The sequence below is a fragment of the Miniopterus natalensis genome, chromosome 14, assembly GCF_054644295.1.
Source record: "Miniopterus natalensis isolate mMinNat1 chromosome 14, mMinNat1.hap1, whole genome shotgun sequence".
Classification (NCBI taxonomy): domain Eukaryota; kingdom Metazoa; phylum Chordata; class Mammalia; order Chiroptera; family Miniopteridae; genus Miniopterus; species Miniopterus natalensis.
The window spans coordinates 30,370,192-30,431,139 of NC_142094.1; the positions used below are offsets into that span (position 1 = coordinate 30,370,192).

At 37.7% G+C, this 60,948-nt stretch overlaps 2 protein-coding genes across 3 annotated transcripts in view; both read right to left on the reverse strand.

Moving 5' to 3' along the window:
* The window catches only part of TFAM (transcription factor A, mitochondrial), a 16,039-nt gene extending 4,627 nt beyond the window's left edge, over positions 1-11,412 (reverse strand). The window contains exons 1-6 of the mRNA XM_016220835.2: positions 11,243-11,412; positions 10,552-10,670; positions 9,278-9,348; positions 8,707-8,856; positions 5,521-5,616; positions 285-341 (exon numbers count right to left, since the gene is read on the reverse strand). Of these exons, the coding sequence (XP_016076321.1) occupies positions 285-341; positions 5,521-5,616; positions 8,707-8,856; positions 9,278-9,348; positions 10,552-10,670; positions 11,243-11,343 (594 nt within the window). The 5' untranslated portion in view covers positions 11,344-11,412. The remainder of the gene's footprint in view (positions 1-284; positions 342-5,520; positions 5,617-8,706; positions 8,857-9,277; positions 9,349-10,551; positions 10,671-11,242) is intronic.
* Positions 11,413-25,914: 14,502 nt separating this feature from the next.
* UBE2D1 (ubiquitin conjugating enzyme E2 D1) lies at positions 25,915-60,701 on the reverse strand. 2 transcript variants are annotated; one of them, XM_087824415.1, is made up of 8 exons: positions 60,653-60,701; positions 35,558-35,621; positions 35,433-35,464; positions 33,324-33,401; positions 31,904-32,009; positions 28,873-28,966; positions 28,031-28,077; positions 25,915-27,932 (listed from the first exon to the last, which is right to left on the reverse strand). In XM_087824415.1, the coding sequence occupies exons 1-8, from the start codon at positions 60,674-60,676 to the stop codon at positions 27,850-27,852; spliced, it is 528 nt and encodes a 175-aa protein (XP_087680541.1). In that variant the 5' UTR covers positions 60,677-60,701; the 3' UTR covers positions 25,915-27,849. The 2 variants fall into 2 exon arrangements, with proteins under 2 accessions (XP_087680541.1, XP_087680540.1); XM_087824414.1 differs by lacking the exon at positions 28,031-28,077.
* Between the last annotated feature and the right edge of the window lie 247 nt (positions 60,702-60,948).

The window sequence follows — 60,948 nt, forward strand, 5'->3', positions numbered from 1 at the left end:
ATTGTTACAATTTCAGGGCTTGGGATGTGGGGAAGGAGCAGAGGCACAGTGTGATTATCACTGGACACTAAATTCGGTGTGACATTGTTTTAAATACCAATTTTATTTGCAGTTAAAAACTACCAAAAGAAAAAAAGCCAAAATGATTATAAGAATATGAAATATTTAAAAATACTTTAACTGTATTATTAGTAACAGAAGGTTTTCACATGACTCAAGCCTTGCCCTAATATACTCTGTCACAGATATTCTAACTAGATATTTGAGACTAAAACCACACTTACTTCCTTTTCAGAACTGGAGAGATTTTTCCACTTTTCATTTATAGTCTTCATCCTTAACTGTAAAACAACATACGTTTAAGTGCCAGATACAGGGATTTCAGTGATTAAAGAAAAATCATTTTTTATTACTCATTTCAACAAATACTCATATTATTAAAATCACAGGTAATGCCTCATCAATTCTTAATATCTTTTCTTTCTAAATTAAACTGTTAAATTCACAAAATGACTGGAATAAAGATATTTATCTTTTTTATTGAGATATAACTTACTTATAACATTGTATTAGTTACAGGTGTACAACATGATTCAATATTTGTATATATTCTGAAATGATCATCACAATAGGTTTAGTTAACATCTGTCATCATAATTTTTTCTTATGAGAACTTTTAAGATTTACTCTTTGAGCAACTTTCAAATATGCAATACAGCATTACTAACTATAGTCACCATGCTGTACATTACATCTCCAAGACTTATTTAATTTGTAAGTGGAAGTCTGTATCTTCTGACCACCTTCACCCACTTCATCCATCCCCTCCATCCCTGGCAACTACCGACCTGTTTATCTATAATCTCAGTTATTTTTTAGATTCCACATAAGAGATCGTATCTGACTTTCTTTGGTCTGACTTATTTCACTTAGTATAATGCTTTCAAGATCCATGCATGTTGTCGTAAAGAGCAAGATTTCTTTTTCTTTCTTTCTTTTTTAAATCCTCACCGAGGACATTTTTTCCATTTCTTTTCAGAGTGGAAGGGGGGGTGGAGAGAGAGAGAAACATTGATAGGTTGCCTCCCGCACTTGCCCTGACTGGGGCCAGGAATCAAGCCTGCAACTGAGGTATGTGCCCTTGGCTGGAATCCAACACTGGACCCTTCAGTTCGCAGGCGGATGTTCTAACCACTGAGCAAAACCAGCTGGGCTAGATTTTTCTTTTTTATAGCTGAATTATATATATCACAGTTTCTTTATCCATTCATCCAATGTAGTCTTGGCTTTTGTAAATCATGCTGCAATGAACATAGGGGTTCAGATATCTTTTCAAGTTAGTGTTTTCTTTTTTCTTTGGATAAATACCCAGAAGTAAAATTGCTGGACATATGATAGTTCTAATTTAAAATTTTTCAGGAGCCTCCATACTGTTTTCCATAGTGGGCTGCAGCAATTTACATTCCCACCAACTGTGCACAAGGGTTTCCTTTTCTTCACATCCATGCCAACACTATAGTTACTTATCTTTGATAACAGTCATTCCAACAGGTGTGAGGTGAACTGCGGTTTTGATCTGCATTTCCCTAATAGTGATGTTGAGGACCTTTTTCATGTACCTATTAGCCATCTTTATGTCTTCTTTGGAAAAATGTGTATTCAGATCCTCTGTCCATTTTTTAATCAGATTTTTTTTTTTTACTACTGAGTTGAGTTCTTTATATATTTTGGATATTAACCTCTTATCAGGCATATAATATGCAAATATTTACTCCCTTGCGGTAGATTGCTTTTCATTTTGCTGACGGTTTCCTTTATTGTACAGATATTTATCTTTTTTGATTCAGAAATACTAATATTCAAGTATATTGTTACAGTCTATCTTCAAAGACTAAGTGTCTTTACTTCTTCCCTGCAGCTTAATGTTTTATTCAAAATGTGTGCCAAAGTGTTCAGGTGTAGTAATAGGAACAACACAACACCAGTCTCCAATTCTACTTAGCTGAACTTAATTACGTGACTCGGAAAAAGTCATATTACCTCCCGTAGGCTTGGTTCTTCATCTACAAAATTAAAGGGATACAGGGACCCCATGGCTGGAAGAGAGGCAGAGAGGAGAGTCAGCGCACCTCACGCCGCCTATGCTGATGGTCCCAGAGCCGAGAGTAAAGGGGAAAACGGGTGGGTGGGAAATGAGAGGCGGAACGAAGGGCGCGTGAAGGAGAGGGACACGGTTGGAGAAGCATGTTTAAAGCTAAGAAGAGATCATCAGTGATTTTAAGTACAGTGAGAACAACTTTATTGTTCTGAGAACTTTGACTGAATTTCGTTTTCCTATTGACAAAAACAGAGGTACCAGACAGTACCTAAGAATGCATAACAGTTATGTTTTCAACTTTTTAAACTTACCTTCATAAATACTTCTAATATATTCAGGGACAGTTACTAAATAACTGCTCTGACTCTTAGCTTTGCAAAGAATTACTTACTTTAATGCTTTCAATTCTTTCATAACTAATCTTTTCCTTATCCATAAAGTTTAATCCATAAAGTTTCATATTCACTGAGTTTAATAATAATTTATAAAACTGCATGCATAAGTAATCTGACCTTTCACCTAAATAATTCATTAAAAAAATTTAAAGAGAGGGGAAGATGCTTTGTTCCCTCCTAAAACCCCATTAAGTGACCCCTCCCACCACATGAGGACACAGTGAGAAGACACCAGCTATGAACCAGGAAGAAGGCCCTCATCAGTAGGCAACCATGATGGCACCTTGACCTTGGATTTCCAAGTCTCCAAAACTGTGAGCAAGAAATTTTTGTTTATTCTAAAATAAAAAACATTAAATGAATAAACAAAAAAAATTAAGGCATAAACCCACATGGACAAAGATAACAAGAGAGAGCACTACCAACACAAAATTTTGGAAGCTGAAGAGCACATGCAGGCATGGTTCCTGGCCTACCTAAACCATGAAGCTATTCCCAAACTGGCATTGGGGAAAGCCAAAAATGCAAAGTATTTTATACAATATAGAATTCTGAAGTAGCTCAGGAATTGACAGCACCTGGTAGGTATAAAACAGAGGTAAGGTAAGAAAGAATGACTGAAAATGTTTAAAAGGAGGTTAACTCCCCACCTTGGGCAGATTCTAGGACATTTATCCTCTCAAAACAGTAAAATATGAGTCATTCAGCTGATGCCAGGTATAGAAGGGGGCAATGATATCAAGCTGAAAACAGGGAGAGTACATGAAAATATATACTGTATCCCAGAAAGAGCAAAGAAGGCTAAGAGAAAACAATACAGAAAAGATGAGAAACTTAAAGTATCAATTCAGATGATGCATAAACAAATAATAAAAGTTCTAGAGTCAGAACAAAGAAAAGAACAGGGAAAGGGGAAAAAATTAACACACACACGAAAAACAGATCTCATCCAAAAGACCAATAATCAAAATGGCTTTATACTTCTCAAAAGCAATACAAGAAGTTACAAAAGAAAGGAATATTATTTTTTAAAATTTCAAAGAACATGAAGCAATTCTATGCCCAAACTATCAAATGTAAAAGCAGAGACATTTTCAAATATGCAAGAACTCAAAAAACTAATCTCCCATGTATTTATACTGGAGAAGATTCTCTAACAGAATCAGTAAACCAAGAGAAGGACAGAAGAAGAAGCACAAGCACCAAAAGGATGATGATGAAAGAGCCCAGGGTGTCAGCAGTGCATAGAAGTCAACCACCAAACTGCAACAAATAAGAGGCTCCAGAATGAAACTGACAGAATATCTAATGTATCTAAAGGTACTGAAAGCTGGTGAATAAAGAAAGACATAATCAAGTTCAAGAAAAGCAAGTTTTGCAAGAAATGCAAAGTAATCACAGCAAATGGCACAGCTCAGCTATGAACAGGATTTATGTAATCATTAACCTAACCAAATTATACTAATAATACATTAATTTGGTTAGAATACTAATCTAACCAAAATTGTGGTAACAATATTGGGACATAGGATGGAAACATGAAGAGTGGAGATCAAAAAGAGTTCAATATTCATCTTAAATAATGGAAAGTAATGCCTAAAATATAGATCGTGCTTAAAATTGAAAAAATCAAGATGTAATAATGTAAGAATGTTGTTCAGACATATGGAGGTGAATACCACAAGAATCAGCTAAAATAGCAGAATTTGCTTCTAGCGTAAGAAATATGACAGGGCAGTAAAAACTGGTATCTTTCATAACCAGCCTTATTTTGATTCTTTAAACTATGAAGATGTATAACTACTATTTTTTTAATGAATAAAATGACATAGTTGACTTAATTTTCATTGCCAGGGATAGGGTCCAGCCATTAAGCTTCCTAGGTGATTTCAAGGTATAGTCAGACATGAGAACCACTGATTCAGGAGGATTCTCTAGCATATAACCTTCTCACATTGATAAGAAAAGTAAATCCAAGGTAAATTAATGACCGAGTGAATTCCATCTAAAAAAGTAAACAGGCTTGCTGGGCTGGCATGGCTCAGTGGTTGAGCATCGATCTATGATCCAGGAGATCAAAGTTCGATTCCTGGTCAGGGCACATGCAGGGTTGTGGGCTCGATCCCCAGCAGGGGGTGTGCAGGGGGTGGCCAATCAATGACTCATCATTGATGTTTCTATCTCTCCCTCTCCCTTCCTCTCTCTGAAACCAATACAGATGTTAAAAAAAAAAAGTAAACAGGCTTGCATATTAGTAATGTAGGGCCATAGAAACTGAACTTAAAACCTCAAAGGGAATCAATTTGTGAAAGTATTTAGCCAGGAGGACATCACATATACAGATTATTTAATCATATGGTAAACAGGATTTGTGAAAGGAACTACAGATCCAAATAATCCAGTGTGGCAAAAACCATCTCAAATTGACAAAAGTTAGGGATCTGAACATACACTTTTCTTACCATGTCATACAATAAAAGGAAAAATAGTATTGCCAATTTGGACCTTCTAAGAAGAAAGTAAAGGAAAGACTAAGCCTCAACAGAAATAACAAGCTTTACTTTCTTCGACACATTCATATGACAACATTCATGTGCATAAAACATTCCCAGGGGCATAACCAAAATTTTATTAAAGGAGATAACATAAAGCAACAGGTTATACTCAAATCCCAAAATATGAAAGCTCTCCTCTTACTATTCTTTTTTAATGATTGTAAAACAGTTAAGAACTGCTGGATAAGAAAAGTCTCTAGAACTTTAACACACCCTATAAACTTGAAAATTTTGTTTTTTAAATTAAAAAGTTGACAATATACGTACTGGCAACTGTATACTCATATTGTATACGATAAAAAAATGATTTTTCTACAAAACACACAAGAGGGCCTTATTCTTACACAGTTCTTGTTTATAGTAATGTACTACTTTTCTTTACCATCTGACATATGGCATCCCTAAAATTTCCTGTCTAAATATTTTAAAAATTAAAATAAAAATTGAAAAAACAAATACAGTTCTATTTTACCTGTGATGTACCATCCTTAGCTTCTTGGAAGCATTCAGACATATAAATGTTATAAGCTGAGCGAGGTCTTTTCGGTTTTCCAAGCAGTGTTAACTCCTGAGTAATAAAAATTGAAGAGTTACAGTTTTAAACGTATGAGAGTTGACTTTACTTATGGAAACTGTATTCATTACTATGCATTATGTAGAATGTTCCTTAAAGTGAATGTTCTTATTCGTGTATAAAGTATGTGATTATTCCCTCCTGGGTTCAGAATTTGGATAGCACTAAGTTTTGAAAATTAGAATAGTTTTTATGAGTCATTTTCATTTCCTTTACATATTATTTTCATGGTCTCCATGAACTGAATCACTGAGCACATATGTACAAACCTTTCTTAAAAGATAAAATAATCTTAGTTTCATTCCTATAGAGCACTACCATCTCCTTGGCCAAACCACTACATGTCTCCACCATAAGTCATGAACACTGGAGTATTTGCTTAATAATCTCTCATTTCATTTCCTTCCCTGCATGTCTCTCAACCTTTAAACCTCAATGGATGTGTTCAATTCTTTTTACTCAATATCTAATGTAGGGGAAAAGATGAAAAAGAATACAAGTATCCCTTGCTATATGAATCAATTTTGTTTCTGAGTTCAAAGAATGAGATATATTGCATTATCCTAACCTAGTGTCTGAATATGGATAGTGAGCAGTACTTGTAATTTATAAAATTTTGTGGCTTTTAATGGCAATTTGGTTATAGTCAATAATAAACCCAACTTTTATTCGTAAGTTAAAGTGGGGCTCCTCTGATTTACAGCCAGAAATCACTTCCTTCTTTCTGAACTTCTCAGTCATGAAACTACTGTAGACTCCAGGCACTTCACAACTTTTAACTATTGCCCCTTTTATTTCTGGAATAATTACTAGGGATTTCTCTCCTAGGTGATTTGCTTGCAACTTCCTAGTTCCCACACTTCTCACCTAATCTCTATTTGGTACCCAGAATCTTTAACGGGAAGGGAAAAAAAATTCCAACAAGGAGTGGGAAGGGAAGTCTGAGGGGAAAAACCCTCAGGCTTCAGGTTCAGCATGTAAAGAGCTTAGAAGTCACCACTCCTTCCTACTGAGTATAAAACTGAACAGACTGAAAATCAACAACTCTTCTTGGATGCATGAGAGGACAACACAGGGTAAACTGATGTGAATACAGAGCTGAGGCTTACCACAGCAGAGGAGCAAAGACTGAGGAGCAAACCACTGCGTGAGCTGCTGCTGCGTAGGGAAACCTGAACTGTAATTAACAAATTGCTGAAGGTTCTGTGTGGACAACTCTGAGAGTTTAACAACTCCAGAGGACCCAGTCACAGAAGGGTCCTCATGATAATGTGAGATTTACAACTCCAGGAGCTTGACCAGATTCCCACAATAAATATCTAGAAAAATCCATGCCTCCATCCCCACATTTCCAGCAGGAGGAGGGGAAAAGGAAACCATTTTGAAATGCCCGAGCACTGTTACTATTAACAATGCCTGCCCTTAGGGGTAATTAGTTAATCATGGTTAATCTGCTTGGGTATTATCAAAGCTAACTGACCTGACAGAAGGAAAATACCCAAACTCAGCCCACTCTAGCTATCCTGTCCCATCTGAGGAGGAGAGGAGAGAGAAAACTGAAAAACATGTGTGCAGTTCAGTCGAGTCATAGGATCATTGAAAGACTAGCACCTAATCACAGCACTAGAGCACACTTCCCTTGCCCTGACACTTCACCACCATATTAAGGCCTATTTAACAGCAATTCCTTTTACCTAGTATATCATGTCCAGCTATCATGAAAAAATCCAAGGCAGACTAAGAGGTAAAAAAACATAGTTTGAAGAGACAAAGCAAGCGTTGCAGGGATGTTGGAATTATCAGATCAGGAATAAACAACTACGATTAAGGGCTCTAGACATCATGCAAGAATGGATGGGCAATGTAAGCAGAGAGGTGGGAATTCTAAAAAAAAAAAAAAAAAGGCTAGAAAGCAAAAACATTGTAACTGAAATAAAGGATGCTTTTGATGTGCTTATTAGGAGATTGGACACAGCTGATAAAAGAATCTAAGCTAGAGGACATATTAATAGAATCCTTGAAAACCCAAAAACAGAGAGAACAAATATTGGGGAGGGGGTAAAAAAAACCCCAAAATACTCAAGGACTATGGGACAACTACAATAGGTGTAACAAAAGCATAATGGGAATACCAGGAGAGAGAAAGGAAGACAAAAAATATTTGATAGGGAAACCCCTTCTATCCGCCCAATCCTCATTTCTGGTCTTCTCCACTCTTCGCACTGGCTGTGTTAAGGAGAAAGGGAGAGTAAACTTAGTACTCACCCCTCCAAATACCATCCTTAAGCAGAGACCGTATTTCTCACTCTTGGTATCTTTTCTAGCTCCTTTGATTAACTGGATCAGCAACCTTAGATTATTGACTTGAAAGTGACTGAGTCTTTAGGAGCACTTAAAACATCAGGGTCGGGGATACATGTTCTGGCATCTCACATCAAAGGCTATAGCCTGCTTTTTCAGAAAAATTGTTTCAATTCTGATAACCATTTTCTATACTGTATGTACTGGACCATCAAGCTGACCACCTAAAACTGGTTTTCTACAAAAATGTAGTCACTTTCAAACAATGGAATTTATGTGAATACTTAAGCTAAGGACTACAATTTTTGAAACATGTGAGGTTTTTAATGAGGAAAAATAGGATTTCACCTTACAAGTACTTATTTGATTAGACACAATAGGCACTTTTCCCTGATGTCCTAATAAATTCAGTCCATTCAGCAATATTCAGAATCAAATTCACCATTACCTACAGAACAATTAAAATCAGTAGGCTATTCTAGACAAGACTCAAAAGCAACGATTCTTATTCTCCTGATGTGACTGTTCCTACAGCTTTCATGCCAGTCCTGTGTATCTTAATTAGGATACATACCAAAGTAGCAACAAGGGTTTCCAAGACAGATTAATGACAAATGATCCTAGTGGAAAAGAAGGCTATCCCATCTTTCCTGATTAGAGTACACTTCATGACATTTTACCATATAGCCACATACATCATCAAAGAGGAAACTACCCATATTCATCTAGTTATGTAAATTTCAGTTCTTCGTCAAAGAAAGAGAATGTTTCAATGATACTCACTCTCTTTTTTATTATTGATTTCTTTTTTAAACGTTTTTGCATCATTTCTTTTTCCAAAGATACTTTCTGACTTGGAGTTAGTTGTTCTTGAATTCTGTTTATCTCTTCTTTGTATGCCTGCCAGTCTGCCTTGTAAGCATCTTCATATATCTATAAATAAAAAACCAATAAGAAGGCAATAAACTGTTGCTGGCCAATTAAACATAGCATATCTGCCAAGGAAAGACAACTGCATGACTTCAGATAAAGACAGACTGAATCAAGTGGAAAATGTGCTCTGGGATCACATATGGACCAAAACGATGTTTTTTCCACATGCATACTAACCAAGGTGAGTCTAGCAATTAGCCTTCAATTTCAAATTGCTGCTAGCCCTTTATCACCACCCCCATACATCCATATTCTCATCATTTATGCAGATCAGAAGGTATGAGGTTCCTTTGTAGATAATGGATGTTTTAAAAACAAAACAAAACAACACAACTCTGGGTCATCTGGTCCCTTAAGGGCATGACAATTGTTTCTAATTGCAGAATAACTGGCCAGCAATGTTGAAAACCTATATACTTACTTTTTTCTCTGACTCAGGAAGTTCCCTCCATATCTCGGCAATTTTTTTAATTAGTTCTGAATTTCTCGCATCTATGGATTGGAATGAGAATAAATGTTACAATTGTATGTCTCATGATTAATTTCTAAAGACTTCCAGGAAATCATAAGCCACTAGCTCTTCAAGTAAGTTTTATTAGACACCTCTATACCACACACAACTTAATATAATTATTTAGCTTTTCTTTACTCAACTAATTTAAATGATAAATTTAGTACTTTACCCAAATTGTTAGTATTTTATCTAATAATCAAGGAGTATATCACATATCACCAAAATGGTCCTCTGAAACTGACTACTAGTTTAAGCAGTTGGGCTTCATATTTCAATCAAACATTTTTTTCTAAGTCTTTTAGGAATTACATTCATAACATCTGAATAAAGAACAAAATAAAGTCTTGATTCATATACCACCATCTTGGATTTGAATTACAGAAATACCATTTGTAATCAAACTAAATTTTTCTAAAATCAATTCATTATTTCCTATTTCCCTCCTCGTCTTAAAATGACAGGGTGTAAATGCTTTAACAAACCACTTATTAGTTTTAACTCCTAGATTTTAGAAGAGGTGAGCACTTAAGCACGTCTCATGAACAAATTCTTTATAAGAATTTTTATTATAGCTTATTTGATTTTCAGAAGTGCCCTGTGATGCACTGCTTGTAAAGGGCTCTAGAAATCATAAACAAAGGTTAGCTATTATAAATTTGATTATTATCTTTACACTATCACCTCAAATGAAGGCCCTATAGCCTTTCTAGGGAGTCATCAAACATCCTACCTAGAAATATTTCAGTGAAAAAGCTCTTGAAATTAGCAGTAATTTGTATAGAGCTTTAATTTACAGAACACTTCCATATAAGTTATTTCACTGCAACTTCTACTGACAATTCCTTGAGACAGAAGGAGCTAAGCAAGAGGTAAAATGATTCATCAATGCTCCTCTAAGCCAATGGCAAGTAGGCCCAAAATTAAGCTTTTTCATATCTTCTTCCCTAGTTGCTTTCCATTCTACGTGCTGCTATTTTAAAAATATCTTCCATTAGTTCTCATTTAAAACATTCCTATCTGGCGAAAAACACCTTATACCTGCTATTTCACAGCCCCTCAAATAGCAGGTTACGTTCCTGCAGTCACTGCATGGCTTGACAGTGCCTATCAAGTCTGCAGGGTAAGTGCTCAGCGAGCTCTCCCTTACAGCAGAGAAGAGTACAAGCCCCCAAGCTCCTTACCTGGGTTCTGAGCTTTAAATATGGCTAGCTGTTCTTTAGAAAACCGAACGTATGAAGTCATAGGCTTCTTGGGATAACTACTCAAGGCGGATGAAAACCATCTGGGTATAAAAACAAACCTGTAAATAAATAAATGAGAAAATAACCAACGTCAAGTACTCAAGTACCAACAATCACATGTATATAAATGGGTCCCAAATAAGACGTCATCAAGATGCTCTATACCCGACACTTTTCGACAAGAAAGCCAGTGACATTTAAAATCGTGCCCTAACCGGAGGGAAGTGCCTGCAAAACTGAGGTCTAAGTCTAAGCCCCAGCCTCCCCCGAAGGGCAGAGCGCGCAGGCAACACCTAGGCTCCGGGGCCTAGGCCCCGCCTCCTCAAGGCCGAGGTGAAGGCGGGAGACCGTCCGCGCCGCGGAACAAAGAAAGCCGCGTCCACCAGGTGCTCCACCGCCGGGCCGGGGGAGGGGACCCGAGTGGGGGTTGGGAGGTGGCCCGAAGCGAGGCGCGGGGTACTCCTGGAGTCGAGCCTGCAAAGCCAGCACTCCCTTGGCAAGGTCGAGGCCGAATCCGAGGGCCCAGGCAGCCCTGGCCTCCTCCGTGGGACAGAAAGCGGGGGCGACCGTCTGCACCCCAGCCCCGGGGCGTCCGGGGCCCGCCGCCTGAGGCACGGGCGAGGCGTCCTACCTGAAGGGAAAGCGCAGTCGGCTCCCACAGTCCGTGCAGAGATCAGCTCCGGACTTTCCCAGGGCAGCCAGCACGCCCCACACGCCCCGGAGAATCGGCATCGCACCCGCCGGCACGGCAGCGGCCGGGCCCCAACCTCGCAGAGCGCCCTGGCACCAAAGAACAACGCCGACAACAACACCACCCTGAACCCGCTTTCAACCCGCCGGAGTTTGCGATCATCACCCCCCCACTCGCGAGGCACTCTGGGAAACCTATTAACTTCCGGTTGGTGAGCGAAGGGGCCGAGGGAGGCCGAATTGGCGCAGACGCTGTAGAGGCTTCCGCCGGTGGGCGGGACTGCAGGAAAGAAGGAGGAGCTCGGGGGCGGAGGAGGGAAACCGCTGTCGCCCGGCTCGCCTGCGGAGGGCCCTGTCCTGCAAGGGGCGCTGCTGAGCCGCCTCTGCTCCCGGCCCCGGCCCCCGCAGTCGGTTCTTCAGCGGGGCCAGGAGGTGTTGGCTGGGCGGCGGCGGCGGCCTTTCCCGGACTGGGCACCGGCTTGCACCTGCTGGTGTCGGCCGGGAGGCTAGTACGTAACAGACGGTTCTACCCAACTGGGCGGTGGTGCGGCCCGCGCCGCGCTGAGGTCAGACTGGCGGGGCTGGGCGCCCGGCAGAGCCTCTCGGGCCGAAGGGACTGCGGAGGAGCGGGGCGGACGACGGGGCGTGTTTCCAGACCCAACAGCGCGCACTGCCGGGCCTCACGCAGCGCCCGACTCGGTGTGTCTGTGGTGCCCACGCACCGCGTTCGGTTTTGTTTTGAAGATTTGTTTTCTTGACCCTTCGGCATTCGGGGTGGGGCTTCGATGGGAGAGGGAAACACCGATTGGTTGCCTCGCCTGCGCTCGGGGCGTGGCACCTGCCCCCTCGGCGCTCCGGGATCCGAACCGGCCGCCCGCCGGTGCACCCGAGGACGCTGCGGCGACTGCGCCACCCGGCCGGGCCCGAGCTGCGCTCCTAACGAGCTCCTCGAGGTGGGACAAGCTCGGCCGGTGGTCAGCGGACCACATTTAAAGCGACGCTGATCTAGACCCTCGTCGCAACTCCTGCAGCTAACGCTGACCGACTCTTCAAGGCTGACATGCAAACTCGGCTGTATTTGCGGGGAGGAGATTTGGCTAGTGAGTGGTCCGAAGACCCGAGTTCTAGCCCCTGCATTAAGATGAACGTCTAGGGCCAGGAGTGTCGCATCCCCCCTCTAAGATCCCATTTCCCCCACTGCAGATGAGGATTTGCACTGGATCCGTTTTCCCAGCCAAAGCCCTGAGAGCTTCTGACAAGCACCCTCTGAGATACTGATTGATGTGCTGTACGATTTTCTGTGTCGGCCACGGCATGAAAAAGATTGGGAAGACCTAAAGATATCATAAGGACCCTTCCTGCTTTTACATTAGTTACTTCAAAGACAGCCATCTCTTAAAAGAGCCTTTCCTCTGTTGGATAGCTGTAACTGTTAGGAAAATTCTTACCTGTGCAATATTGAGCTGAGAGTCTACTTCCTTTCTGTAGCTTTGAAACATTGGGCCTTTGATGCTAGAAAGGACTAAGCTCACTTCTTGTTTTAAGTGGTAAGGAGCTGTCACCACTTCCCTTTTCATACTCTCAGGGTTGAAAGGGACCTTCCAGATCATCTTTTCAAACCTCCCATCCTGTCAGTACCCCCCCCCCCAGTACGCACTATGTACAAGGCCCAAAATATAGATAAAAGACACAGCATCTCCCCACTCCCAGTAAAAGTGACAGAGGAAAAGAAACACAATTACAATATAGTGCCAAGACAGAAGGATAGAATTCCTTATCATTGCGTTTTGGAAATAACTTGTTTTCTCTAGTTTTGTAGAATGTTTTTATTCTTTCAGATGTTTGATAGTATGTTAATCTTTTGGATTATTAAATCTTTTTGTTTTAAAGTATTTTGATAAATCTTGCTATAAAGATCTGATAAATCTGATTTAATCACATGCCTGTTTTTATCAGATACCAATACTCTTTACAGTTCATTTACATTACAGTGATTTTATTCCAAATGCAGTATTTACAAAGAAAATATAATTCTACCTACTTTCTCAAACAGTCTTTGAACAAAAAGACATGGTTTCATTTATATTTACTTTATAAAACATGAAGACTTACCACAGCCTTTCCCAGGGTTCTGTCCCTTTATTTTGTTTTACAAATTCATCTACTCTGACGACTTCAACTATCGGTTATATGCTCATGATTCCCATATTTTATATTGAACCCAGACCTCTACTGTTGGTCATATATCTATATAACCGCTGTCTTCCGGACATGTATACCATCATGTCCCACAGATACTTCAATTTTCCCTGAACAGAATTCACTATCTTTCCCCATTCTTGAGCTCCTTCCCTGGTTAATAGGTACCAGTATCCCGTTTGACTCATCCAAGCCAATAACTTGAGAAATCATTTTATAATCTCCCCCACTGACCCTCCTCCCCATCAACCAATCGATGCTAAGTATTGCTGATTCCTCATTAACCCCTCTAGTAAATATTTCTTCCTCTCCAACCTTTTGTTCAGGCCAATAGTGTGTTGGTAAATCAGCTCTCCAAAAAGACCTAATTTGTAGTGTTTGCCAACATCTGTGGTTTAAATTCTCCCACCATGGCTGATTTCAAACTACCAACTCAAATGTCACTGAACCCCAAGTTGGGCAGATATACTTAATTGGCTCTCCAACCCAGTACCAGCCAGCTCCTGTATGCCAACAGTTCAGGCTCTGCCATCTTTCTCAAACTCTTAACAGTTTTCCTACTTTCAATCTTCTCTCCAAACTATGTTCCACATCATCACCAGGTCACTCTTTCTAAAAGACAAATCCCATTTATTCATTTATTAAGTTTGTATGGAGCAGCAACTCTGTGCCAGGCAGGCAATGATTACATTTCTGTACTTGAAACTTTCAGTGGCTCCTGATTACCCACAGAATCAAGTTTAAATTCTCAGACATGGCGCACAAGTCTTCCATGAACTGGCCTGTTTCCTCTATAACTTCATTCCTTACAGGATTCACCTTTGCTTAAAATAATTTTTTAAATACCCATTTCTTCTGATTTAATGAACACATCAAACCACTTCATTTGGCTCTGAGTTTACCATGGCATTTTGTATGATACTCCAAAGTTATGGAAATTATTGGTTTAGAAGTTAGGCAGATCTAGGTTCAAATCTTGCTCTTGTTACTTACTAGCTGTGTGACCTTGCCAAATGACAATCTCTCTGATGCAGAGTTTTCCCCTCTGCGAAATGGGGACAATAATAGTTGATTCTTAGGATGGTTGTGAAGATTAAATTAGAAAATGCATAAAAAGTTCTTAAGAGTCCCTGGCACATAGTAAAGGCTCAATAAATAGTGGTTATAATTATTCTTACATTATTCATAACTATTATCAGCTTCTAAATAATTACAGGTATAGTATGAATTGTCCCCAAACAAAAAAGTCAAACTTGTATCACAGCCCTGTTATTTCCTCTCCCTATTAAATAACATACATACGTATTATATACAGCATTGCCCCTCTCTTCCTATTGAACTTCAAACATTTCTTAGTGTTTCAGCATAAATACTAATGGTATGTAATAAAAAAACAACACACCCTTAGGTTTGTAATCATACTTTAATGTTTTCAGAACATTTTTATATCGTTTTATTTGATTATATGATTTACAAATTGAAGTAAAGAGAAAAGGTATTATCGTAATGGTTCCAATTTACATATGAGAGAAATTAACTTCAGAAAGCCCAGTCATAAGGTTACAACAGTTAGCAAGTGCTGGAGGTGAAAACCTGGTCTTCCGATTCAATGTCTTGTGCTTTTCCCATTAGATCAAGATATCCTTCAGACTCAGTCAAGAAACCACATAATTCCAGCCCTTAAGATCTTCCTTGAATTTTCTATAGTGTGTAAGCCTATATTATTTACTTGTGACACATCATATTTTCCACTCTGGTTTGTAATCTTTTTTATGTGCACACATTTTTCCTCAATAGATGGTAAGCTACTTGAGGACAAGACCAAGTCTTTTGTTTCTTTAATCCCCTCTAGTACCTAGCATACTACATTGAGCATGACAGATGGAGAAAGGGAGGGAGGTAAAATATGAAAAGATTAGTATCTGCACAATCAGTTATATACAAACTTGGCCTCAGAAAAAAGCAACTATCTGTTAGAAGGGTTATTTGCCAGTAGAAAGCACAGTTAATGTATGAAGATGGGAACCATGTAAAACTTTGGAATATACATATGAAAGTAATGAGCAAAGTTTATTGATACTTGCACCAATAAATAGCAGCAGCAGTCAGAGACCAAGGTAATTCCCTGCTGAATAAAGGAGTTAGATACATAGGAACATATCACTGGAAGAAAAAACATTCCTAACAGAAAGCAGTAATGCTTTTGTAATTACAATGGATAAATAATTCAGCTATAATTGAAGCAACCAACTAATAGGTTTAACACACATGTAATTCTGAACTAAGTAAAATATATTTCTAGAAATAAGATCATACTGAAAACACCATGTTTAAAGACAATTTACACATCAACCATGAACTAGCACTGTGATAGGCATTGGACATGACACAAAAAGGTAAGGTATTGTTCCTGTGGAAACAAAGTATAAACATGCAAAATTACAAAAGTATAATTCATTGCAGCAATACAGCAAGAAAATTTATAATCTGAGTATTTCCTATCTTAGCTTTCCTGTAAATTTTAATAAAATATCATTTCTTCCTCTAAACCATTTTCATTCACTTAAGGTCAATTACCACTTCACTGGAGTTTGCCTTTAAAATCAGTATACAAAAGGGAGAGAAAAATTAGATCTATTGTGTGTTAATAGTTCCCAGATATTCAAATTAGTTTGAGTTATTTCTCAATTAGAACAAAGTCTACACGCAGCCTTAATTATTAAGAGCATATCAGTTATTTTTAGCCATTGCTGTAGCAGCATTATGCAAAATAAATATAGCTTTCTATTTTAAAGCTGATTCTATGAGTCAGCAGGAGGTAGGACAAGCAAAAAGGATAGCTATAATTTTATGCAAATTTATAAAACTCACATTAATATTGCTAGATATTCCTGAAAACTGACTTAAAGAGTGGAAGAAATCCAGAGTGATTATACTGATGAAATCATGCTATTAATAAACAGTATAATCTACAGTTTGCCCTCATATTACTGTAAAACACCTAATCAATACAAATAAGTATGATTTATTGCTCAATTGCATGCCAAGCATTTTAATACATTATTTCTAATCTTTTTACATAGCCTACAAGGTGGAACGCTATTGTACAGCTATGAAAACGTGTTCAGAGAGAAGTATAGGAAGAAGTAACTTCCGTTGTTGCATCTTGTTAAAAATTTCCACCTATGAATCCAGTTTGCAGCTTTGAAATTTTATTTGACTCTAAGTAAGCACAATATAGGGAAATTAGTCATGAAGTTGCAGTTTTGTTTTTCCAACACTCACATTCTATTCATTTCTATTCCCTTAAAGACTCTTTCTTGACTTGAACTAATGAGTGGATTGTTTAAATAACATCTTAAGTTCCTTTATTCACTCATTCATTAACACTTAGGCTTGAGTGTTTAAAAATTGCACTCACATAGGCATGGGTGTACATGCATAAAAAGTATGCAAATGCATACAAAAATAGGTTTAATGGTGGTTACACCGGAGTATTACAGGAGTGATAGATGGTATTCACTTTTTACTTTATATAGATCTGTATTGCTTTATATTTTTCCCAAAATAAAACAGTAATATTCATCTTTTGTAATATTTTTTAAGAACTCAGTTCCTAGTAGAAGCCAGTACCATGCTAGATACTGCAGTAAGTTCTAAAAATACAAGAATGACTAAGGTATGACCCATCTGCTTAAATCTGCCTGGGAGAATAGGGGATGGCTTCATAGCGTAGGTAACGACTGTTTTTTATTTTGTTTTTCAAAAGAGGAAGGGTGGGGGTGCTTTCCAGAAGAAGGAAGCAGTATGTGCAAGTCACAGATATACATAAGAACAAGGTGTACTATATATATATATATATATATATATATATATATATATATATGCGCAAAGGAGTGATATGAGACAAATCCAAACAGGTTGGGTGGCATTAGGTCATGAAAGGCTACGTATAATATGCCAAGAAGTTAGCAACATATAGACAAATAACTTTTTAGGCAGGTTAAACTTGTTTTTAGAAAAATGTTTGGTAGGAGCACAGAGAGTGATGGGAGTGAGGAGACGGTTAAGAAGATGAGTTGGGAGGCTATTGCTATAATACAGGGGAAAGAGGTTGAAATTCTGAACTAAGATACTGGTTCACGCTCCAAATACATTTCTAAGTACAGTCAGTAGAATTTCACTGACCAGTTAAGCATATGGAAACCAAGAATGAGGATTTCTAGCATGACAGATTATTCCAATTCTCTGCTGAACAAATATCCCTAAACAAATGCCTTCCTTACATCACTTTGCTGGTTAAAAACTTATACTAAGTTAATAGAGTTTATCAAATCAAGATTTCACATCCAACAGATTGCCTTCTCCACCCAATCTTTTCCCTTATGTACACAGACCTACCAAGGTGATTTTGACTTTTTTCTACTTTATTATCTTTGTGTAGTTTCTCTTATTTTAATGTCTTTCCACTTAAATATGCCACTTAAGATCCTATTTCCCAAGGCTTAGTTCATTTATTTATTCAATACTTACTTATGTGCAATACTGTGCTAGGTCCCAGGGAGTCAAAAATGGGAAATGCAAAGTATCTCTCAATTAATCATACTGATAAAACTGCATGGAAAGGGCAGTTATAAAGACACACACTGGGGGTAGAGTGACATCAGCATTATAACAGAAAAAGATATCCCTCGTTCATGCCCCGCCCTGCCCCCCCACAGCAATTTGGCATCCATCCCTAGACACAAATGCCTCTGTGAGAGCTGTGGGATCTAGCACCATATGCCAAGGGACTCAGGAGGAGTCTTGCCCACCTGTGCATCGGGTAATAGGCACACAGATTTTGGCCCTGGCTGTGGATACTGCAGCGGCCCATAAACCAGCTCCAGTCCCTCTTGTCCATAATCCAGGAACCCTTGCAAAACACTGTCTTACAACAAAAGCCATTATGGAAGTCCAGGTTTCCAGCAGAGAACTTCCAAGGCAATGCTGAAGCAAAATGTAAGTTTAGACGCACTAGAGAAGGTAAGATGAACAGTTTGACTTTACCTGCCTCACCCATCTACCAGAATGGCACAATTTAGGGCCAAGAGAGATCTTCTGAGCCTGTGATTTCCCCAATGAGGGAAGTGAAAGCCTGAGTGAGCACCCAGCTTCCCCAACTGTGTGGAACACTGCAAAAGGAGCTCATTTCTCTCTCAGCCCATCCAGAATACTAACTCATGAACTTCAGGACTACAAAGTGGGACGAGGCTGGAAGAGTGTGAGATAGGATTCTCTGAGGGCATTAAAGGGATGTGGATCATACTGTGTTGTGGATTCAATCAAGAAGCCAGCCCATGAGCTGCTGGGGATGTCTCATTCACTGATCCCCGTAACTGGCCTTGGGCACCCCCAGTGCTCAGCACACTTCATGCACACATACACACACCCTATGAGTTGCTCCCTGTGCACAGTTCTGATGTCAGCAGTGTGTGCAAGATTTGGCACAGAGCTAGTGAGCACACACAGAAAGCCAGCCAGACTGCAGGTCAGAGAGTCCATAAACTTGAGCTTTAGCACCATCTTTGGAAAAAAGGGTAAACTGTCAACACTCAACCTAATGTGTCACAGGATAGAGAAGACATACAAGCTTAAGAATTCTGCCACAAGAGGGAGCAAGAAGTATGGAGCAGGTGTACCCATAGAAGGTCTGAGAAACCTCAGAATCCTAGCCGAGCTGATGGATGTTATTTATTCCTCTCCTGAAGGCAGTTAGTAAAGACTGGAGGAGGTGCTACTTCAAGTGCAAAGATGGTAATGCAAAACTTGAAGAAACGTGAAAAATCAAGGAAACATGATGCCACCAAGGATCACATTCTCCCAGGAACCAATCCCCAAAACACAGAGATCTAAAATTTACCTGAGCCCAGCTGGGTGTGGCTCAGCAGTTGAGCATCGATCTAGGATCCAGGCGATCAGGGTTCGATTCCCAGTCAGGGCACATGCCCGGGTTGCGGGCTCGATCCCCCATTGGGGGTGTGCAGGAGGCAGCCAATCAATGACTCTCTCATCATTGATGTTTCTATCTCTCTCTCCCTCTCCTTTCCTCTCTCTGAAATCAATAGATATATTAAAAATAAATAAATAAATAAAATTTACCTGATAAAAAATTCAAAGTATCTGTTTTAAGAGAACTCAGTGTGCTACAGGAAAACACAGAAAGACAATTCACCAAAATCAGAAAAAAAATACATTTAAAAAATAAACAGTTTAACAAAGAAATTTAAATATAAAAGACAAATTCTGGAGCTGAAGAATTCAGTGAATGAAATACAAATTGCAATAGAGAACATCACAATGGAACAAGCAGAAAAAAGAATCTATGAGAAGACAAGAACTTTGCCAGGCAGGTGTTGCTCAGTGGATTGAGCATCATCCCATGCACTGAGAGATTGCCAGTTCGATTCCCGGTCAGGGGACATGCCTGGGTTGAGGGCTCAGTCCCTGGTGGGGAACGTGCAGGAGGCAGTCAATCAATGTTTCTCTCTCATCGATGTTTCTCTCCCTCTCTCTCTAAACTATCAATAAAAACATTTTTTATAAAAAGAACTTTTATATTACCCAGTCGGAGGAGAACAAAAAAGAGAATGAAAAAGAGTGAAGAAAGCCTACGTGATCTATGGGATACCACAAAAAGAAACAATTACTGACGCTCCAGAAGGAGAAGGGGGCAGAAAACTTATTTAAATAAATAATTGCTGAGAATTTTCTAAATCTTGGCAGAGATTTGGATATTATAGCTTACGAAGCTCACAGGTCCCTAAACAAACTCAACTTAGAAAGACTGTCTCCCCAACGCATTATAATAAAACTGTCAAATATCAAAGACAAAGACAGAATGTTAAAAGCAGAAAAAGAAGATTGTAACTCCAAGAGAGTCCCAATAAAGCTATCAACAGATTTCTCAGCAGAAACCTTACATGCCAGGAGAAAATGAAGTACTATAGTCAAAGAGCTAAAAGAAAAAAAGTGCCAACCAAGATTACTCTACCTGGCAAAGTTGTACTTCAGAAATGAAAGAGAAATAGACTTTCCCAAATGAAAGGTGATCGAGTTCATCACCAATAGAGGTAAATAGTAATATCAAAAAGATTAAAGGCAGGGGAATAAAAGAATAGAGCTTTTGTATGCAATCAAAGCTAAGTTACTATTAGCATAAAATAGGTTATATCTATAGGTGTTTCATACAAGCCTTACGGTAACCACAAGCAAAAACATGTAATATATTCACAAAAGGGAATCAAAGCATACCACTATGCAAAACCATTAATTCACAAAGGAGAGAAACAGAGGGAAAATGGACACAGGCAGCAGGAGAGAAGCAAAGGAAAAAGGGAACTACCAAACAGCCAGAAAATAATAAGATGACATAGAGATCAGCGAGTCCCTACCTATCAATAATTAATCTAAATATAAATGGATTACATTCTCCAACTAAAAGACATAGAGTGGTTAGATGGAATTTTTTAAAAAAATACCCTACTATATACTGCCTACAAGAGACTCACTTCGGTCCTAAGGATATACATATGTTCAAAGTGGAGGAATCAAAAAAGATATTCCATGCAAGTGGAATCCAAAAGAGAACAGGGATAGCTAGCTATACTTATATCAAACGGAACAGACTTTAAGCCAAAAACTGTAACAAGAGACAAAGAAGGTCATTATATGACAATAAAGGGGTCAATTCATCAAGAATATATAACACTCTTAAATATATATACACCCAACATTGGAGTATCTCAATATAAAGCAAATACTAACAGATCTGAAGGGAGAAACAGACAACTATACAATGATGGTATAGGACTTCAAAACACCACTTTCAACATGATGGATAGGTCTTCCAGACAGAAAATCCATAAGAAAATGTTGGATTTGAACTACACTTTATGACCAACAGACCTAACAAACATATACAAAACATTTCACCCCACAGCACAAGAATACACCACCTTCTTAAAAGCACTCAGAACACTGTCCAGGATAGACTATATGATAGGTTACAAAACAAATCCTAGCAGATTTCAGAAGACTGAAATTTTACCAAGTATCTTTTCAGACCACAATAGTACGAAACTAGAAATCAGTAACAGGAAGGAAGCTATAAAATTTACTAAGATTTATAAATAAATAACACACTCTTGAAAAACCAAGGGTCAAAAGAAAACAAAAGGGAAATTTTAAAATATCTTGAAGTTAACAAAAATGAAAACAGTTCTAAGAGGGAATTTGTAGTGATAAACACGTACTTAAGACATTAATAGAGAGAAAGGATAAAAACTACAATAATCTTGATATATATTTTAAAAATTCAGTAAAATTCACCATGCAACTCAACAGTAATAAAAATGCTCAATAAACTAAAAATAAAAAGGGAATTTAGCAATATGAAGCAAACACCATACTTAATATTGAAATAATGAAAGTTTTCCCTCAGAACTGAAGAAAGGATGCCTGCTATTACTATTTTTATTCAACATGACACAGGAGGTCATAGCTAACACAACAAGAAAAATAGACATATAGATTGAAAACAATATTATCACTATTTTGCAGGTAACAATTATAACTGTAGCAAAACACTTTAAAATTCTATAAATTTTTAAAAAGTAAATTTAGCAAGGTTACAGAACACAAGGCGAATATTACAAATTGTTCTTCAGTACAGTAAAAACACATGACTAGAAAGTGAGATGAAAATAACTCTTATAATAGGTTTAAAAAATTAGATACCTAGGAATAAATCCAATAAAAAATGTGCAAGACCTCGCAACACAGAAAACTACAGAATAGTCAGAAATTAAAGACAACCTGGTACATTGAACGATTTTATATACATATATAATTTATGGAATAAAAGACTCAGGAAGTGGTGGTGCCCCTAAATTCTTTTTCATGGGAAAGTGAAGACCTATGTCCCTTCCCTTGAAATCAAGAGGACCAGTGACTGCCTCAACCAATAAATGACACCGAAGTAACACTACGTTACCTCAAAGGCGAGATCACAAAAGGTCATGCAGCTTCCTTCTCATTCTCTCGGAACACTTGCTCTCCAGCTGCTCCCTCCTGGAGCTGCCGTGTTGTGAGAAGCTCAAGCCACATAGAAAGGCCTTTATTAAGTGCTCTCAACAGTGATAAAACTTAGATAATACTTGTCTAGTTACCAACATTTGAGTGAAGCAGCCTCCAAATGGTTTCAGCTGCCAGCCATTTAAGTCACCCCCAGCAGAGGCCCTAAGTTTCAAGGAATAGACAAGCCATCCTTACTGTGCCCTATCCCAATTCCTGAACCAACGGAATCTATGAACACAATAAAATGGTTGTTCTTTTACACCACTTAGTTTAAGGTGGTTTGTCATTCAGCAATATATAATCAGAACAAAAGATGTCAACTGTGCCAAAATTGCTCTACAGATTTAATACAATCCAAATTAAAATCTCGGCAGGAGAAATGGAAAAGCTGATCCTAAAATACATTTGGAATCCCGAGAGATGTGAAGAGTCAAAACAATATTGTAAAAGAACAAAGGTAGAAGACGCACACTTTTTGACCTCAAAAGTTACTACAAAGCTATGGTAATCAATATCCTTTGGTACTGGCATAAGATGTAGAGATCAACAGAAGAGAACTGAGAGTCCAGAAATAAGCCTCTATCCTTAGCCGGTTTCTAAAGGGGTACCAAGACCATTCAAGGGGAAAGATGAGTCTTTTCACCAAATGGCACAGACCTGACCTTTAGGAGGGGCTTGCGTATTACCAGGCTGGCCCTCACCTCAGCTGGCATCTGGGAAGTTGGCTTTTGTAACCTTCCCTATGTGATACTGTTGTGTCTATTGTGCTGACTAGACATTTTAAATAATGTGATTTATGAAGAACATAAATCCTGCTTTTCTTCTGGAAGATTAGAATTTTGAAGGGCAAAGGGCAAAAAACCCTGGACTTGACATTCAAACAGAATTTCCTGGACAGAAACACGGAGCCCGTGTTACTGCATTTCACAGAGGCACTCTGCGTGGCCTCTTCAGAGAACATAGGAAGCCGGCACGTGGACTACTTCAGACTCTGCCTCCTCCCTATTCCTGTTACTGAGCCATCCAGCTGTGTACCTTTGCTGTGTCACTATAATAAATCTTAACTGTGAGTACGACCATATGCTTATTTAGTCTTGTGAATTCTTCTATCGACACACTGAATGCGTGGGTGGTCGTGGAACTGCCAAAACAAGTCAGTGTATCAGAAGTGCTAACACAAGTGGTGCACTCCGTTCCCTACTATATATATGAAGAGTTAGCAATAAAATATTTCATATACAATTCACATTGATCTTTTGCCCTAGAGATCTTAACACAATCAAGTAAGTTATATGGGGAAAGCATAGCTCAGAGCTTGTGCCAGTAGAATAAAAATAACTTCCTCCTGAGGTAAGAAGAGCATATCCCTCCCTCTAGAACAGTAGAACCTAAGAGAGTATTAAAATAAATTTTTAAAGAAATGTATCTAAATGTATTTTACTATACAAAAATATCCCCCCAATGCTAGTACTTTGGTGTGAATAGTCCCTCTTCCTATTAGTTCAGTTCATTTATAACTTAAAACCACATCCTTAGTATAACAGGACAATGGCAGCAGAAATTTCAAGGTGACATAATACAAATAACTGACATAACGCTATTAGGTTGTCACTATTAGGACAACCTAAAAAACATCAAAAAATATCAGCTGTCCACAAATGTTCAGCTACCACCACTACCAAGAAAACCCCTGGTGAAAGTGTGTCAATTACACAGTTGAAAAGGAGTTTGCAGCTATCACTCTATACCAAAAAAAAAAGTAGAAATAATGATGCACAGGACTTTTTACAAATGAAATTAGATGAATCTCTACCTGCTGCCTTAAATTTGTACCATACAACTGTCAATAGTAAAAGAGAAGCACTGTAAAAAATGAGAGCTTCCATAAATAACCTGCATTACATTTTAGGGATTCTAAATTGCAATTAAACTTCTGCTTTAAAGAAAAATATTTTGAAAGTTCTAGTTTAGAGTTAATAGAGTAAAAGAAATGAACTCTAGAAATTCAGAATTGTTATTGTTTTAATAATAACCACTTAAAAGTTGTAAAAAAAAGCTTTTTTAAAAAGCAGTACTCTGCTATATCTTAACAGACCAAAGTCAACAATTTGAGTACACTGAAGCTCTGTTTATATGGCCATGGCTAACACATTCATCACATTTTCCATGGCTGGTCCTAATGAGTAACAGGACTGATGATTCTACTGCAGAACTCAAATTTTAAATAATTCACTGGACTGGATTTTGAATCCATTTCAAGTTGACTACTAATAAATAAACATGATATAAATAGGTCCATGACCAAGAATTTCTTTTAATCCAAGAGAAAAATGAATTTGCCCAATGCTTCTATTTTTAAATGGTATCAGACAAGTACTAGATGTATTTGGGTGATCACTTTGTAAGTTAAATAAATGTCTAATCACTGGGTTATACACCTAGAACTAATATAATATTGTACGTCCACTGTAATTGAAAAAGAAAAAATTATTTTAAAAAATAAATAAAAATACAGAACTGTGAGAGGGGAGGATCCTGTGAAACTGCAATGACTGAATCATGTACAAAGACAAACAGATCACTGAAATAAAATAAGAGCAATGAAAAACGATATGTGGTATTGTTTCCATCACTGAGCTTTTTAAAAAGTCCCTCTTTTAAATATTAACTCTTAGGGTTGCTCTTGTGTGCTGTGTTTGTGTGTTTCTCACTTAATACCTTTTGATCCTTTGAAATTTGTAAGTAGTTGATTTACAAAGAAAATTTTTAATTTTCCCTAACAAAGTTCATGGAAGGGTGGGCAGGTGGGGAGGGGGATAACTTAAAGCAAAAATTAATAACATATGGTTTACATAGACATGTAAAACCTGTATTTGAGGAATCATACACTTTTGAGATAGTGGGGGGATGAAGGTGAGGTTGCCCTTACAACCTGTACTACTGACTGATTGTATGTGGCAATTACAATTTGAATATAGTTTTCAACTGTATCTCAAAGGATCCAGGACTCCAAATAGGATCCTAAATCTCCAAGACGACCCATTTCCCTCATTCCAAGGAGGTCCTTACGTTAATGGTTAATCTATGGAGGAAGGCCCCTGGCTTGGGATTTACAGTTATGAAAGTTAACTGACGTACTCTTTGTTAGAATCAAGCAAAAACAACATACCCAAATGGCGATTTGACTGACCATTATGCCACCGACGAACTCTGAAGATTTTAGTTAAGAACTTGTGCTCACTCCTCAGGAGTCTGGCTGTGCAATTCAGATGTAAGCAAAGGCAAACAAGAGTTAGGCAAGTTTCAAAAACTTTAATAAAGAAAAAAAAAGACACTTCCAAAAATAAATGCCACACAAATGAAAGTTTATAAAAAAGTGAAAGATATTCATGAACCAAAACCCTTCACTATCAAAATATACTAAATACTAAAATCTAATGATGCTGAGTGTTCAAATTCTGGGGGAGCGTAGCATATAATAATATAGCTAGTCAAGTAGTGTTTTTCATGATATGGCTGCTTCAAGACATCACTTAATATAATTACTTTTTAAACCTATATTTTCTTAAACATCCAGTTCACAATTCATTTAAATATTTTACATTCATTTATAAAAACACATTTGCTAACAACGGGTTATTCTGTGTTTTAATAATAATGAACCATGGTAAAATACTTCAGTGATTTAAATGCTTTGCTAATGAATTACTACACCCATTACAGATTCTTACACACTTATACAGCTACTGCAATACTCAGAAGAGCTACAACTCTTCTTAAAAGTGACACTCACTCAAGTTTGGTAAGCATGCTAATAATCAGAGATATATTTTTCCCAAGTTAAAATATTAGAACTTTCAAGCTTTCTTTAAAATCTGCAAAGATAACCTGCTTATTTAACTACTTTTAACTGGCAGTTTATAAAAACAGAGGAAGCATCATTTTAGAATTTTCTCTATAATTTCTATAGTAAAAAAATGTTCTTTTTCAAACCGGGTGGCACTAAAATTTTATTTTAGAAATTCTAAATTTTAAAATGTGAAGAAATTCAATGTCCGGTACATCTAGAGTGTTTTTTTAATGAATCTAATTTTTCTTCAGGTCTATACTTTTTTCAGTGTGGGTGACACTACCTTATACACATACATCTTAGTACTTCAGTAAATAATCCATTTTAGATATGATCCAAGACACACCCTAACTTATTCTAAATTCTCTTCTGTAACAAGGGACCAATCTATACCATTCTTTAGACTGACAATTTAGTAAACAGATAAAAACCTTAAGCAATAAAATTTATATAACTAATGGTGGTTAATTAGCCAAATCAACAGGCCTTAGTCTCACAATTTGTAATTAATTTTCATGCAAAATTTTACATAGTTTTGATCCTTACTTATAAAGTATTATTTTATCTTTTTAAGTAATCAAGACAAATAGTAGAAAAAGCATTTTATTTATATGGAAAAAGCTACATTAAGATCTGTAAAAGGTGTCATTATAATATTGACTATACAGAAAAAAATTCAAACGTGAATAGCAACAAATAAAAGTTACACATCTTCCTACTTAGCAGTGCAATTAATTCACATTGCAATAAAGTTAAGTCAAGTATAACAAAATCAAAACAAGTGTTTCTCCATAATCAGTATACTGAGAATTACAGTGTAAAGATCATTCAGGTTTAAGAAATCTGCACTCAATCTACAGAATACCCTAAGACAAGGGAGACAGACAGTTAATTCATTTAATTATCAACCGTTCGGTTTTTTTCAATACTGTTCACAGGGAAAAAGTAATGAGTTGACATACACGTAAATAGAATATATTTAGTCTATACAGTAAAAAAATACAAATTATAAAGTGAGCTAACAAAGAATGAAATCTGAATACAGATTTATAAAACTGACAACATAGACGACACACACAGTATTTCTCATGTAAAAACATCTAGTTTCAGCAAAAAATAATTTGGTTGCTTTTCAGATGCATTGTAGATCTTGTAAGCTGAAGATGCAGATGTCCAAGTATCTTAAAAACCATGATAAATGTCTTTCTCAATGCATACAAAATGATAAATGCTCTCATCACAGTCTTAAGGGTATTTTTGGAAGTTTTTTTTGTCTTGCTTCAGAAATACATTTAAAATGGATAAAAATCAAAAGATTTCATGGTACAATGAAACAGTAAACAGTGCTCAATTTACTGCTAATATTGAAAAAAACCTAGATTTTACAGTACTCTGGTATATATGAAAAATTTTTTGATTTTACATTGCATATTTCTGAGTCCATTCTCTTGCGTGTCTGTTGTATCTGTAGGCATACAAAAGGGAGATAGTAAAAACATACAAATTGAATCTTTTAAAAGATCTATCTATATAAAGTAGTATATTCTACCTTCCTATGCTTCCTTGCAATAACCACACATATACCAATTATTGGGTGAATGTGACTTAGCCTTATGCATAAATAAAACAGAAAACAAATTATTTTTTAACAGATGGATTTCTCTACAACCTATATGAAAACATACCTAAACTATAAACAACAAAATTAAAAAAAGACACAATTTATAATAAAAATCTATAGAAGGCAATGAGCAATTTGGAAATTGCAAATGAATTGATGGTACCAGCAAGGTGAAGCAGTTTGAAAACTAGATCAGTTTGGGGGGTTAGCGAGATCTTCTCTTCCTGGGAGAAGATAAAGAATATAATGTCCAATACTTCCCAATTATCAAATTCTTTCATTTTAAATTTATTCCCTAGAATTATATATAGTTCTTTCCTACCAAAAACAAGACATACTTTCTGCATCTGCTATTAAAAAGTAAAGGTTGCCCAGCCGGGCGTGGCTCAGCGGTTGAGCGTCGACCTGGGATCCAGGCGATCGGGGTTCGATTCCTGGTCAGGGCACATGCCCGGGTTGCGGGCTCGATCAATGACTCTCTCATCATTGATGTTTCTATCTCTCTCTCCCTCTCCTTTCCTCTCTCTGAAATCAATAAAGATATATTTTTTTAAAAAAAAAAAGTAAAGGTTTACAGAGTATATGAAAAGGAACAAGATTTTTTGTATAAAAAGACTAACAGAGTTTAAAAAGAAAGGTTTACTCCACTGGAAAGAAAAACAAACTTAATGTAAGTATAATAAGCATAACTAAATGTACTTATTAAATATATTGGTAATACTTATGTTTTGGTAGACCACAAAGAAATGTACCCAAACAGAAATAAATATAAGTAAACACTTACTTTTCTTTGTCTGATTTATAGATTTGTGCAATATCTGGTACTAAGGGGTCATCTGGATTAGGATCACAAAGTAGAGAACATATGGACAATAAAACTAGATTGAAAAGAGAACCTCATATTAGATAATGATCTTTCTTCTTTATACAATTACATATGTGAAAATAACCTCATTGAATATAGACAATGAACTCATAGGGAAAACAAAACACATTAAATTACATTTTAGACTATAGCTGGCAGTATTTTTAATTTTTAAAATTATAAAATTACCATACAATATATATAATACAAATTATTATACCTTTAAAGTTTTAAATTCTATTTAATTTCTATTTATTTAAAAAATATGAACCTCTAAAGTAGCTATTATAACCTTTAAACTTAAGAGTTATTTACAAAAATATTTTTGGTAACACACACATAGCCCAAATGGTACATAATCAAAAACTGTTTAGAATAGCAACCTAACTTTAGATATCTCTTAGATATATTTGTATCCTTTAATGAGAAAACCATCCATTTTTTATTCTATTTTAATGCAGAAAGTCTGTGTTCTAATTAATTCAAGGTAAAGCAATCAAATTATAGTTAACAGTGCAAACCACTTGGACATTGTGCTCATGTACTTTTTTACTTTGGCTTAGTGTTATAGATTGTCCACAAAGAAGGAAGATTCGTAAGATTTTTTCCAATGACTCTTTTATTCCATGTGCATTATTTGTATCACATGTATGTAAAAGTAATATGAATAGTTACTACATAACTTGTAGATTTTAAAATATAGATGGAAATTTAAAAATTGTTTCTTGCCACAATTTTTATATGTATATTTAGTATTTTTATAAATACTAATCCAAATAGGTACACACACAAAAAATCTAAGTATCTGAAAAAGGAAGCAACGAGGACTCTGGTTCCTCATGTGTGGGCTTCATCGGCATGCCACCGCCTCTGAGGGGCCGTGGAGTCCTTGGAACAGCCTTCCACTTCTAGCCTCCTCTGTATGTTCCTTTATCTTTTCCTATTCTCCAAAATCCATAAAGCAAAGTTGATTCTTAAATGATGTGAAAAGGAGATGCTGCCAAGGGCACTGACACTAAAACTAGTATTTAATTCATCTTCCTTATCTTCTACTGTATATTAAACCATGATTATGTGGGCTAATGTCTCCAGAAAGTTTCCAGATAAAAATCAAAATAAGACACTGAAATGTCTGTACTTGGGGCAGCAGGTATAAACTACCTTACAAAACAAGCAAGAGGCAATTTCCTCGCCTCCCTAGGCCTGCTGCCCAGAGCCATGAGCCCCGATTTCACTATTATGCACAAAAATCAAATGTTTTAAGATAAGATAAAAGGAATGCTGACATTCACTTGTGTGCTTACTATGTGCCAAGTACACAGTGACCCTATGTGGTAATACTATTATAATCCCCATTTTACATATGAGAAAACTGAGGCTATTTGAAACTGTTCTTTTAAAGGACAGTTACCAGAAGGCAGAATACTAGTTATTCTTTATAAAAAGCTACCAATGTGAGAAGATAAGTGCTCAACATCTGGCAGTCTGGCATTTCTTTTATATGTGTAGGTATTTAGCTGCTTATGCCAAATGAATTATATTTTGTGATACCATTCCAGGAAAGAATACGTGAATTTGAATAACCCTTTGACAAAGAATCTTTGCTACATCTAGTGCCTAACAGTTACACTATATAAAAGATTTTTTAAAAGACACTGGAATCTACATGAATGTTTAACACAAACATTTTAGGTCACAAAAACTGCCATCCACAAATAACTGACCTAAAGGGCTATTACTCACCTAGAACTTAAAATAATTATGGCTATAGACTTTGTTTCCTATAAACCTCATCACTTTTAAAAACAGGTTATATATTCAAGTAGCATTTATTTTTTAAAAATTTTTTCAATGACCATGGATCCCTCTCTGAATCCTTCAAGAGAATCAATTTTCTTAAATTTTATAAAAAGGTAAAACTACCAAGTTTACTTCAAGGGCAGATGCTTCTAACTCAAAACAATATTTTCCAACAGTCAGGTTCTCTTCTGTTTAGAGAAACAAGACATGAATTAAGAGGGTTAACACAGCAAACAGGATTCATTAAAGAAACAAAAATGGCTTCAGATGTACAAATCTGAGAATTTAGCAAAGAACAATGTTACAGATCCTTGAAAGTTAAGAATCCATGTGGAGTATGTATCAGTCATTATGACAATGCTATTGATTATTCAAAGTTTAGAGCAGCAATTTTCAACAGGTATGCAGCAAGAATTTTCAAAACATGCAGTACCTGACTATTTAGTCGGGGGCAATGACCTCTCCCCTCTTAGATTGTCAAATAAAAAAATGACAACAGCCAATACAACAGCCACCTGGTATGAATGAATCGAAATTATACCTATTTTTGTCAGATTGGCAAAAAATATGTTTTTTTGGTGTGCTGCAGAATCTTAGTTAGTTTATATGTGCCATGAGATGAAAGAGGTTGTATGCTGCTGGTTTGGAGCACTATATTACATGTACTACATTAGTCTATCGTGTCAAATATGTCTTTTATTTTAAATAATTTATTTTATCAGCCTAATCTGATATTTCTTCTTATATGAAGTAAAACAGATATAAAGCTTTGATCATTAGGTCAAAAATCTCATTTAATAAATGAGACACCTGGCCCTAAAATCATATATTTACTTCTGCTCTCTCTCTTTTTAAAGATAAAGCCAAGCCGAAAGGGTAAACTGCCAAGAGGCTTATCCCCAACTTTCTAGGTCTAAGATTTTAAATTTCTCGTATTTCATCACTTAGATATGCCTACCAACACCACCCCCACCAAGGTTATTAACTGTTAAAAGCTAAAGAGAATACATATTAAGAACTATGAAAGCAAAGCAAAATCAAAGCAGGAGGAAACACAGACTGTTTTTTTTAAAACTTTGGTCCTTAGATTTTTCTATATTTTTCCAGTCTCATTATCATCAACTGTTATATATCCGATAAGTGAAATTACCTTTTGATACAGTCAGAGCTGGTGACCATTGTGACCTCAGGATATCAAGACAAATACTTCCATTACTGTTTATATTTGGATGGTAAATTTTTGTTGTGAAAGCGATCTAAACATAAAACAAAACAAAATAAAAATGTGACAATCCATGAACAGTGAACAAAGAACAGAACTGATTTGCTCTAGGGTAAAATGTCTTCAATTTTAAGTGACCCCAGCAGAGAAATGTATTCAACACAAATTGAATGAACATCTACTTTGTACGTGCATAGTTTTAGCTACTGGGAATGTGAAAGCAGATAAAGTCAGTTTCCCCGCCCCGCTACTCCCCACCTCCAGCAAGAAACTGAGAAATATTTTGGAGAGTACAGTAAATAGGTCTATAATAGCTGATATGACTTGCTGAGTAGTACCTGAAGTAATTAACCATGGCCTTGATGATCCCTCAAAGTAATCCTTTTTTTAATTTGATTATCAGTGATACCTGGAAGTGACACTAAAAATAGGGTGCTAAACAGGATCTAAAAATAGGGTGCTAATCCTGTTCTGGGGGAAAGTTGAGGGGCCTCAGTTTGTGACCTCTCCTGAGAAATCCACCAAGAATCCTAAACTCCCACAAGAGTTTTTGCTTTATTGTTTCACATATATAATGTTATTCGGGTATTTTAAAAAATATAATTTGTTTCCTGAGCCCACACAGCTCAGCTGGCTCACTTCCTCTGCCTCTGAAACTTTCTGAATAAATTCTCTCTTATAATTTGAAAAAAATTAAATAAATAAAATACGTATTTCCTGAATGATAGAATTTGTTAATGATTTTGTCCCTCCTGATATCCCTATCATTTGTTTCCTCTTTAGATCTAAAGTAAATGGAACAATGCAGGGGGGGTGGGGGGGGGGGGAATTACCTATGATACTTTCAACAATAAAGATAAAATTAAAAACAAACAATAGAGATAATAAAGTGATTTAAAACTAAAAAAATTAATATTAATTAATTAATTAAATGGAATAAGAATATGTTTTCATCCCTCCTAACAACACTAAATGAAGGGACTGTGTCATATTTACTTTTGTATTCCCCAATGTAACAGAACCTGGCAGGTGTTCAGTAAATGCTTGCTGAATACTTAAAACTGAGAAAAAAGATAATTCCCTACATGGAAAAGTCTGATTTTTTACTATAAAACCCAAACAACAGAGATCTAATGAAGAGGAAAATAAAGTAAGGAACCTAATTTATAGCGTAACAGATACTGTCCTCTGTTTTACAAACATAATACAATTATTTGAGTAAGAAAGCATATTTTAAACTCAGTAGTTTTACAAAATAGTTGAACATGAACCTGTCCTGGACATCATAAAAATATCTCTGGATATAGCCCTGACATAGGAGTAGCATCAATTATAAAAATAAAAGTACCTTTGGTGGTTTAAAAGGATAGTCGGTCGGAAAGTGGACAGTGAGAAAGAAGACTCCACCTTGATATGCGCTATCAGGCTGAAATTACAAAATATCTGCATCAGTGTTTGATACTACATTTATTTGATAACCTAAAATGATCCCCCCCCCAAAAAATGTCAGTTTGAAAAACATGCCATCATTTTGTCATAAGTTCAGATCATTTACCTTGAAAACAGGTTTTCCTTTGCAGGTATGAATGAGGATTTCCCAACTATCATGTTGATATCATAGAGTTTAACACAAAAATAGCACACACACAGTGGTGTGACTTGCCTGTACAAATCTATTTACAAATACATATTTTTAAGTATCAGTATATACACAAGACTGCTGTGAGAAGAGAATCATTTTCTGCAGCAGTAATAAGTATGAAAAAAAAGGGCTGGGGCTAGTGTTTACCTGCTAACTTATGAAACTGAAGTTCTGATAGTTCTCTGAGGGGCAAGAATGGAGATGAATTGAAGAGAATAAGCTATGAAAGGGAAAGGCTAAGGGACACAATTTAGACCTCAAATCCTCACTCAATAATAGTTTAGAAAATAATGTGAAAATGTACAAAAAGCCCCAAACAAACCTAAGAAATTCAATATTCACGGAATTATCAAATCATGAATCAACAAGAGGAATTTCAATTTGGCCATGCATTTTTATGGCAATTAGAAAATATGTTACAAGCAAGGGAAAAAAAGATAGTTTTTTTAAAGGTAGCAAAAATACTTAAGATTATATTTTAATTCCTTTATATTTAATTAAATGTATCATGTTGTATTACCATTTTGGTTATAATAGCAAGACTATCATTACTTCTTTCTTAAGTTTGTGCATATATATTAGAGGACTATATTGTATAATTATTCTTACTGTATGTATTGTTTAATTCTAGTTCATTAAATATTATAAGGAATGTAGAAAACATAAGTAAATTACAATTGATAGTCAATAGTCTGTTTAGATATTCAAATGATACTATGAAGTGACATGTTTACATTACTAAAATAAAGGGGGTATGCATAACATAATTATAACCATTTGCTACACGTAATTCACCTAAGAAATATTTTTGAAGGGCTATAATTTAAGTGGTAAGGATGATAGTATTTTGAAGGTTCTTAGTAAGCAATGAAAAACAAACCACCAGATTCTTCTTAAACATTGCCATTTAAATAAATGTTGCATTTTACCCTTTAAAAGGCTAACTTGACAATTTAGTAACTGAGATACCTGCCCAGGACTCCTGCTCTGAAAAGTCAATTGTTTTGTTTCTTAAGTTAAACACAAGGCAATACGATTAAAAACTCTGTGGCTCACTAGACCTAGATAGAGCTCTTTTGGGGGAGAGAGGAGAGAATGATGTTCATGAAAACATGTTAGTATGTTTCCCAGAAGAAGATTTAAGCTGTCTGTGCCCATTCTTATGCAATCAGATTTCTGCTCATACAGAGGAAAGCCTGTTTCTAGTCACAGCTGCCTCTTGGGTGTAGAAAGAAATAATCTTAAAAATGGTAATTAGTGTTGAGAGAAGCCGCCCATAAAATAGCAGGTAATTTTGATTTCAGGATAATCCAACAAAACTAAAAGCGCCACACTCATGAGGTGGCAAAGATAGACCCAATGCAATATTTTATCAGTTATCTCTCACATATGGGAAGTGATAAAACTCACTGCAAATGGGTACCTGTTACCTGTAGGAATTCCATTATTGCGTTAGACTTATTTCTGACCTACTAAAACTGTTGATGTGGGAATAATTATGCTTAGTTCTGAACAACTAGCTTTTTGTGTTTAAAAAAAGATAAAGGAAACGCACAGCCTGGTTGCAACTTGTGGGTGATCCATTACTATGTATAATGACTGAGGATTTGGCAAAGGAAAACACATCCCAACGACCCTAGCAAGTATTTGCCATCAGTGCTGTAGAAAATTATCATAAACCCTTTAATCACATTTTGCTTCCTGAGTGATTCACATACAAGAGAATTCAACCTTAGCCACAAACATCTGATCAAAGGTGAAATGGCAAGAATGAAGTATGAGGGGATTAATTTCATATATATGAATCATACTTACAGGCCCCATAATAGTTGCTTGCCAGTGGAACACTGAAACAAACAAAGGAGTTTTGGAGTCATTAACAAATGTTCAAACCTATATTATTACAGGTAGCAAAATGCTAGCAATAAAGCAAAGCTTACAGTCGTCTCCCACAGGTCCAGCTGAACAGTGAGCAGGTGGGTCACGCTGTAGATCACTTAATTCCTGAAACAAAACAAAATACTTAAGATTAATTCTTTTTCTAGTAAAACAGCATAATAAACCATGAAGACACAGACTATCAACTTCACTTTTAAAACCATTTTAGGCAGTTCAGTTCAAAATATGAAAACAGGCCAAATGTGGCCTGCGGTGGGCAGGGGAGCCATCGCCACTCAGCCTGCCACTTAGTTTTCCCTCTCTCGCCCCCTGGGCTCCTGGGGGTGGCGGAGAGGGTCTGTCCCTGCACATGGGCCTCCGTGTTCAGATAGTCTCAAGCCACAGAGAAATGGTGGAAAATTCACCATCTCCATTGCCAGAAAGAGCAATTTATGGCTTTGTTCTTTTCTTAAGCTCCCAATTTGGCTTCATACTATATCTCATGTTGGCTTTTATTCCTGTATCTTAGCTAAACTCCTTAGCTGAGCCAGTGTAGCTCAGCAGTTGAGCATTGACCTAGGATCCAAAAGATAGAGGTTCGATTCCCGGTCAGGGCATGTGCCTCAGTTGCCAGCCGGATCCCCAGGGGGGGCGTGCAGGAGGCAGCAGATCAATGGCTCTCTCTCATCATTGATGCTTCTATCTCTCCCTCTCCCTTTCTCTCTCTGAAATCAACAAAGACATATTTTGGGGGAAAAAGTACAGGGCAGTTGCATTGTCATCTATCTTCTCATTACTACAGTATTATGGTATGTACTCTTTTTCTTTTTATTAAATATATCTTTATTGACTTCAGAGAGAGGAAGGGAGAGGGAGAGAGAGAGAGAAACGTCAATGATGTGAGAGAGTCATTGATCGGCTGCCTCCTGCACGCACCCAACTGGGGATTGAGCCCGCAACCCGGGCCTGTGCCCTGACAGGGAATTGAACCCCGATCGCCTGGATTCCAGGTTGATGCTCAAACGCTGAGCCACGCCGGCTGGGCAGGGTAGGTACTCTTATTTGGAGTGAACATGAAGAGAACCTCCGCACTCAACTCCATTCAAACAATCATCATAACTCTGCTAAACATCAACAGCAGAAGAAACACCAAGAAGAGGCCATGCTAGCATTAACAGGTATTCCCTCTAGTGAAGTAAACCAAATGTTCTTACAGCCAAAGAACTTCACATCAAAAAATTAATTGAATGTAGACTAACATCAAACATTTATTATAATTTTTGACATAATAATTTTGACCATAATTATCTCTCTTAATATCAGTACTGAAATATTTTGAAAAATAGAAGTTGAACTTCTCTTAGATTAAGTTCCATTAACATTGTAAATGTTCTCAAATGTTAGTTATTAATGGACAGAATAAATAAAACACTGTATTACCATAAAAAAAAGACAAAATGTATTCTGTCACTGACTGGAAGAAGAATAGGAAATAAGGTATTAAATTTCTTCACGAGGCAGCTCCAAACCTTGAAAAAACTAAATGGATTAAAATTGTTTTTCTTTAATATTTCTAGGATAAAAATATTTAATGAGTATCTACTGTAGGCAAGGTAATTTATATAAGTATTAGGTATATAATATATAAGAAACAGGTCTCACTTCAACATATTTATAATCTAATTTGAGAGAGTGAAGGCTCACAGAGACGGCTATTTAAGGAAAAACCCAAAGGTCAAATGAAAAGAAAGGAGAACAGTAAGGCCATATTTTGAAGCCTAGCATGTTGATTCATATGCTCTTTTCTGCTATCAAGGAAGCACAGGAAGGATCGTGGAGAGGGCACAGCTTTAGGTGGGCCAGTCCCGGGTTGGCATTCCAGTTTTACCATAGCTCTAAGACCTTGGAGAAATTACCTTTCCCTTACCTTCAGCTGGGAAGAATCTAATCACCTCCAAGTAGAAAAGGTATAAGTTCAATATAAAAAAAAACCTATATATTAGGATTGAAGAACCTAATTTAGCTTGAAGATCAGGGAATGTCTCTGAGGAAAAGGGACCTAAGCTGAAATCTAACTGAGTGGGAGTTTGGGGCAGATTTGAGTGACACTGTGCGGCAGAGCGGCATAAAATGAGGTTGAAAAAGTAGGCAGAGGCCAGGCCCCAAACTAGGAACAATATACCCATGTTAAGGATTTGGGGTTTTATCCCAGTGCCTCGGGAGGGGTTTTAAGCAGTGGCATGATCTGATTTAAAAGATGGCACTACTGGTCTTAGTAACTGAATGGATTAGAGATGGGAAAGAGGAGAAGCTATAAGATTAGTTACCACAGGCAAGAAAAACAGGGGACTGGACTGGAGGAGTGGCAACAAGGAAAAGCAGACAGATCTGAGATATTTTGAAGGATTTACCTATCACAGGATGTGATGATGAATTAATTACATGTGCAGAGTAAGGAGAGGTCACGGATATGTATGAGGAAGGTCAGGGCAGCTAGCATTTACTCGATGTTTTATTGTCCTAACAATCCTCAGAGGTAGGTGTCATGTTCCCCGTGTCACAGATGAAGAGCACAGGTGACTCACTTCACTATGTGCGCACAGTGCTGGTGTGTGCAGGGTAGAACTGGGATTCAAACCCTGAAGGTCAAACTTCTAGCTTTTTAGCTTCACAAACGTACAAAGGTAGATGCCATTTACTGAGACGAGGGAACACTAGAAGACAAGTTGATTTGGAAGGTAGACCTACAGAATCTGTAACCCCTGTGACAGCAAGGGAACTTTTAGTTCAACATACAGGACTGAAGTATAAAAGAGGACTGGACTAGAAATTGGAAAATCATTGTATATACCTGGTATTTAAAACTGTGGGAATGATGTAAACATTTTCATGGGAACACATGTAAACAAATTTTGCATTTCATCAAATCTAAGATGTCATCCACCGTAAAACACATCCTTATTTTATGTAACAATAATTAAGGAGGAATGCTGCCAATTAATTTTATCATACCATGGATTATAAGATGCATCCAGATTTTATTCAAAACAAAAACAATGTGCACCTTAGAGTCATTACAATATGGTAATTATAGCAATGAGTTCAGTGTTCTAATAGAGACAAACAAGAAGACATGGTAGTGATAGGCTTTCCGGAAAAAGTGATATGAGCTAAGCAACTGAGCCAAGTGCAAAGTCAGGTCTCCTTCTTCCAAGTCTTTCAGTCTACTTTGGTACTTTCATTTTTGGTTTTGTTGCTGTTTTTTTCACAGCTGGTACAATGCTTCTCTTCCTGACAAGAATTAACTAACAGAGTTAGCAACTCCTTTGGTCCGGATATAGTTACACAATAAAGAGAAATATTTCAGTCTCTGACTTAGCAATAGTGGTTAAAAAGCAAGGCTTTAAAGTTCAAGTCCAGGTGCCACCACACACTTGCCACATGACCTTAGGCAAAATATTTTTTTTTCTTTCCTAATCTCAGTTTTCTTTCATGTAAGGGGCATTACTACTTTCATCCATAGTTTCTATGACCAACAAGTGAAATGACACATGTAAAGCATATATCAGTCTCTGGTACACAGGAAGCATTTGAATAAATGTTAAGATAATATAAAATTGAAAATCCAATCCAATTCTCTAGTAGCAGAGGAGGCATTCCCAAGTCACAGCCCCATTTTAGAAGGACTGTGTTTTATTTAAGTTTTCTAACTTGGGCTTTTAGGAGATTGCTTCTGGAAATATTCATCATGTGTAGTTTTCTAAACATTAGTATATATGGGTAAATGAGATTTCTTTGCCCTTATTTTAACCAGAAAACTAGTTCATTAGAAAATGCAGTATCTAATTGTGGTTTTTAAAAACTGTTAATGATTCACAAGCACTTATATTTTACATAGATAATGTATATGTGAATAAATCACACATATAATAAATACATAAATTTATTGTTTACTAATAAAAAAAATCCAAAACCACATTTTATTTGGAATAGTCATGAACCATGTTCAGATTTCAAATATGAGACAGTTCTTCAAATCCCATTAAAGTATTACAGAAAAATAAAGGTTACCTTGTTCTCACATTTTTGTGCCCTGATTCTATCTCCTCTGTAAAGAGAAGTTAAGAGCTAAGGATGAGAGAGACAAAATCTAACAATGAACTCCTGCAAAGGCCAGGTTCTTAGGTTGTCTACTGAAAGCTCACTTATTATAGGAAAGAGGCAGCTGATAGTACATCAAACATCAAACATTCTTAATAGTCACACTGACGATTACTACTAATAATGGCACTAAGGCCTGGGTGAGGAACTTACACATCCTAGACTTTTAAGAAGGGTCTAAATTTATAATGTCCTGTCCCTTTGTCAAACCATGTCTGGAAACATGTTGTTATACTGTTTGTAAATATGTAACTAAAACTACAGTGCGCAGGTACAGAGAGGATGACCACAGGAAACAAAAGGCACAGTGTACACCCACCCTTAAAAATACAGTTCTTGCCCTGGCTGGTATCGCTCAGTAGACAGAGCGACGGCCCTTGCACCAAAAGGGTCAAGGGTTTGATTCCGGTCAAGAGTTGATCCCCAGCCCTGGTTGGGGCATGTGTGGGAGGCAACCAATCAATGTGTCTCTCTCAATGTCGCTGTTTCTCTCTCCCCCTCCCTCCATTCCACTCTCTCTAAAAATCAATGGAAAAAATATCAGGTGAGTATTAACAACAACAACAACTATATATATGCACACACACACACACACACACACACAGATCTTGAATTTGAAAAAAGAAAATTAAAGAATTCTGAGATGTGCTAGAACGTAAAAATATAAAACAAGTGCTACAACCAAACCCCACCTTTTTGGCTCTTAGCTCAGCAGCCAGTGTACTTTTAGATAGGACACAAGAAATCAAGGACCACTGATACTCATTAACTCTTCCCTTTTAATTAGTTTACTCCAGGTTTTCAGGAATCACCTTATCTCATTTATGTTTTCTCTGATATAACTAATATTCTTATTTACCCGCTTCTAGCATCACAGGCACATATGGAGTATAAAAAATAATCCATTGATTCTTATGTTATTCCCGAAGGAAATGTTAGGATTAGTAATCTCTCCTCTGCTCCTCTCTCCACTCTCTGTAAGAATTAACACTGAATTATACAAATTGCTCAAGTCTATAGAATCCTCAGAAGAGCCAAGGCTTAACTCCATACTACTCACAGCTAACGGACGCCCCTTCTAAAGAACAGTTTATGACAGTGACGCTCACTTCTTGAATACTTCTCACTATCCTACCACTACCCTGAAACGCAGGATGCTCCCTGTAGGTAGGCTCCAATTACTGCTTCACTAACTGCCCCCCAACCTGGCCTCTTGTCTAGGTCTTCTTGACCATGCTTTTATCCCAAGCTGATTAAAAGTAAAAGGTCTCAAAACCAAAATATTTAAAACCGTTCATTTTTAATTAAGTATTATATCGATATGTGTTTGTTATAAAAGAAAAACAGTGTGGCCCTGGACAGTCTGGCTCAGTTGGTTGAGCACTGTCCCATGTACCAAAAGGCCATTGGTTCGATTCCCAGTCAGGGCACATGCCCAGGTTGCGAGTCTGAACCCTGCTCAGTGTGTGCACGAGAGGTAACCGATCGATGTTTCTCTCTCTCCCCATCTCCCATGTCCTCTCTCTAAAAAAAATTAAAAAAAACATTTTTTAAAAAAGCAAAACAGTGTTTTGTAGGGCAAAAAATGGAAAGAGCAACGTATAAATGGACAAACACTCACGAGACCACTACCCAAGCCAAATTATTGCCAACCTATTAGAATAATTCCAGCCACAGCTCTGGCAGGAAACAGGCATGGCACTCGCTGTTGGAGGGGGTGTAAGTTGAGAAACAATCTTTTGGAGGGCATTTTGGTAATAACTGTGAAAGTGAAAACTGCATATGGTCCCTGATCCTATAATTTCACCTCATAGTAATAATTGTCCAAATAGCCAACGATACACATGTAAGAATATTCTGTGAGGCATTTTGTGTAATTATTAAAAACTGAGAATAAGAAAGGTCCATCAATAAGGGAAGGTTTCATGAGACAGCCCTATTACGCAACACTGTGCAGGCATTAAAAAGAATGAGAGAGATCTCTGTATGTTGATATTAAAGAATGTTGTGTGAGTACAATATAGTTTTTGAGTGAAAAATACAAGTTGCAGTAGAGTATGCCCATTAGATTCCATAATACATAAACATATTATACATACACTGAAAGTAAACAGAATATTCACCAAATTATTGATAGCCGTTATCTCTGGGATTGGGTTGTCATTTTTTATTTATGTCTTCTACATTGTTTCAATTTTTTACAATACTTTTGTAACATTTAAAAAAATAATGATTTTATTCAGGTTCTTATGGGTTTTAAAAGAGATGAAATGATATTGCCTTTTTTTCACCAAAAAAAAGTTATCAGTATACTATAAGCATTTTCTCTTTCATTAAAAAAGTTTTAGCCTGGCTGGGCGTGGCTCAGCGGTTGAGCATCGACCTAGGTAGGATCCAGGCGATCGGGGTTCGATTCCCGGTCAGGGCACATGCCAGGGTTGTGGGTTCAATCCCCAGTCGGGGGAGTGCAGGGGACGGCCCACTAGTGACTCTCTCATCATTGATGTTTCTATCTCTCTCTCTCCCTCTCCTTTTCTCTCTCTGAAATCAATAAAGATATATTTTAAAAAAAAGTTTGATAAGGCAAGGAAAGACTGAGGAACTGTCACAGATTAGAGGGTATATATACTAAAGACACAATGACTAAATCTAACATGTGATCCCAAATAGGGTCCTCAAATAGGAAAAGGGCATGATAAAAACTATCTGAATTAGGTCTATAATTTGTAATTGTATAATTTATAATTGTACAATGTTACTTTCCTCATTTTGATAACTGTACTATGGTTATATAAGTTGTAAATATCAAGGGGAGTCAGGTGAAGAATATATATGAACTTCCGTTATTTCTGCAACATTTTTGTAAAATTAAAATTACTTGAAAAGAATAATATAAAACTTGTTTTATGTATTCTAAAACAATTCACTATTTTCTTTCCCCAACTCACTTCTTTTCCTGTGCTGCTTGTATGTATTAATGGAATATCAATCTCCCAGTCACCAGGCTCAAAATTCTCAGCATTTTAAAAAATGTAATTTATTTATTTGAGAGAGGAAAGGAGGGGGGGAGAGAGAAACACTGATTTTTTTGCACACTTCTTTATGCATTTATTGGTTGATTCTTGTAGATGCCCTAACCGGGGATCCAACCCGCAACTTTGGCATATTGGGGACAATGCTCTAACCAACTGAGCTCCTCGGCCAGGGCAGCATCGTTTTGACTCTTCTCATTCTCCGGCCCTTCGTCTATACTCAGATGAAGAGTAAGTACTACAATATATCCTACTTCAATGCATTACATTGCTTACCACAGTTACCTCAAAATCTATTACACTTCAGCTATAATTGCTTCCCAATACTCTAGGCATTGCTTGCACAATTATCTTTTAAAAGCACAACTCTGTTTATTTCATTCTTCTACTTAGAAAATTACAGTGGCTCCTCATTGCTTATTAAAGACCAAACTCAACCAAGGCAGGTCTTTCCATTATCTTGTCCCAATGTTATACTTTCAATTGGGTTCCCCTGCACGAACGTCCCAGTAATTCTCCAAAGAACCCCCTCGGGTTTTCTACAACACTTTCAGGAGGTCTATGAGGTCAAAATTAATTTCATAATAAAACTAAGGTGTTATTTGCCTCTTTCACTCTCAATATTTCATGAGTATACAGTGGCATTTTCCAGTTAATGACGTGATATACTATGTTGAATGCATAAGCAGATGTGACAATTCAACTATCATCTATAAGCCTGACTATAATGAGATCTGAACACTTATAAAACAATGCAACTATACTTTTTGTGTTGTTTTTGGAAAATATAGTTTGTTTTTTTGTTAAGTCTCACCCATTGCATTTTAGAGAGTGGAAGGGGGGGAGAGGGAGAGAGAGACATGGATTGGTTCCTCCTACATGTGCCCCAACCAGGGGCTGGGTGGTGGGGAGGAAAGGCGGGGATGAACCTGCAACCCGGGTACCCAGGTATACGCCCTTGACCGGGAATCGAACCCGTGACCCCTCAGTGCGGGGGTAAGAGGGGTGGAGAGAAACAATTTAACCACTGAGCCACACTTGCCAGGGCAATATAGTTTTGTTTTGTTTTAAATGTTATTAGGTTAATATGTAATGGGTTTATCATTATTTTTAAATTCTAAATATGTTTAAATTTCCATTTTTAGTTTTCATATGGTAAAAATTAATGCTATAACCTACACAAACAAAAGCTCTTTGAGGCCCTCAATACTTTTAATATAAGGGGGTCCACAGACCGAAAAGTTTGAGAATCTTTTTTGTGCAGTTTAGTCTAATTAAATGTTGCCTGTACGTGGCTAATTTTTTTGGCCTTTATAATTTTCCTTCTCCTAAAATAACCTTCCCTCTATTTTCCTATGCCCAAATTTTAGCCATTCTCTTGAACAGGGGCCGTCTTCACAACGGCCGTTTGAAAAGCACAAGTTCTGGAGTCAGACCTAGATCAAATCTGGCTTTGCTACTGGCCCTTACTAAGCTGTGTCACTTCTTTGAGCACAAGTGCCCCATTTGAGGATATCACTGGTAACACTGAAGAACTATATTGAGAATTAATTAAAAACACTACGTAAAATACCTAGCTTAATACCTGGAATGAATAATAGATGCTTAATAAATACTAATTTTCTCCCTCTCTTCCTTTTCTACCAGAATATTTCTTATAAAACCAGGACTTTTATGCATTTTATTCATGGATTCCTCCACAATACTTAGCATAATGCCTTTTTATAAGATGTTTGATACTGAGTTAAACTATAAAATTTAAGAAATAATATAGATAGCTCATATTTCTATCTTTTAGAAATGCAAATGATTAGATTTAGCAGTAGAACAACAATCAATTATTCCCAAAGCAGATATGCAGATTGCACATAATATAATAAAAAGAATATTGTAAGTGACAGGTGTTAGAGAGAATACTGCAGGCCATTTTAAATTGTTGACAATATTACAGAGGTCCCCCATATTTCCCCCTCTGCCCTCCCCCACCTAGCCCCTGCACCCCTCAGGCCTTCATCACACTATTGTCTGTGTCCATGGGTTATCCCTATATGCATGTAAGTCAGGTGGCCTTTTAAATAACATATAACAACACCTAAAAATGAATCTCAAAATAATAATAATCATTAAGGTATTAAAAATACATGCTACTACCACATCTATTTTTAATTTACAGAATGTATGAGGTTCTAGCAAAGTGCCCAAAACCACACAAAATTGCTGTTAGAAATTTTTGTTTTGGTTTTTCTGGTTTAGAAGACCTCAAAACTCTAAATATTCCATCTTTATTGTTTATTTAGGATGCTGTTGACCTACTTTCAGGACACAGCTTTGGGTAGCTTTTCTTAGAGGAGTTAGGGGTTTGTGCTGAGCTGATCCAATCTTCCAACCACTGGCAATCGTTGGTGACAGAGCTGCCCAAAGACAGAGCTGCAGTTTGTGGCACAAGAGGTTTTTTTTGTTGTTCTTGTTCCATGCTCAGTTTAACCAGCTGTACTAACTATAGCAGAAGTTTATTAAGCACTTTCAGATCCTTTCTAACCAGAATCAGGATTCTGATTTTATACTCTCATCCCAACTCTACAGTCCCACGTATTTTAAAGGTTTAATTTAGCCCGGCCGGCATGGCTCAGCAGTTGAGCATTAACCTATGATCCAGGAGATTGAGGTTTAATCCCCGGTCAGGGAATATGCCCAAGTTTTGGGCTCAATCCCAGCAGGGGGGGGTGCAGGAGGCAGCTGATCAATGACTCTCTCATCATTGATGTTTCTATCTCTCTCCCTCTCCCTTCTTCTTTCTCTGAAATCAATAAAAATATATATATTTTAAAAAGGTTTAATTTAAGTGCATCCAATTATGATGCTAATAAAAATACAAGTCACTGGTCAGGCACACTTGTTGATGATTAAACTGGGACATGAAATTCAAGGAGAACTGATTTGTGGGGGGAAAATTAACTTCATGAGATGTGGATTAAAAGGTATAGGAAAGAGGCCTTCTGGACTCTTAGAAGCTTAAAAGTAATTGTATCTCCAAGAAAATACATGTAAGAGTAGCTATAAGCCTCAAGGGTCATCTTTTGAATGTGTTCACTGAAATTTAGAACACTCTGGGGAATCCAGGAAAGAAAGTTTCTCCTAGGATAGAAACATGATGTAGTAAGAAACTGGTATAAAATACCTTCACTGACACAAACTACCTTTTAAATAAAAAAATAAACACAAATATGAAATGTTGAAAAGTAAGGTTATCAGATCTGCTAAATTCTGAGACGCCACCTGAGTTGCCTCAGAATTTATTTCCTACTCTATCCCATTAAACTGTGGCACACTACAATACTGCGCTTAAGTAAAAACAACCCATATTTGCTAAAAGGTAGATTGCTGGAGCACAGTAAAAGCAAGTAATTTTTTTAATTTGCCAGTTATTACAAATAGCATTCAGGGCTGCTGCATTCTGTCACACAGGCCGTGTGCGCCAACTCCGAGGGGTGCCATTCACACAAACTTCAATGTGAGCGGGGCCCTCTGGGGCTCTACAAAGCTCCATTATAGAAAGTTGCACAGAAAAGGAGTGGACAACATATCCTTTAAACCCAGCCTAGGATATTATCACTGTTTTGAATGAACAAATAGCACTTTTGATGTGGAAGCAAACGTGATAGTGTTTGACATTTGAGTGGGGAATAAGCACTTATTTTAACTTTATTTCATCAATGTGTGGAGAATGGGAAGAAAATGGCAAACTTGGAATTCAAAACTTAAAAGCGAAGATGACAACATTCCAGGGAAGGGAAAAGGAAATTTTTTTCAGTACATGGTGCTAGGTCAACTGGGTATCCACAGGGAAAAATAAATGACCCTAGACCTTCCCCACCTCAACTCACACACAAAAACCAATTCCAGTAAGTCATGGGTTTAAATATAAAAGGTAAAATAATAACGCTTTTAAAAGAAAACACAAATATCCTCATGACCTTTGGAGAAGCAGAGATTTCTTAAGTAGGACACAAAGAACACTAATCATGAGAGAAAAAAAATGAAAAATTTGGACTTGATTAAAATTCAGAACATCTGCTCATCAGAAGACACATTTACAGTGTGAAAGGCAAGACACCAAATAAGATATATCTGACAAAAGACTCACACCCAGAATGTGTAAAAAAAATTCCTACAGATCCATTTTTAAAATGCAGACTTGAAGAGGCACTTTACAAAAGAGGCTATCCAAACAGCCAATATACTGGGTTTAGCAAAAAAGTAGGTTTACAGTTGTTCGTATAGAAAATAATATAATAATTAAATAATAATACAAGAATAAACTGTTTTGTATACTTACAACTGTAAACCTACTTATGCCCCACCCAGTACATACTGGAAGTGGCTCAGCTTCATTAGCCATCAAGGAAATACAAATTAGAACCAAAATGCTATGCCATCACCCAACAGAATTGTTAAAATGAAAAAGAAGATTTTGCACAGCAAAGGAAACCATCAACAAAATGAAACGACAACACACTAAATGGGAGAAAACATTCGCCAACGATACATCTGATAAGAGGTTAATATCCAAAATTTATAAAGAACTCATACAACTCAACACCAAAACACCAAACAATCCAATTTAAAAATGAGCAAAGGATCCGAATAGACACTTCTCCAAAAAGGACACAGAGACCATCAGACATATGAAAAGATGTTCAAAATCACTAATCACCAGAGAAATGCAAATTAAAACCACAATGAGACATCACCTCAAATTCTGATGTTGGAATGGCTACCATCAGTAAGTCAAACAATTGCTGGCAAGGGGGTGGAGAAAAGGGAACCCTCATGCACTGTTGGTGGGAATGCAGACTGGTGCACCCGCTGCAGAAAACACTATGGAGTTACCTTGAAAATTAAAATTGGAAGTGCCTCATGACTCAGCAATTACACTCTGGGAATATACCTGAAGAAACCTGAAACACTAATTAGAAAAAAATATATGCGCCCCTATGTTCATTGCAGCATTATTTACAATAGCCAAGATCTGGAAGCAGCCCAAGGGCCTATCAGTAGACGAGTGGATAAAAATGCTGTGGTACATTTATACCATAGAATATTACTCAGCCGTAAAAAAGGAAACCTTACCTTTTGTGAAAGCACGGATGGACCTGGAGAGTATTATGCTAAGTGAAATAAGCCAATCAGAGAAAGACAAGTACCATATGATTTCACTTATATATGGAATCTAAAGAAGAAAAACAAAATAGAAACAGACCCATAGATACAGAAAACAAACTGACAGCTGTCAGAGGGGAGGGTGGTTGGGGGGGTGGGGCTGGGTGAGAAAGGTGAAGCATTTAAGCAAAAAAAAGAAAAAACTCATAGACACAGATAACAGTTTGGTAACTACCAGAGGGAAAGGGGGTGGGCGTAAGTAGAAGAGGGCATTAGGGGGATAAATGATGACAGGAGACTTGACTTAGAGTGGTGAACACACATACAATATACAGATGATGTATTACAGAATTGAACACGTGAAGCCTATATAATTTTATGAACCAATATCACTCCAATAAATTCAATGAAAATTAAAAGAAAAAGACAGAAGAAAGTACAAATGTTGGTAAAGATATGAAGTGACAGGAACTCACATGTTGCTGCTGGTGGAAGAGGAAATATTTGACAGTGAACACTAAAAGTCAACATAGGGAAGCTCAATGGCCTAGAATTCCACTGCCGGCACATACCTAAGAGAACTATATAGAAATCACACAGTGTACGAGATGACTATCAAATAGTGAGACTAGTTATAAATCCATGTATGAAAATAACTTGTTATAGTAAACACACTGGGCGTATACACATACTTTGCATATGTACGTGTGTATCTTTTTTTCATTTCTAGTGACTTTTTAAATCTAAAATTGAAATACATAGTTGATCCAATTTCTTCTCCTTTGAGACAAAGTAAACTTAAAGCAAATCAACCTTACACCTAAACATAAGTCAAGCAATAATTATCATCAAAGTGGAGAAAGTATGCCCAGGACAAAAGCAGTCTGTGTCAATGAATCAATTTTTTATTCTAATGTGATTAACACTGAAATAAAATAAATAAAAAAACAACTAATTAGGGCATCTAAGTTTTAAAATATATATATAAGACATAATAATCAGAGGTAGATTATAAGACATTGTCCCTATATTAGAACTGGGCCTGTAAAAGTCCACAAAAATGTGTACTTAATGGACTATTCTAGTTCAGATTTCTATAACCAACTAAACACAAAGAAAAGTACTGAGAGTCTGAAACTGAATTTTAAGTTGGCACAGATGGCATGTTTATAACACCCCCCACAATATGCTGAGTGTTCTCCATAAAACCAACCTAGACACAGTCCCTGCCTCTGGGGACTTAAAATCTAAAAGTAGATGAGGCAGTCTAATTCAAAGAAAGTAAACAAATAAAAGGAAACAAAGAAGGGAATGTAAGAGAAGAGAGGCCTGCATGAATCTCTCAGCTCCCAGAAGGGTAACAGTCCAATCTGAACAGTGGAGCATGAAAGCTAACAAGTCAGAGCTGCCTTATTTACCATCAGACTTAGCATGACACTATCCAGTAAATATTCTCTAAAAAAAAGTATGCTGACCAGACGGAAAATGCTTTGTTGTTCTCCAGCTTCAGCATTCAGAGGGTCTAAATCTCTGCAATAGGTAGAATATATATCCCACTGGGTGTGTGCAAAGGACATTAAACAGCCCATGCATGGCGAATGATTTACAGGCCAAAATCTAAACTACTGAATGCAAAGCACATGAAGGCATTATTTCAAAAACCCTGGCTCAACAGGCAATTAATTTGTGTGACACAACCATCTTTATCTCAAAACTCCTAAAACAAGACAGTGATTCTTACTGGATGGCATTTTTGATGTTGCCTCTAAAGGGATATATGAGCTATATTTGGTTTGTCTGTAAATAAACATTTCATGGTCTTACAGTTCAGACTCTGAATCTCCTTACCCAGTTGACTAGAGCTATTTCAATAGAAAAATGTCCAACAACTGTCTCAAATATCTCCAGATACAGACCCTCTTTAAGCCCTCGAATTAAAGAACATCTTTATTTTAAATCATGTAGACTCTTCCTGGAAGACTTCACAATGCTGATGACATCCAATTAATTAACTTACAAGAATCAAACTCACTTCAGCAAACTGGGCCTGGCTGCTTCGCTACCTCTTCGGATCAGGTACCTCTGGAAAAGACTGTTGTAATAATAATAATAATAATAATAATAATAATAATAATAATAATAACAACAATAATAATGCAGCCAAATCCCACACAAAAGAAAGGAGATGAAGAAAGCAATGACGCTATTGACTTTGCAGCCTCAAAGTAACATCTATTGAATCTGAACTATAAAGAGCACAATTTAGAACAAACATTTGAGGTCAAGATTGGGGACATGATCTTCCCGATGCCTCAGATCTGCAACCACTTTCCCCCTAGTGCTCTCTACGGCAGCCACAATGACTTTCAATTTGCCCAAATGCTATCTTGCCTGTAATTTAAAACATGACTTCCTTTTAAAGAAAAGACTCTCAATCACCTCCTAACTTTATATATAATATTTCCATCACAGAAATTACATAAAAATATACCTTACACAAATCCAGGATATGTTGATAAAAACTGTACTTGAGTCTACTTTATTAAGTGTCATAGTAAAAACGCGCTTATTCCAGTAGCTCAAACTCTAAGCCTTGGAATCACCATCAGATTCCTTCTCCCCTCCAGGTCCCACCCTGCCCTCCCTCCCCTTCACATTACCCAGTACCGAGTTGTTCAGGCTCTCCTTCCACCTAGATCCCTCACCCTGAAGGGGGCTCAGGAGTAAGCCCATCACAGAGAAAAACTGAGGTCTAAGAAAAGCCGGAGGAGACACATTTTAGGATAAGACAAAGGTTCAAACCAGGGAGACACTATTGAAGTGTCTGGGACACACTGAGCAGTAGAGTCTGAAGAGACTGCCGAGGCCACTGAGCCCAGAGACGTGACCTGAAGTCAAGGATTGGACCAGGCCAACTCGAAATGCGATGGCGACACAAACTCCCCGTTCTTTTTCTCACATGCCCCTCTTCCAAATGTCCTCTGCCACCACCCCAGCTCACGCCCCCCTTAAATCTCACCTGAACAATATAATGGCATCTTCACTGACCCTTTGTTTTCTTATTTCTCTCCCAACACACTGCGGTCAAAATCATCTTCTTAAAGTACCATGTCAAAAACTTTCAGTGTTTTTCCTTATGTATATGTACTGATTTTAGAAAGAGAGAGGAAGGGGAGGGGAGGGGAGGGGAGGGGAGGGGAGGGGAGGGGAGGGGAGGGGAGGGGAGGGGAGGGGAGGGGAGGGGAGGGGAGGGGAGGGGAGGGGAGGGGAACATGACTTTTTCCACCTATTCATGCATTCACTAGTTGATTCTTGCATGTGCTCTGACTGGAAATCAAACCTGCAACCCTGGCATATTAGGACGATGTTCTAACCAACTAAGCCATCCAGCCAGGGCCAAACTCAATGTTTTTCATTAGTCTTAACACAATATAAGATTATAAATCTGCCTGGCTGGGCATGGCTCAGCGGTTGAGCGTTGACCTAAGATCCAGGCGATTGGGGTTTGATTCCCGATCAGGGCACATGCCCAGGTTGAGGGCTCGATCAATGGCTCTTTCATCATTGATGTTTCTGTCTCTCTCTCTCCCTCTCCTTCCCTCTCTCTGAAGTCAATAAAGATGTATTAAAAAAAAAAAAAAAAAAGGATTTATAAATCCTTACAATGGCTCACCAGACCTTCCAGGATCCAGCTCCTCTTTAGCCTCATATCTGCCTCACTTTGCCCCAGTGTTCTCTGCCCCAGGCACAGTGACTTTCAATTCCTCAAAATGTTATCTCGCCTTTAGTTTCAAACATTTCCTTTTAGATAGAAGACTCCAAGTCATTCACACTACACACTACACACACACACACACACACATTCTCTCTCTCTCTCATTCACTTCACCTACTTTACTTTTACCTTCATGTCTCATCTTAAACATCATTTCCTTAAATAAGTTTTCCTTGACCCCCTTTCAAAGGGTCCCTGCTATATTCCCAGAGTACTACCTACTCTATACTTCCCTTGTCATGACATTTATCGAATTTATAATTACAAATGGTAAACAATCTTGTGTTCTATGAGGGCAAGCATGCACCCCTACACTGTGATTAAGAAGGTTACTTCCTCATTCAAAAACCTTCAATGGCTTCCCCAAACTTCTGCATTAAGTTCACATTTCTCAGCATGGGTCTTCAAGGCCTTCCATGGCATGAACTTTTATGGTCTACTAGTCCATGAATGCTTCCCAAAAGCATACTCTCTACTGCCTTCATTTCTGTTGCTTCCTCTACGAACCTGGCTGTCCTGTCTTCATCACTGCTACCCTTTCTTCCAAACCCACATGCAATTCCATCTTCTCCATAGAATCTTTCCTTATTTTCCCCAAATAAATTTGGTCTCTCCCATTTTTGACTTCCTTCCTGCTCAAATATGTTGCATTTTCCTTATGGCACTATCCTAGAGCTACATAGTTGTTATGGTACTCTTCTTACCCTTATTTGTCTTAAATTTCTTAGGTAATCCTGGTTATATATCTTACTTTTCTATATAACTCCTTATTTCATTTTGTATATGCCTTATATACAGAAGGTGCTCTGTAAATGAATTAACTTATACAGCAGTTGTCTAAATATATGTATAATACAATCTTTCAAGTATAAAAGACACCTGTGAAACAGATGGAAGCTAAATGGAATTAGAAAAGCATGTTACCAGTACAAAAACAGAAATATATCTTATTTGCATCACAAATCATTGCTCTTTAATCAGAGAGCAATACATCGTTACAGACTCATTAATCTTATATTATACATTAAGATGTCAACATTTATTTCCATTCTCACATCTCAAAGTAAACAGAATTTTAACTCAAGTTTCATATCGCAGCACAGCACCACTGCTCAATATTTATTTCTGGGACCATTTTTGCTCTTTACAGAAAATAACATTATTTAGGCGTGTCTAAAATTATAACCATACAAATTATCTACTTCAGCCCATTACATTTCTAGATCAAGAAAATAAAGACAATGAGTTTCTTGGCCAAGGTCACAAAGCTAAAGCTAGGACAAAGGCTAAGGACCATCTGACTTCCACTGCAGCACGGCTCCCACCCCAAAACAATACTCACCTCAAGGCTATAATAACTAGAGCACATTACTCTCAATCAACACGAGAGCCAGCAATGCAGCAGTACTGAATTAAGGTCATTTGCACATTTCCAGCCGTGCTCCAGAGAAACAAAAGTGTGACGAGTGAAGGAATGAAAAGGAATTCTTTTTATCTTTCCCAGGAGCCTTATAACTTTTTAAAAGGTTAGAAATGAACACTACTTCTTAAGTTTCTAAGGAGAGTGCTGGTGTTCAAAGACTTCTGAGAGGCAAGAAAAAAATGATGGGAAATTACATACAACTTTTCAAAATATATAATAGAATTCTGACACATAATGGAACATGCAACATAGAGCATTTTGAATGAAACATTATCAAAAGTTACTATTTACTACATAGTAACCAAGAAAGATGGTGCTTCAGAGAAAAGATGAAGAGAAAAAAATGAAAGAAAATAAAGCTAGCAGGCTATTTCTTAAAACCTACTTAAAGCACAAACATACCTGCCAATATGTACCAGATACTTGTTATTAAGTATCACTTCTTACAGCTCTATCCCTAATAACTGGTATATAATAGGCACTTAATAAGTATATGCATAATAAATCAATCAACCTCTCTTAGTATCACCCAGTACTATTCTTGAATAATGTGGTTGTACATCTGACTATAAACTGCTGCTACATGTAGTAGAACAGAATTAACACTGACAGTCTGTATCAAATAAAAATGTTTCTAAGCCAGAACATTTTATATTATGTGTATGTATCTATATAGGTGTATAAATGTATGTGTTTGTGTGTATATATGTTCATTTGCTCTCTCTATATATACATATATACATATATGTATTAATATATGGAATGTGTTTTTGACAATATTGATTTTTAACTAAGGATCTTATCTATGGGACAGTAATTTTCAAACCTTCCTTATAGCAATTCATAAAAATTAAAACATACATCACAACCTAGTACACATACCACATATGGATACACAAGGACATACATACATAACCAAAACAAAAGTTTCATGAAACACCGCCACCCTTACTACACCCAAAGCACTGATATTTTCTATTCCATTTTTAAACACGCTATTTGTGATCCACTAAACTGATTTTGTCACCCTGTTCTGGAAGCTCATAAAAGTGCAAAAAGACACTAGGAAGGTGTACACCTTAGTTTGGCATTCATTCCTTAGGAAAAACCTAGGCTCTACAGACAACAACCAGAAACTGTCAAAAATAAAGTCTAAATATTACTTAATATTGTTCATTCAAAAGCTAAGTTGAGCACCTGAAGGGCATTATTATTGAGTAAGCAAAAAATACAGACCATATTTTGGGCCATAAAACAAGTCTCAGAAATTTTAGAGGAGTCAAATAATAACATCTTCTCTGAAAACAGTGGAATTAAACTAGAACTCAATAACAGAAAACTGTCTGTAGAATCCCATATATTTGGAAAATAAATAATATACTTCTAAGTAACTCAAGGGCTAAACAAGAAAGTAAAAGGGAAATAGAAAATATTTTTAACTAAATGAAAACGAAAATATAACACATTAAAATTTGAGGGAGGCAAGAACAGAGGCCCAAGTTCTACTGGTTTAGAGAAGGAGGAGCCCAGCCATCAGATCTGCTTGGTTCCTTCTAGAACAATCTAAACTGCTCACATGAGGATGGCCACCTGGAGTGAAAACCATCGATTATTTTTCCTATTACGGAAGTTTATGATGAAAGAACCAATCCCCCACCTCACCCCTGTTGGAAAGGCTTTCCTGAATCCGAAAGGAGACTAGGACTCTACTAAGCAATGTGGTGTCACTGAAGGAGAAAAGCCACCCAAACAGGGCAATCTGAATAGAGAGCAGTGGGGGGACCATCTGGAGAGAGGCAAGGCAGGAAGCGACGGGGCGCGGTGGTGATCTAATGGGCAGCCCTAGACTGTAGGCTTCAGGAAGGCAGCTTCCTCCTCATACCAAGGGCAACTCCTGCAATATAGTGCCTCTCACTACTATCTAATGTGTGCTACTGATGCTTCATAGATTCGTCCCAGAACCAAATTAAATGCCGAAAAACCTCAGTTTCTCAGAGGTCATCTGGACTAAGACAGGCCAGAAAGAGAACCTGTCTTGCCCTCAGGCAGATGTTCTGAGGTGGCCTGAGGACCCCTCCAATCCTCAAATTCTGCAAATTTGGGTTCTATTATACATCCTAGTGCCTTTTATTCCAGCATCACAGGGTTAAGAGAGAGGGTCAGTACCTCAATACCTGTTTTTAATTAAATAAAATATCAGCTCATCCACTGTTTAAAAAAAAAAAATGGGTGGGGGATAAGAGGAGCTAATACATTGTAGACAACCATTAACTCAGTTGGATGGAAAGTAGTAAGCTTACCATCGACAAGTGGCATTCATTAAATATGTTTTCTCAGTGTTTTTCAGGGAACTAAAACAAGTAAGGATGCTACTCGGCTCTTCTGGAGGCAATCCCACATCCTGCTAGGTTTGGTTTTTCTAATATGTGCCTGGCTTCCTAAAATAAGCATAAAGCAGTCTTATTTAGGTCTATGCTATTTATTTCCACAGAGAAAGAACCTCAGAACGTCTCAACTATTAATAGGCCATCTCATCTTTTTACACCATTTTTTGTGATCAAGAAAGAAAAATACATGGTGGGGGGTGTGTGTGCAAAAGGAAGACTGAGCTTAATTGCAAAGATTTAAAAGCAGGAAAATTCACATGGTGGCTTTTTTTAGAAAAAGAACACTTTCTTCCTCTTATCTCAAGGCAAACCATTTATCTACCAAGAAGCACAAAAACTATGTTACTCGTTTTAAAAACATTTTTTTGAAGTTATAGCTTTCTTTATTGAAAGAACCCAGAGTCAGATTTAATCTTGTAATCTGAAAATCCTTCTAACATATATGCGCAATCTGAGCAGTTGACTACTATTCAAAGCGACCACAGGAACTAAACAGCTGCATCAATTCATAAACAGTGCTCTCAAGTGAAAACTCCACAATGAAATGATACTTTTGACAGAATAACTTTTCTAAATCCTTTCGGAGAAGAAGAAATCTTAAGTGATGGAACAAAGTGAACAAAGTCGTATCTACTCACCAGGGTACATCACTTCAGAGCAGAGATTTACAACGGACAATCAGCACAGAGTGATGCATCATTAAATATGCCAAGATCTTAATTATAATACTACTTCACATTTGATTAGAACAGTTTGCAAGGCACTTACATCCATACTCATCCCACTCTATACGTCCTTCAATGTAAATACAATAAATGTAAGATATGAGTCCATCTGGATTAGAGAAGCTATGTACTGACATGGTTAAGAGCACGTAATCTGGGGCCAACTGTCTGCTTTGGAATCCTAGCACTGCCACTTACTAGACATGTGATTCTGAGTACATTACTCAACATCTCTGTGCCTCAGTTTCATCATCTATAAAATGGGGACAATAATCTTTTCTACCTCTTGGGCCCACTGAGGATTAACTCAATTAATATATATCAAGCACTTAAAACAGTGTCCAGCACAGAGTGACCATTATGTATTATACACTCTAATTGTACTTAGCAGCAGCATCACTGAATGGACAGGGAAACAAGCTAGTAAGTCACAGAGCCAGGAATAGAAACCAGATGATCTTCTCCCATTTGAAGCTCCAACCACAGAGAGCAGGGTTTGCTGTTGTTGGTTTTAAGCATCCTAAGGTTTTCTAGACTGATATAAACAGCTTAATGTGGAATTATACAAATCAAAAAAAATTCAGTAGCTCAAAATATTTATAAAGTTGTATGTAATCTATGTTTATATATATTTTAAGTTAAATTATTAAAAAAACCAAATATTCCATTTTGGGGCTAGAACTATACATTAAGGAATAGTTTATCTGTGTTGCTATATTTGCAGAATGAAACTTTTGTTTCGCTTTTCAAGTGGTAGACCAAAAAGGCAACAAGTCTATCATATCATATCATATCATATCATCATATCACATCATGTTAATTCCTTCAACTTCTTTATCAATAAAAAAAAAAATCAAGAAGGAAATAAAGTTAACCCCTGAACAATTAAGAGGTTAGAGGCACCAAACCCTATGCATTTGAAAATCAAATGCACATATAAATTTTGACTTCCCCCAAACTTATGATGTCCCTCAGTATCCACAGGGGATTGATTCCAGAACCCCCTCAAACACCAAAATCCATTGATGCTCAAATCCCCTATATAAAATGGCATACAGTCGGCCCTGAACATCCACGAGCTCCCAACTGTGGGTGAAAAACAGTACAGGTGGCCCTGGCCAGTGTGGCTCAGCTGGTTGGGCTTCATCCCATGAACCAAAAGGTTGCTGGCTGCATTCCCAGTCAGGGCACAGGCCCAGGTTGCGGACTCGATCCCCCCCTTCAGGGGGTGTGTGAGGCAGCCGATCAATGATCCATGGTCTGCTCTCACATCTATGTTTCTCTTTCCCCTTCTCCCTTCCTCTCTCTAAAAATCGATAAAAACATTTTTAAAACAAGCAAACAGTAACAGGTGTTTATTGAAAAAAAAAATCCCACCTATAAGTGGACCCACACAGTTCAAACACATGTTGTTGAAGGGTCAACTATATGTTAGTATGATGATGATATCTGTACTATCATTTCCTTTTTTTCCCCCTTCTGGTTTTCAAAACATGCAATATTGTGATATAAAATGATTTTTAAAATGATTTCCAAAAAAGTCTATAGAGATCTGAAAATAGTATTGATAGAAAAAACACTTAGAAATTAATTCTGGAAAATATTAGATGCTCAGCTAAAAACTGCCCTCTTTTTTTCAGGCATGTTTTAGGTGTCTTTCCTTAGACTTTGTTTAAACTTTTTCTTCCCTTTAGTGATTTAGGTGACTGTGATAACATCTTCCACTGAATCTAAAAATAGGGCATGGGTGTGTAAATTTATGAGGCGACATGCAAAGCTGGCACTAGATGTTAAATGAGAGTACTAAATCATTTAGCATACTCTAGTATAAAAATGTATTTTAGGCATAGATATCACATGCTTTGTACACACTGTGTATACAATTTTAATTCAAGCATATTTAATATTTTCATGTGAAGTGAAGAAACATGAAATCATAAACATTTTAACATTCTCAAATATGTCAGATCACTTAAGAGATTACCTTGGACAAAGTAGTCCTCCATTACAGGCCTTTGAATAACGTGGGTAGACTAGAACATCACCAGTTCTCAACTGTCTTTCCACCCCAACCTGTCTAAGGGACTCAACACCTCTCCATTTACTGCAGTGGGGAGAGTCTGAAAATGTCCCACAGTGATCCTGATACACGACCCAGAAGCTGCGCCCCTGCCCTCCACTCCTCTCCTCTCCACTCCGGCAGAGTTCTCCGATGTTACGCACAGCTCCAACGTCTGCCACTTTACGTACAAAAACATCACAACCCATGACTCGGAACGCATCTGACAGTGTTATTTTAAAACGCTTACAAAGAAGGGCTAAATGTTAACATGCATCTTCTTTTGTGGGAACATGCAAGATTCAAGTAAGAATCTGTACACTGATGGCATCACGGGGGGCTTCATAACTGTACGTTTGGCAAACCGCACAGTACCTTACCTGGCACTGCCTTCTAATCAAGGAGGTGGGTAAAGGAGGAGGAAAAGTGGGGAATCAAACAAAAGACTCCCCTCCAATGTTTGAGGAGATGGCTGGAACATTTAGGATTAAAGGAAAGGTGATCTGTGCAAGTCAAGTTTTCTGGTAACGGAAAAGGAAAGGCAAAGATTGACATATAGAGACGTGATGTTATATGATCCCCAATTTCTTCTTCCAAATATCAATTTTTGCAGGTCTGACATCAATTCTAAGAGATTTTTTAAATCAGTCAACTCTACTATAAATTAATAATAACTAGTAACTATACAAATATGGTTTGGGCATATGCCATATTATAAGACAAATACATTGGCCCAGGATGGTGATTGACAATTGCCCAGTATGGTATTTACAAATAGTGTCCATTTTCTTTGAAGGTCTACTTATTGTGGACAAATTCTACACTTATTTAAAAGCTATTGTATGTGCAAAGCCTCATGAAAAATTCTCGTAACTAGGAAAGAAGGAAATGGAATTTTACAACTTTCTTGGAAAACGTGTGTTGTTTAAGGATCAGCCAATATTACATCATCATTAATAAATATACAAGCATGGCAAAGATTCTGGCTGGGGCTTCAAAATTACGATTAATTGTACGGAAAAAAAATGTGTAATTGCATTATCTCCAAACCAAAAAAACCCATATTAATTGGTAAATGCTATTAATAGCTATGTTTTATAGTAAATGCTGATTAATAGCTATGTTTTAAATGGCACACAAAAATAACAGTGACCCACAGATTTGAACAACAAAATGGCTAGTCTGAAAGTTGCTGTCCTCTGTACCAGAAGATGCCACCAGTGGTGACTGAGAATACAATGTATACATCTCTATTCACTGCTCTATTGATGCGTGTCTGAAAAGGTGGATACAAATTTTCAGCAGGGATCAATTTCTTGTGAAATCGCTGAGAAAACATGCTGTCCATTGTTGGCTAAACTTGCTGAACGCCCTCCCAATTTAAAAAACAAGTTCTCAATGTTCTCCACATGGACATGAACTATTAACTGCAAAACCTCAGACTTGTGCTAGTGAACAGACCAATAACTCAAACGAAAAATAAAGCCGAAGAGAAAGAAAAGGCTGGCCCGGCCTCAGTTTTGTAAGACGTTCACATCTGAAACAGTAGCAATGACTAGTAATGCAAGAGAAGACCATTCCTCACACAGAGCTGTGATGGGTAAATATTTCTTAAATGAATATATACGTTTCTTCCTCATTCTATACCCATGTGTCAAAGCATCAAGCAATTTAATGTGTGCCAGTTTCTTTTGTGTCTCGAACTTTACGTGCAAGTTTATCATGAGGGGGGAAAAAAACCTGTTTGGCTTGCCTCACCATGAATCACAGCCAGGAGGTCATCTTGTTGTGTATCAGCAACTATGTTTTCACTACAGCTATGTGACCTAAAGTGGCAGCAGGAGAGGCACCAAAATAGACGGAGCAGGAGGCTTCTCCTGGCTTCTCGGCCCCAAATGGGCTTTTCCAGCCCATTCTGGTCTCTGAGCAGGAGCCAACCGCAAAGGAGAGAAAGAGCAAACCCAACAGCTCCGCGGAAAAAGGCTGCAGGCCCACCACACCTTCCCTGCCCTCCCCGGGATCCCGGGGACGCGAGAACATAAAGAGGACGGGCTTAAGAAACAGCGAAGGGAAACCACGATATGACAGGGGCCACAGCCAGCCCCGTGGAGGGTAAAAAATCCAGCAGGGGCCGTGAAGCACAGATTTGGGGAAGATCTGGAGACGGAGGCAGATCTATCTCCCCACCGGCGCTGAGCGCGCAGGTCCGGCGCGAGCACAGCGGGTCCCCAGCCTCCAGCACCTCCAGCCGCCCGGGACCTGCTCGGGCTCCCACCTCACCTGCCGGGTGTCCGCCGGCCCGGCCCGCGCCCCCCGCCGCGGGTGCCCGCCCCTGCCCACCCTCCCAGCCTGGGCGCTCCCGGGGCGTCGCTGGGGACCCGCGCCCGGGTCGGTGCGCGCAGGGGCCGGAGCCCCAGGCCTGAACCCAGCACTCACTTTCTGAATCCGCTTCAGCGCCATGGGTCAGGGAGGACGGCGGGGACACCGGCCGGCGGGGGGCGGCTGCGGGGCTGCGGGGCTGGGGGGCGTGGGTCGTCGCGGGCGCGGCTCGCTGGCTCCTCGGCTGGCTCAGCCCGGTGGGTCCCCGGCTCGCCGCTCGCTGGCTCGCTCCGGGCGCCTGTGCCTGCTCCGTGTGCGCCCGAGCGCGAGTGTGCGCGAGTGTGCGGGCGGGGACGCCGGCGAGACTCTTTTGTTTCCGCTTTTGCTTCTGGGAAGGAGCCTGCGCCCTCCCC

What these genes read in the sequence shown, in the direction of transcription:
- UBE2D1 (XM_087824415.1), bottom strand. Translation starts at nt 60,676, where the DNA reads ATGGCGCTGAAGCGGATTCAGAAA. An exon ending in ATCCTTTTAAACCACCAAAG is followed by an intron (nt 32,010 to 33,323) that starts GTACTTTTATTT and finishes TTTTATGTTTAG; the next exon opens with ATCGCTTTCACAACAAAAAT. An exon ending in AGCTCTGACTGTATCAAAAG is followed by an intron (nt 28,967 to 31,903) that starts GTAATTTCACTT and finishes TTTTCAATCTAG; the next exon opens with TTTTATTGTCCATATGTTCT.